Here is a 72089-nt window from a genome sequence, read left to right on the forward strand (position 1 = left end):
ATCTTTTATCTAATTCATGGTTATAAGTATGTTCTAGTTCCCCTTGAGCAAAAATATTCAAAAGGTCTGTGGTTTGCAAAAGCCCTTTTAGCATTTTAAAGTTCCCTGCCCTCAGACTTACTTGCCAGTGAGTGTTGGCTTTGTCTGAAATAGGGCTAATTTTTTTACAGTAGCTAGTATGGGTCTGTGCTTTGGATTTGTGCTGGAAATTATGTTGGTAACACAGGGATGCTTCTCTTATTGCTGTGGAGTGCTTGCACAGAGTCAAGGCCAAGAGAAGGGAAAGCACTTAATACCACTAACTTGAAATTATTTTAAAAGCAACACTTTTGAGATTGCAAGATTCTGTAAGACATATCAGAGTAGGATGAGACTGCACCTTACATTTCATCCTTCATCTCATATCTCTGTATATTTTGTATTGAGAAATGGATATAAACCCATTCATTTTAGGAATAAATGCATCATTTATAAAAAAGCCTGGCTGCATCTACATTTAGTAACTGTGTTGTGAAATCCCTGATAGTTAAAAGAAGTTCTCAGAGACAGCTGAGAATGAATCATAAGAGAAAGTCTGTAACATTCTCCTGCCTTTGAAGACCTTATATTCTTCCCTGGAAATGCTTTTAGACAACATAAACTGTCAATTTCTGATTTTAAATACAGCCATCCAGCTGAAAGCGCATTCAAAACACACCGTTTAAAAAAAAAATACTCCTTTTGGCTTCGTACTTTCAGTTTTAAAGGTGTGGGTATCAAAGGAGAAAGAGCCTACAAAAGAGCCCTGTAAAGTGTGTTACACAGGAAGAAGCCTATTGCTGCGCCCTGTGTGGGTCGCTGCTGGTGAGAGAGAGACGGTGAATCTTGTTTCTAGATCAGAAGGCTGGATTTATTGATATATCATATATAATACATTATGACTATACTAAATAGAATAAAGAGAGAGGTTTGCAGAGCTGCTATGCTATCCTAAGAATAGCAAGAAAAAACTCTAACAAAGTTGTGTCCAAGGACTCTGTCCCTAGCTTGCACTTTGTGATTGGCCCTTAATTATAAACACAGGAACATGAGCCAATCAAGGTGTCCCTGTTACATTCCACAGCAACAGATAACAATTGTTTACATTATCTTCTGAGGCCTCTGCCCTCCAGAAGACACAGAAATCTGAAAGAAAGGATTCCTGTGAAAAAATGTCTGCAACAGAAGCCTGTACCTGAAGGGAGTCAAGAAGAATCCTATAGGTGTTCTTGATCTACAGCTTTAGTGAAGGGAAGGGTCACACTCTGGAAACATTTATAGTTCTGACACCCTCTGGCTAGAGTCATATGGTTGCCAGGGTTGTTGAACTGAGTAGACCAAGAAAACCAAGGCTGATTCAGCTCCAGCAGCAAGACTGGGCACATTTTCTCAGCAGGCACACAGACAATTGCCTGTATTTTATTCACACATTTTATGTATCCCCCTGGCAAGCCACACAGATCAGCACAGGCAGAAAACACAACACACATGCAAGTAGAAACAGCATAAGTAGCCTTTTCCTATTTCCCTCACAGGCTGAGCAGGCTGAGGATGCATTAGTAAGAAACATGTCTATGTACATCTCTGTGGATATTGTGGCTGTATCTGTGTGATACACATCTCCCCAGGAGCTGGCCTTACAGTCTAGGTGCTAATCAGAGCCCTCATGTCCTTACTCTCCCAGCTGCTGGCACCCAGGCTCTCAAAGCCCCAAGGCACACAGATACACACACGTGTGTAAGCCTGCACTGCAGAACACATCTGGCAGGACCTGTACACACACGTGTGTAAGCCTGCACTGCAGAACACATCTGGCAGGACCTGTGGCCCCCTGGACTGGAGGGCCCATGCTGGAGCAGGTTTGCTGGCAGGACTTGTGAGCCCATGGGATATCCATGTTGTAGCAGTCTGCTCCTGAAGGTCAGCACCCTGTGGAAGGGACCCAAGATGGAGCAGTTAATGAAGAGCAGGGTCTATGGAAAGGACTTGTGTTGTAGAAGTTTCTGATGGTCTCCTATGGGGTGAACCCCATGCTGGAGCAAGGGAAGAGTGTGAGCAGTCCTCCCCATGAGGAGGAAGGAGTGACAGAGTTAATGTATTAGGGACTGATTACAGAACCCATTCCTCATCTCCTTGTGCTGCTCAGAAGGCAGTGCAGGTAGAGAAAACTGTGAGTGAAGCTGAGAACAAGAAAAAGGGAGGGGGATGAGGGAAGGTGTTTTTAAGATTTATTTTTTATTTGTCATTATTCTACTCTGATTTGATTGGTAATAAATTGCACTAAATTCCCCAAGTCTGTTTTGCTCATGACAGTTATCACTGAGTGATCTTATCACTGAGTGATCTATCCCCGTGCTTATCTTGACCTGTGAGTCTGTTTCTGGTTGAGGAGGGGAATGATAGAGAAGCTTTGTCAGACACCTGGCATCCAGTCAGAGTCAATCCACCATGCTCCCCCAAAGCATACTGTAAACATTTTTGTACATTCCCAAAATATTCTTCCTCTGGATTCCACACTGTGTTCCGTATACCTAGGCAGTCACCACGGTCAGTGTGAAAGGTGACCTGAAGAGAAGCTCCCACTGTCTTATGGTGGTGAGTGTAACCTGGTCCATGGGAAGGAAACTCTCCTGGGATGCACTTGGAAATGCACATTCCCAGAAATGTGCATTTCAATTCCCAGAAATGGAAATTTTCTCTGACTGGTTTGTTGAGTTACCTCCACCTGTCTTTGTGCCTCTGTATGCCTCTGTACATGTAGATCAGAATCTTTTATCATAAAACTTGCCTCTGCAGAGACCTCAACCAAAATTGAGATCCCCTAAAAGACATTTTGTAGCTTTTCTCTCCTCCTAAAACACCTAAGCATCCATCTGATATTCCAATAAGGGCTTATGTCTTTCTTATGTTCACAGACATGCTAAAACATCTCACTACTGAAACTGTGGAATGACTGACTCTATGGTTCTCAGCAACATTCCACCAGGTTCACAAGTAAGGCATTCTTAATCCATCTTATTTTCACAGTAGACAAAAGAAAACTTACTGCTAGTTCATTTTTCTTTATTGGTTAAAATAGGAAATCTAATTGGTTAAAAAAAGAAATCTAATTAATTAATTAATTTAGGAAATCTAAATTAATTTTCCTCTACATGGTAATATTTGAACTTTAAGAGGTCTTAAACTCAGAGACAAAAAACCCCACAAAATAATTACACTGAAGAATAAAATGTATACTAAATATACCTAGTCAAGAACACAACCAACTGAAACATCATCCCTGCAAAATAACATAAGGGTTTGGTGTCATAGAAAATGTAAAAATTTCAAGCTACAAAATTTCTATAAGAGAAATGCATGTACCCTTATCTATACTTTCTGTTCCCCAAATATGTCACTTCAATGATCTGAAAAATAGAGAAGCCTTTTCTTGCTCTTTGGATTGTCAAAATTCCAGTACTAACTTAAAAAAAAAACAAAACAAAAACAAAAACAAAAAAACAAAAACAAAAACAAAAACAAAACCCAAACAACCAAATCCTAACTACAATAGCATAGGACATGCAGACTCTCCCAAAAATGAAATTCAATCTGGGCTATCCCCTTGGTCAGGTGGGAGTTTTTGAGATCTCATAGCTGAGTCAAAATCATCCACTTCTAGGCAGATACTTATTTCTTTATATTTTCCTGTAAGAACCTGAAGTTAACAGTTCTGTTTTCCTAAAAATTGCTTTAATTAGAGGTGAAAAATAATTAAATCATAAAGATTCAAAAGATTCAAAAAGAAAGTATGACTTTAACTTCCTACTATAGACTTTGTAGGCATGCTCTGAAGATGTCTTAAAACTGTTTAAAGACATAGTGGAAAGGGAAAGGGGGAAACGGGGCATAATAAAAAAAATCCAACCTACTACTGTCTTGTCTTTGTCCTTTGAAGACAAATAACCAGACCAAATTTTTCTTTTAAATATGGAAAGAGAAATGGGAAAGTAAACTTGTGTATCTATCAATAATGAAGTCACCAGATAGATGGCTTTTGGGTATTTTTTTACAGAGTGCTTGAGAGGGAGAGGAAGAAGGAGAGGGACAAAGAGAGGGAGAGGGAAAAAAAAAGAAGAGGGAAGAAGGGAAGGGGAAGGAAAACAAAAAAATATAACAAAGAAGATAGAAAACACTGTGATTTCTGAATTAATAGAAGTGGAAGGGACTTGAGAAAAGAATCAGGATATCAGTGTTCATCTTGCTCTCAGTACAAAACCATCTTAATGATACATCCCTCTTCTTCAAACATGACACATGTTCATCAATGACTAGAAAAATCAGGAGTTAATGTTTGCTGTTAGAATTATTTCAGTTCTAGTATTAAACTCCCATAATCTATCAAATGGAGATGTTATTTTGTATCAATACACTTTTCCCTCCATTTAGGCTTTTTTTGTATTTTCTGAGCGGGAGTTCATTTCCCCAGCAGCCCTGGCAGTGCTGTGCTTTCCCCGGCAGCTGCAGAGGAGCTGATGCCCCTCTGATGCCCCTGCAGGGCTGTGGCTGCTGCTGGGCAGGGCTGGCACAGCCCCAGGCGCCTCCCAACATCCCGGCCCCATCCAGGGCTGGCTGGGAAAGGTCCTGGCAGGGGGCACGGCCAGGGCAGCTGGGCCAAACCCACCAGAGGGCCATTCCACACCTGGGACAGCTCAGCTACAGCAGCTGAGAGAGGAGGAATGGAGGGGTGTTTGCCTTCTGGAGTGACTGCTCCATGTGCTGGAACCCTGCTGCCGGGGAAGTGGATGGACACTGATGGGAAGTAGAGAATAAACTTATTTTCTCTTTGTTTATCCCAGTGTAAACTTTTGCCTTTTTGCTTTTGTGAACTACCTTATCTTAACCTACGAGTTGTTTTCTACCTCATTTTCTCTACTCTGTCCAGTTGGTAGGCACTTTGCATTCAGGCAAGGTCAACCTACAATGTATTTCAGCTTGGAAAGGCAAGTATTAGCACAAGTTTCCTTGTTTCAAGCTGGTGAACTCCTAATAAAACATTACATCCATTTTGTCACAGCAACATGGCTAGAATTTCTCTGATTTTGTACTTTGAGTACACCAAAACCACAAAATCTTAAAAATCTTAAAAATACTTCAGTATTTTTAGGCTTTCTTTTCTCCTTTTGCCTTCAATCTCACAAAGCAGAATGGCAAAGACCAAATACATGTGGCAAATACATTTCACTTAAATATGGACAAACAAAACAGAAATCCCCTCTCCCATTCTGTTTTTAGTTCTGTATTTTTGTGGTCTCTACATTTTCTATTGTGCAGAAAGCTTGTATGTGTTTCTGTATTCCACTTTAATTCAGAACAATTTTTATAAAAATCTGCTTTGAAATATCCATCAAAATGAGGCAGTTGCAAATTTCTAAGTGAACAGGGAGCATTATTGAAATTACTTGGGATGCCTTGGAAACAGACTGTGGTATGAAAGAGAAAGAATTAAGAAAAAAAACAAACTTCAAATAACAGGAAATGTTGGGGGTTTTTTTGTTTTGGCTTTTTGTTTTGTTGTTTTTTCATTTTGTTTTTTGTTTGCTTGTTTGTTTTTCCGGAGCACAGACAGAGATGTCAGGAATTCTGATCATATTATTGTGGAGCATTCATAGCAAACAAGATATTTCCTCTGAACAAGTTGACCAAATCTGAGATTTTTTGCCTTGTAGAAACCAACAGGGAATCAGAGGGCCTCAGGCATTTCATAGAACTATCTTCTTGTTATGGAGACTGATTGACTTAACTTAGCAGAAATTTGAACAGCTTGCAAATCTGCTACAGGGTAAATTCCCATTTAATGAAAGTTTTCCAGAGTTATTGGACCAAGCTTTTCTTGTACAATTTTGCTGAAGATGCAGCAATTAAGTAATATTCTGTCTCTGTGTTTGATTTTTAATGAAAATACTAACCACAGGAAAATTAAGAGCATGAGAGAAATAAAGAATATGAAAATGAGTCTCATAGAACATCAAAGAATTAGTGTAGCTTTCTTCCCAAATCAAAATCTGCTGAGATTATTTATGCTACCATTCTCTTTCTATCTACTTCAGCATATGAGAACAGAGCTCATTCTCTGCAGAGATATCCTTGAGATGTCCTAGGGATAGGATGTCCTAATGACTATCTTGTGCAGTAAATTATTGTGAGAAAATAATTTCAGTGGTGAATTACCATGATGACACCATGATGTCATTAAGCTACCCCTATTGGCTACTCCAGCTTTAATACTTTAGCAAGAGTCACTACCTTTCATTTGTGTGAGCCCTATGACCAACAGAATAAAAATTCACAGTATCTCTAGAAACAAAAATTTTAAGTTTGATGCATCCATGCAATAGCATGTTCTTTCATTTGCAGTAAAAACAGTTCTCCATCCTTCAGTGGGAAGACAACTGGCAGTTAACTATAAATGAGAATTTCTTCTCATCTGTCTAGTGAACCACACCTCCAAGGAACCAAAGAAGTCAAGCTATGCTCTTTGTCTATTCCCCCCACCAAAAACAAATAAGTTGATAATATTTTTCAACCCAGTGACTTGAGTTGTGGTCCTAAAGCTGTTGTGACTTACCTATATGAAAGTACATTAAAAAAAATTATCTTGCAAATACATTATTGAAGCTGCAAAAGCAAGTGTTGAAGTGCTAAGAACCAGAAGATTCCTTTTCCCTGTAGAAACTAAATTCAAGCTTCTAGTACATTTGTCCTACAAAGTGAGTAAAAGAACCCCTTTAGGGAAGCAGTACCCTCCCATGTAATCAAGAATGCACTTGAGAGAAAGTGATGTCTCTGAAACTGCAGCTCCTGTGCATACCTGAACACACAAGCACACTGCTCCCTCCTTTCCCAGGCTTCTGGGGGCCAGCAGCTCTCACATACCAACCCCAACACTCAGGGTGAGGCAGGAGGCACTGTGTCCTAACTCTGGCAACTCCTCATAGACTGGGTAAGAAAGCAGTGTTTTACTAGTGTCTTGGCCAATTATCAAGGCAAAAATCACAAATAATTGTGGTTTTTAAGAGCCTCACTCTGAAGCATCTCTATGTTAGAGACGGTAGATCTCACCCAGTTTCAGATAGCATTTTGAGGTAACTTCATGCTGGCTTTACAAAAAACCCCGAACAAAAGAGTTTTGCCCTTTTTTTAGTCACAGCCATGGGTAGGAGATAATTCTGTGTCCATTGCCAAAATGAGCCTAATGGTTCAGAGTTTACTATATTTTGTAATCCATTATTTCTTCTGTACTAATGCAGTGGCTTAACCTTTTTGCACATTATCAACTATGAAGAAATCTTAAAAGACTACATCTCCATTTCATATGAAAGTTTATTACAGTTTGGAAAAGCTAAGAAAAAAAGAGAAGAAAATTAGATTATTTGTGACAATGTTTTGACACGCTTTTTTGCATATGATGATTTGCAATACCCTTTGAGTTCTGGGTGCAGCTAGATGATAATAATATCAAAACTATCTTGAATATGCAAATGTGCATATCTATGACAAAACTATTAATTTACTTTTTGTTACAGGTGCAAACAGTAGGGATAAAACAATTCCCTGGAGTTTTCATATCTCTGATGACTATCCCAGACATTTTTAAATTCTGAACTAAAGTATATTCAATGTTTCTAGGGTAGCCATTTATACAGTCACAGCTACTTTGTAAAAATATTAATCCTATTAAAATTCAGACAGAAATATTTATTTCTTTTCTTATTTTTATGGTTTGCTTTGGAATAAACAGAACATAATATTTATGAGAACACTTTCCATATGAAATGTATGTGACAATTTTTAAAGAAAATAATTTCTATAACATATAAGTAGTTTTTCTTTACTTACGTAAATTTTCTGGTTTAGCTTAATTTTAAATATTTAAATGGCATAAATTTGCATTCATTTTATTGCCAAAGGTAAAATGAAATCAACACAAAATTCCACTTCATAATCAACTTAGTGAATATTTTTATTAAGAATATATCAAGGAAAGGTCAATTTTTACACATGAATAACTTGAATTTGTATTTCAGATTCATATGCTTTACTCCCTGCAGCAAAACTCTCAACTGAGCAGAAAATATTTTTTCAATGAGCCATTTACTAAAACAATCACATAAATGTACTTCTAACACTGCATGAACTACCACTGTGACAATTTGCCATGATTTAACTTTCAAATTTGAAATTGCTGACATGATGACAAAAAAGACAAATAATGAGAGCAAACACATTACAGGAAAGGGCACATTTTTTTTGTATTTGTCACAGAATTGTGTCAAAAGGACACATAGTTCCTGTTGTGGAAAATAATCTTGTATCTTTGTTTGATTCCAGTTTCATACTGTGTGTAATAATTTACAGCTCTTGGGGAGCAAGTGTCACCTACACAAAGCAGTGCATTTCCAGTCTTAAAAGCTTCTTCATATTGTTGCTGAAAGTTTTCATTCTCAATATTGTGTTTTGCACGTCACTTGCTTGTCCCAGTAATTTTTCTTTTTATACTTACAGTGTATTTCTAAATAAAACAGCCTTTTAAATCCTCAAAGTATTAGCAATTTCTCAACTTCTTTTTAAACATTATTTTGAAAATGAAGGAATAAACAATTATATAATATCTTGTTATTAATCATAATTTAGGGATGTCTTAGTATTAATTTGTTTTAGTCAGTAAAAGAAAGTATTGACTTAAGAGACTTTTCCACCAATATAATGACAGTAAAAGAATGTGTGTAGCTTCCCCCAGAAACAGGCAATCTTGCTGTTGTGAGATACAATTTTGCCTTTACAAAGAATATGTCTGATTTCACAGAACTGCAGGTACATCAACAGAGGATCTAAAGACATGACTAAAGTGTTCATAAAGACATAGTGCTTTATGAACTATTAAAAGCAATTGTTTGCGTGCTATTAATTCTTATTCTAAATACACTTAAAAGCTGCACAAGTTTATTGGTAAGGGTAGATTTTTTTTTCTTCATGAAAGACTGTACTTCCTGAAAAGAATTTACATGATTTTTTTTTCCATTTTCAAAGTCATAAGTTAATCAAACAGTTTTTAAATAGGTTTAAAAGAAAATTTATCAAAACTGCCTTGTACTGAGGCTTATGAAAACAAGACAAAACTGATCAAACAAGTTAGTTCACTCAAAAGTGAATTTGGAATGCACCCAACTCACCTGAAAAAAAAAAAAGCATTGAAAATTTCCTGCACCAAGAATGTGAACATGTGCTTGAATTTGACAATTTTAAATTAGAAAATTCTTAAAAATTTTCCATTTCATTGATATTTTACATAGGACAAAAAAATAAAGGAAGGGTTTTCTTGATAAATTGATTTACATGTAGAGACTATCTTTGATAGAAAGGAATATGATATAACTATTCTTGACAAGAAATTTGCATAGAAAAAAATTGATATTAATTAAATATTTGAAAATATTAATTGCTGGATGATTTTTTTTAAATTCCTTTTTATTTACTGATATATCATAAATATTATTGTCAAGATTTTCATTCCTGCAGTCTGCTAAACATTAAAAACACAAGAACATGGTTTTGTTATTCATGAAACTAGGTAGAAATAAACTTTTAAAGAAATTGATCTTACTGTGATATTCACCGTTTTGCAGTTTATGACAATATAATGATGAATTGTCTTGCAGTAACACTCACTGAAGTCATGAAAGGTTAATAACTCATTTAAACATTCATTACATGTCCCTATCAAAGTCATCTTAATTTCACAAAGACATCTAAGTTTCTCTTTAGGGAAACACTCTCTCAGGATTCAAGTGTGATTCTTTATTAACAAAATGGCAAGTGCAAAGTTACATGTCAAAACCCTGACTGATGATGCTGCAAATTGGTTCTTCCACCAAAGCAGAAGACTTTAAATTACTGCTTTTTAAAGGTGTGCTCCCTCAAAGGCAATTAATGTGTCAGTTGTCAGTCAGGATTATTTAATTTCCCAGTGAGGACTAAGAAAATGGGTACAGCAGATTGATGAACAGAACGTGGTGATGCCCACAAGAGAATTCTAATAATGCTGGTGGTTTTCTGCATTTATTTGGTCTCAGATTTAAGAATTGAAAGTTGTGTGTCAAGTAGAATTTGGAAATTTCTTTTAATACATTCAAAAGCAAAAACAAACCAACCAAACAAAGCAAACAACAAAAAACCAAAAACCACAAGAAAACCCATACAACAAACAAAATCATCACAAGGACAAGAGCTTTAAAGGAACATAATGTTCCTAGTCATTCATAACTTTCCCCATGCAAGTCATAAAAAAGCATGATAAAATTTCTATTTCCAGTATATCTGTTTTGTTATTTATCTTGTTGACAAGCTATGTCCCACACAGCCCTATCTCAGAATGAGCAATAGCTCACCTAAAAGTTGTAACAAGATTTTAAATACTCTTTATTCTGTGATCCAGGACAGTGATTTTTAGCTGATGGCCTATGATTTAGGAATGTCGTCATGTTCAGAATTCAGGACTCTGCACCTGCGTTACTAATTCCTCCTGGTTGAAATCCAAAGTGTTCTCCAAAAGTGAATCTTGAAGTTAAATATGCTTATATACTGTTCAGTTCACGCTGTGGACCATTCTTAGACTACATCAACTGAATTCCTTACAAATGAAATTAAATTGGAAAATGCAATAAATCCAGGATTATGAATCAGTCAGCCCATGAGTCTGTACTGAAGTCAACCTGAAGTACACTCTCAGAAATTACATGAGATTCTCAGCACCAAGCATTCCACTGCATAAATCCATTCCAACTCAGCCACATCATTTGCTGATGTATACATAGCTCAGATCTCCTCTGCTGGTGCTGTTCCACTTGTCATCATGTAGTCAAACTCCAAAATATAAATATTTCTGTAGGAATGCTAGGAACACTTGAATTGAAAAAAAATCTGAGAATTTGAGAAACAGAAGCCATGCAGAAGGACTTCAGTGCGGAAACAGTCATCCCAGTTATGTTGAGCTCTTTGCAAGCCCTGATGCCTCGAAAAACAAACAGCACAAAAGCATAACCCTGGCTTTCAATAAGATAAATGTTTGCTGTGTATACAGATGGGATTTGATAAACCCAGAATGGTAACCTACAGTTAAATACATGACTAAGTTTTCTGGAAAAATGAGTCCATATGCAGTAGATTTCCATTCTCTGAATAAATATGATCATCAAAATTGCTGTCCAGATATCTGTCACATTAAAGTTTTCAGTAAGTGATATTACTGACATCTATCGTTTTTAATTTTATTGATTCAGAATTAATTTGCTTCAATCTTCCAGTAACAAAATACAGTGTTTCTAAAGATATCATATTTAAGTAATTTCCCTTTAAGCATGTAAACATGTTGAGTTGTTTAAGAAATCATTATCAGAAGAGCAGAGTGTTCCCTTGAAACTGAGGCTGTTGCATAATGGAGTGCAAAAAATAAGGTCTCTTCATATATTCTGCTCAAAAAGAGATTTTTTATTAGAACAGGGACCAGAAAATCATACATGCTTATTTTTTGCATGGCAAGTTTCTACCTAAGAAATGACATGAAACAATAAGTACATAAGGTATTATTACTTATTTAATATAACATTTAGAAAATGCTTAGGGCTGTCAATTGAAAAACAGATAAGGCAATTTAAGTTTTTACACTGGAATTTGTGTTCTGCTGACAGACAAGTAAAAGAAAGTAACATTTAGTTTTTAATTTATCTTTTCAAAGACCTCTAAGAAAAGAAGAAATCTTGAATATTTGAAATATAATGCAAATGGCAGGGTTTTTGTTAATCCTTACACAAGTTTATATTGTCATGGAGAAAGAATGTCTTATCTTTCAAGAATATAATCCAAAATGCCTGTGATGCTTTTACAACCCACACAAGAGGCTTTTACTTGTTTATAAAAGCTGTAGGTATCACTAAGCAGCAGAAATAATGAGCACGTAGCCAAGGAAATGCATAAAACTAATGCTGATAAACTATCTGTACCTTAAGGATAGAATTATAGCATACTTTGTAAAATATATTAATTTCCTTTATTAAGGTATTTTAAATGTGCTTTTGATTGTAAAAAACAGGAACGTGTACAAGACACAATTCATAGGAAAATACTCAGCCGAAGAGCAATATTTGTGTTTCATAATGCCAATCGTTTTTGTTTTCTGAAAACTTCTGCGATTTACAGATTTGCTTGAAAGGTCATTTTTTAATTTTAAAATTAAATCCAGTTGCATAATCTTGTATTAATATTTATGTTTAGAATGTCTATTGTTATGAGCATGTGAGAGTACTGTGATAGACTTTTTATTTCTTTTCTAAAACATGTTTGACAGGGACTCAAAGACACTCAATAAATTTAGCCACATATATTAAAATATTTAATAACATTATGCTACTGGAAGATGCATCTGAGGAAGTACTATATTCTGAATCATCTACATTACGGAATCTGGCTTGCTTTAAGATTCATTTTTATCTGAGTCATCTTATTCTTTTTTGCAGCTTGACAGAATAGCTTGACTCATTTTTAAAAATACAAAATGTTTTTTTTAATTCCTCAGCATGTGAAAAGCTCTTTGACTGATAATGTTTCCCCTCATTCTATTCTTCCAATATTAGAAGTTATCTGGCTTTCACTGCACTAGTCTCTACACATTTACTTTAGAAAAGTCAACCAGATTTAAAGCTCTTAGACAAGAAAAAAAAATCCCTGACTTGTGCACTTAACAGACCTGTTTCTTGTGGGTAGTCTTTGTGCTGTTCCCTTTCTGAAATGTAAAATTTGCTTCATGGATCAACAAGAGGAGAAAACTTTCTTTGCATAAAGATGGAGTGAAGCAGACATCAACTGCAGTCTGAAATCTAATGGATGGAAGGATCCTCCCTCTGTTTCATGGCTATGTAAAAGATTTGCATATATTTAGAATATTGTGAAATCATCACAAGTCAGGCAAAAAGTTTTGGAAAAAAGAAGTTTATTCTGAAGAGGGTTATGCAACATCCTTGGGTTGGGGTGATATTCTTCCAGTGATTCTCCAGAATTACATGAATGCTGACAATTTTTATCTTATTTCAGGGAAGAAATTTGCAGGTTTAATACATCTTTTGCATTTAACTGCATTCCTGAAATTCTACCTGTTAGTTTAACTTATTCCAAAGATATGTCAATCGTGGAAAAATTGTAAATTGTTCCTTATCTTAAAATACATGCCTAAGTGGAAAGCTGGCAGCTGGCATGGAAGAAAGAACAAGGCAATAGTAAAAAACCCTAAAAATTAAAAAAAAATCATACATTTGTATAAACTGAGTCTCATAAGTATATATTTATAATGCTTATGGTTTTCCTTTGGAAAAAAATGGAATGCTCCCCAACTCACTGACAAATAGATGACTGAGGTGTCCACACTTCTGTTTAGGAAGAAGGTTTTTTTTTCTGGACATTGGAATTAAGGATGCTGCAACATAGTTTGCTTACAAACTTTTTCCTGCCACCAAAGATGAGACAAAGATGACCTCCATGACATCTTTTCTAATCTGTTATCTCTGACTTTCTGTCTGTACTCTCAGGAATAAAATTAATTATTATTTCTGAAATGGATAGTGCAACCATTCACAGAAATTTGCGTATATATGGAGCGCTAAGTAAATTTTCTTTAGCACTCTAAATGCTTTGTGTATTTCATTATTTTGTGTATTTCATTCCATATTTTATTCAAATGTATAAAAAAAGTTCTGATCCCATTTAAACCATAAAATTATGTTTCATTAGGTTCAAAGATAGAAGAAACGGCAGTAGACAAGACAAGGAAAGGGAAAAAGAAGGAAAATTATTTTGTTACTATTCAGACACAAATATTAAATGAAAACTATGAACATTCCAGAGGGAAGCTACTGCTGGGAAATCAGAAACTATGCAAATTAAAATGTATTTGTTTAAATTGGCAAATTTCCTTGGCATTTTTTGAAGAAGAGCTAAATCTTATTCTGAGAACACAAACAGGACAGCCCTCAAGGATTTAATAATGAAGCACATCTTTCCCTCAAAAAATGTTAACAATTTGCAATAGTAAAAAATGTATATGGGGCTAAGTTTTAACATATTGCAAATAGGAAAGACAGAAATGCCAAAATCTACAAATACAAAGGGCTATTCCTTTACTGGAAATAATTCTCTGAGGGCCAAAGATGAAGGAGATAATAAATTTTGTAACCAGCTTGCCCCTTTCCATTAACATGAGCAAGGGCAAGAAATGGTAATATGCATAAGAAAGCACATAATATGCTTCTCTTTTCTTCTCTTCTCCTGTCTGGGAAGTAATAGATCCTTAAAAATATTTTTAAAGGAATCCCACATTTTAGCTAATGATCATTGCACACATATGATCATTACTCTGATTACTGCCTTTTCATTCAAATATCTGTTGCTTAGTTCTGTGCCTTTACTTAGCCAGTGAGATACTTTTTAAGAGCAAAACTACCTAGCAGTGACCTTGAGATTTAAGAAAACTTAACAGCTCTGAAAACAGCCTCCACTGACCCAAAGAACTGGAAGAGCAATTGTTACCAGAGAACTGTATGGTTAAATTGTTACAGCAGATGCACAGATATATAGCTGTGGAGCAGAAGAGAATCAGAATCACTGAATGGTTTGAGTAGGAAGAGAGGTTAAAGACCATTTAGTTACAAACCCCCTGATATAACAAGGGACACTAGAAGAGGTGGCTCAAAACTCCAATAAACCTGGCTTTGAACACTTCCTGGAAGGGGTATCCACAACTTTAAATATCTCAAAATTGAGTGCCAAGAAGATGGTTCCAGACTCTTTCAGGGGTGCCCAGTGATAGGACAAAGAGTAATGGGCAGAAACTAAAATACAGAAATTTCCACCTCAACATGAGGAAGAACTTATTTACAAAGAGGTTGGCAGAGTGCTGGAAAAGGCTGCCTATGTCTCCCTCTCTGGAGACATTAAAAATCCACCTGGACACATTCCTGTGTCAACTGATCAAAACCCATCTGTCCCCTTCCTTGGCAGGGGAGCTGGACTAGATGATTTCTAGAGGGCCCTTCCATCAATAACAGCTCTGTGATTCTCTGGGGAACCTGTTCCAGTACCTCACCACTCTTACAGTAAAGAGTTTTGTCTTAATATCTTATCTAAACCCACTCTCTTTCAGTTTAAAGTAACTTCCCTTATCCGGAGACTATATACCCTTGTGAACAATCCCTCTTCAGTTTTCTTGTGTGCTCCCTGGAAGCTCTCCCTGGAGAGCCTTCCCTTTTTCAGGCTGAACCCAACTTTCTCAGCCTCTCCTCATAGGAGCTGTGCTCCATCCCTCTGACCATCTTTCTGGCCCTGCTTTGGGCTCACTCCAACAGCTCCATGTCCTTCTTGTATCAGGAGCCCCAGACCTGGATGCAGACAGGGTCTTACATGGGTGGAGTAGAGGGGAAGAAACAACCCCCTTGACCTGCTGGCCACACTTTTTTGGAGCAGCCCAGAATACATTTGGCTTTCTGGGCTGCAAGTGCACATTTCTGGGTCATGTTAAGCTGCTTGTCAATCAACACCCCCAAATCCTTTTCCTCGGGGCAGCCCTTGATGCATTCTCTGCTCAGCCTGTATTTGTGCTTGGCACTGCTCTTACCTACATGCAGGACCTTGCACTTGGCCGTGTTGAACTTCATGAGGGTTGCACAGGCACAAATTCCAAGCCTATCACAGTCCCTATGTATAGAATCCATTCCCTATAGCCCATTAAATGTTCCACAGGTTGTCAGCAAACCTGCTGAAGGTGCCCTCAATTTCTCTGTTATGTGGGAGGAAGTATGTCATGAAGAAGAAAGCAAGTCATGAGAATGATGCAGAGACATGAGTTGAGTGTCTGACAGCCTTAAGAAGTGTTCAAACACTGGATTATTAGGTATTTTGATGTGAGACTTCCTTAATTCTTTTTGCAAAACAGTTCTGCTCATAAAATACATAATGACCCTTTCTTACTAGTACTTAGCCAGACCACTGAAGTATGATAAGTAGTATAGATTTTCACTGAGTATGTATTATGAGCTGAATAGACCCTTTATAGATTTATATATGTGCCTAAAATTCATCTAAACCTAACTTTTTCCCCTGAGTGCTTTAAAAAAAAATAGCAACAGGAAAACCTGTTCCCATTCTGAAGTGCTTCTTCTCCTCATAAACAATACAGTAAGCTTAAATACTTAATTTTATCCTGAAAGTTCAGCTATGAGGTGAAGCACCTCACTCAAATTTTACATAAATATTACCCATGCCTTAAGTATTGCACTGCACCAGAAGGTTTATGCATATCTCACAACTCACTTCAAATCCCAAACCAGAGTTTCAGTGCAGTGTAAGCTATATGTGTATCTCTTCTTTGCATAACACAAAATCATTGAGAGAGTGAACAGATACAAGAATTTTAAAGAAAATATTGAGAGAAGTACAAAAAAGGAATCACCATATAGGGAACAAGTCTATTTCTTTAAAAAAGGTGAATTGAGAGAATTTTGATAATACTTCATCACACATGTCTCAAGTATAACACCTCTAAAGCTATCAGCCATGTAGATCACTGCTTCATATTCATTATGCATAGTGCCTTAGTGCCTGTGTCTTTTAAGTTGTAGAATGCAAGATGGCTGGAGGTTAATACCGGGTTTCCTATGCACGCTATCTTTGAAACCAGCATGCTGTATCCATTTAGGATTCAAGCAAATTGAACAGAGCACAAAAAGTGCTTTACATATATTAACTCAGCAACTCTACAACAAAATTCACTTGTAATGTAAGAGGAGACAAATATCCGCATAACGATTCAAGTGAAAGCTGATGCAGGTCTGAAATCTGCAAGAAGGAAGGATGCTTTAAGGAGTGGAGTCTAAAGAAGAAAGGATTTAAGGAGGATAAAGTGTGCTCACGAATGAAAAGTAGTTCAAGTAAGACTGAAAACAAAATGTGCTACAGGAATTGTCAAACAAAAAGCAGAGTGAACCAAAGTAGACAACAGTAAAGAAAGAACATTAAATTTGTATATAATGCAATTATATCTGTATATTTGTAAATACAGATAGGCAATTATGGGTAGGATCAAAATACCCACATGATGTGTGCATTGTACATCCAGCACTGGCCTTGATACCGAGGGCTCACAGTTCCTCCTCCCAGATATGGCACAGGTGCCTTCAAATCCTAATGTCCTGAATGTGCTCCTTTAAAGCCCATGTATAATCCAGCCACAGGATGTTTCCATCCGTGCTCTCTCATCCCTGGGACAGCTCTGGCAATGAGTTTCACAAAGACAGAAAAAGGTGAAGGATGCCTTGTCAGAAGAGGAGCATCCAGCGTCACAGATAGGCAGGAATTCAATGCAACCACAGGGTAAATTTGGGAGGAAATAGGTGTATTTACAGTGTGCATGGCTGTACTTTGAGGCCAGGTATCTGAGTGGGAGAGATGTGAGGCAAGAAAATTCCTGGAATCCCTCCCTTCATCTACCCCCACTATGCTTGATTGGGGTAGGAGTTCCCATGAAGGACCACAGTCTACTAAAAAGGCATGCAGAACATATCCAGGGATGCACAGGAGGAAGCCTAAAATATTTCAGAAAAGATAAAGGCAGAAAATGCTCTAAAAAATCAGAACTTTTTTTGAACAGAATTTCTTTATTCACAAAAGCATCCCAGTTTAGTGGAGCATGTATTTGACACAAATCCAATACACTTCAGGGAGCATTACAGTGTCCCTCAGATGAACTACTAGATAATATCTATATATTTGGTGATTATAACTAATTTGTAGCATTGGTCAACAAGGATATTAGAGGAAAGTAATTTTTTTGGTATCTTGTAAAATACAGCAGTAACAGAAATATTTCCTAAAATGTGATTAAGTTTAGCAGTACTTTTTTAAAAAGCATATTGTTTATTAGACAATTAGACATATATTACTGTAGCATATGTGACAGATTAAATATTTCAAAAATGTTTTTTAAAAATTCATTTTCTTACTCAGAGTAATATTTTTTACCTTTTTTAACACAATGTAGTCTTTAATTAATTTTAATTTTTATCATCTGAAATACTTTCTCATGGAAATTTGAATGATGTGTACCTGCAGTAATTTAAATTATGACACCATGTAATCCCAGTTCAGCTGACACTTAAGTTCAGTTGCATCTATATTCATACAAAAATAATTTAGAAAAATCACAGCCTGAAACACTTTAAAAATCAGTAAATAATAAAATGTGAACATATAAAATATCAAGTTTCCTATTATCCTCTGTTTTTGCAGGCAAAATTTTCTTTGGTTTTTTGCTATGTGCAATTGTGAATTGTGAACAGAGAGTATAACTCTGTCTCAGATGTTGACTCTGAATTAAATTGGAATTTGGTGTAGACGAACGGAAATGTTTTCCCTGTATGTAACTACTTATTTCCTCAGCCTAAATAAAGATATTTAGCTGACATCATTTCTGCAAACTTTATATATGTCATTTATATCAAACTACATAGAAATTCCCTAACAGCATTTTCAGTAAGCTGGAGGTAAAATAATCCCAAGATGATACACAGGGGAAACATAATACATGAGAAAAAACCTGTCATCAATGTTAAAAAAATTAACTCAAAGCAGAAAGTAGAATATGATAAAATGGAGTTGAAATGTGTTTGTTTAAATGATTATTAAAATAGATACTTGCCTTAAAATGATTAAATAGATCAAATTAAAATACAGAGTTATAAAATATGAAATAAGACTACATAACATCTAAAGAATGGATTAGATATTAATTTAATTAATTTTTATGATTCATTCATATTTGTCTTATGAATGTAAAATAAAACATGTACAACATGAATGCTAAGCAGATTTTATTTAGACTGAGTAATTGACTCATGCAAAGTGAAGCAATGCTGTAGATTACAAGAATACTGCATGTATGAACACCTTTAAAGATGTTTGGACACCACTGCTCTTATATGAACACGAACACTGTTTTCCTACGCACTTTCTCCATGTCAGATCAGTAAAGTTCAATGTAAAACTACAGACAACAAAAAACACTCTTTATTCTTTCACATTTGAAAAGCCAATCACCTAGAATGAGATAAGCTGGGGCACATATACGTACAGTATTGCTGGTTTCCTTATGAAACTCTTGCATTTCTTCTATTAAAATATTTGAGCAGAGAATACACTGGTATTATTTCAGAACAACTTTCTGATGCCAATTTTCAGCTTCACTATGTATCCAACACAGTTATCAGCAGAGTCATTTAACCCCTGCTGTCAGGGGACTGGGTTTATTAATATCAATAGAGATGATAATATGTGATGTAAACCTGAGCAGTACTAAAATAGAAGGGGTTTCCTTGACAAAACAGAGGGGAGCAAAGAGGCTGTAAAACATTATTAGCTTTTAATGAGGAATAAGCTACAGCATCAGGATAAAAGGATGAAAGGATAAAGCTTTTAGAACAGACATTAGATCAAATTAACTGAAAATAAAAAAAGTCCCATTCATTAGTAAGGAGAAAACTTTAGCACATGTTACAAAGAGCTTAATACTGGGTTGTTAAAGAGAAAAGGATGCACAGTTTTCAGAATCAGACATATTCAATCAATATAAAAATCTTTGCTTGCATAACTTTTTCACAGAATCCACTGGAACTTTCATATTCAGAGACAGTTTTAGATTTAGATTCTATTGCATTCACATTTACATTTCACAGACTGTAAAAGAAGAACTAAATAAAGTTAAATTATATACCCTACGCTGCACTAAATTGAGCCTAAAAATTAAATCATCTTTCTCTTTTTTAGCCAATTATATTAGAAGAAAAATATTATTTCTCTGGTTTTTCTAATAATTTAGCTTTAGGCAAAACTTGCCAATAGCAGCACCACTTTCTGCCTCATAAAACATACTACAATATTATGAAGCCACTAGGATAGCTGGACTTGGTTCATTTTTTTAAAACAGATGGATAATTGCTTTCCTCTTGAAACTCTCTTTGGACTTAGTGTGTGTTCCCACCTCTCATTGAAGGCAGTAGTAAATCAGGAAAGACATGGGAGACAAGACCATGCATCAGCAGTGACTATGCTTTTCCTCAATTCTGTTTTCTCTCTTGTTTACAGATTGTGTAGGGAATGGAGAAGACAGAAAAAAAAATCAGGACAGAATTAGGATTTTTCTCAATTACCTGCAAACATGGTGGAAATCAAACAATAAAACAAAACAAACAAATGAACAAAAAAATTAATGAGTAAAACAACAAAATCACCCAAATAAAACTCCCAAACAACCAAACCAAAGAAGATTCAAAAACAGAAAACCCAAATTACTCTTTTTTTAAAAATAATCACATTATTTCTTTTTCCATTGCTAAAGCATTTGCTTGTTTCAATAACTGTTTGTTGAAAAATATATTATTGTCAATAATAATTACATTATCATTGCCAATTATAGTATTGTATAATTTAGATGCTAACAAATTTACTTCTTCAACTCTATTGCAAAATATTTCCAAAGTGGTAGATTATTAAGAAAAACACAGATCGAAGTGCATGAAGTTCCAGACTAAAGAATCCTTCAAACATTCAAAGCCCAAAAGGCTCTTTAATAAGCAGTAAGAAAAAAACCAGTAGGAATACAGAAATTAGTGGTCTTGTCTTTCAGATATTTCTTTTACTATTGTGAAAAGCTGCAGCTCAGAATTCTACCTGTGATCCACTGCTTGTCCAAAACAACCCAAAAATTTTTCTGGAAATATCTGCAGTTTTCAACAAATTATGATACTTTTTAGAGAATATTAATTTCAAATATGCCTTCAAGTTTTCTATCGCTAAAACATTTCATAAAAATCACAGAGCTATGAGAAACTAACACCAATTTGGTTAAAAGCAAGGGAACTGACAAAATATGTGACTTTTTTTATTCTATGATTCTTCATGAGTTATCTATGCCTCATTTTTAAGAACACGAAAATCAAAGAATCACAGAATTTTTGAGGTTGGAAGAGGCCACTGAGGGTCATCCAGTCGAACCTCTGCTTAGGCAGAGTCATCCTGGAGCTTGTTACTCAGGTTTGTGTCCAGACACCTTTTAAACATCTCTAGTGAGGAGGATGCCTCTACCTCTCTGGGCAATCTGTTCCAGTGCTCAGTCAACAGCATAGTAAACTTATTCTTCATCTTCAATTGGAACTTCCTGTATTTCCATTTCTCCCTGTGATCTCCTGTCCTTGGCACAATTAAGTGGAGCCTGGCTCCATGCCCTCGACACCCTCCCTCCAAATACAGACACTGGTGAATTCCCCTCCCAGTCATCTCTTCTCAGGCCTCAGCAGGCCCTACTCTCTCAGCCTTTCCTCATAAGAGAGATGCTCCATTCCCTAGCCTTTGTTGTCTTTCCCTGGACCTGCTCCTGGATCTCCACATCTCTCTTGTCCTGAAGAGCCCAGAACTGGACAGAGCACTCCAGGGGCAGCTTCACTAATGCTGAGAAGAAAGGCAGGATCTCATCCCTTGACCTGCTGGCAGTGCTCTTCCTAATGCATCCCAATGGCTTTCCTGGACACCAGGACACACTGCTGGCTCATGGGCAGCTTGCCATCCACCAGGAACCACAGGTTTCTCTCTTCAGAGCTACTTTCCAGAACAATAAAATAAATAAAACTAAGCGATCTACATTCCTAAACCAGTAGTTTTAATTTCATGTCTTGCTTTATTTATTTCCAAACTTATGAATTCTCTTTTGTCATTAAATGTAATGACAAATACAAATATCTACAAATTCAAAATGTAATGTGACAGCAAGGCAGCATATGCTGCAGTGCCAAAATCAGCATGAACTTTATGCTTACCTGTAAGTAGAAGTATTAATACTTAGTCTTAATACAGTTTACTTGGTAACAAAGCTTACTTCAGATTTTAGCCCTACAGTCAGAAGGTCCAGAGAGGCTTTTATTACTACTTTTTGAAAAATTAAAAGTATTGCTCCACAGAATTTAATTTGTGTAGTTTCTCCAGGGAGATTTTAAGTATAGAACGTAAAGGAGTAGAAGAGACCCCCAGAGCGTTGTTAGCCTAGGCAAGAGCTCCATTCTTGTGCCAAAGGGTTTCTTTCCAAGCAGTAATATTTTTCTCAGAGGCCCTAAACACTCTTGTCTCCAAATGTACTCTGTGCCAGAACCTTTCATAAAGGTTTCTCATGTGACGTATTTGCTGTAAGCGCTGTCATAAAAATCATGTGAGAAATAACACAGCAGAAGAGCTAGAGGACTTCCTGAGACCCACTTTCAATGCTGATCTTTGTTAAAAGTCAATCAGTAAGTCTAATTAAACAAAGATTGCCTCAAGGACTTTTGGCAAGTGTTTTCCTGAGGTCTAGAGACTAATCCACAACAGAATATTTGATAATACTTAATTTAACCTGAGAGTCAGGTCTAGTTACATGACATAGAATCTGCAACTATTTTCTCCCATGTTTAGGATGGTGTTATCTCACTTCGTATCAATTTCCAACTTTATAGTCAGTCTTTTTTCAGGACTTGTGAATGGGAAAGTTAGGTGTCTTAAAAGAGCTAATGAATTCACATTCATACTTTTAAAATTTATCAAGGTAAACTGAAGATAACCTTTCTAATTGTGAAGAGACAATTAGTTATATCGACCTTTGTTGCTGAAAATAAGCAAAGAATTATACCCTCATATTATTTTCTCCTTTCTCCTGTGTTCAGATTGCCATTTACTTCTTAACCTGAAATCTCTCTTTACTATAATATCCCTTACAAAGAAAAAATAAAATGTTGCAAAAGTGATTAATCTACTTATTTATTCTTCTCAACCTACATTTTCTGCTAAATCTTGATTAGAGTGAAGTTTTTTCAAGGTTTTAGAGTGGGTTGACCGTGGCTGGATGCAGGTACCGGCAAAGACACTGTATTACTCCCCTTCCCAGCAGGACAGGGGAGAAAAAATAAGATGGAAAACAACTTGTAGGTTGAGATAAGCCAAAATACCATAAAATAAATAATAAGCAAAAAACCATAAAAGTTTGCACATGCATAAACAAAGAGAAAAAGTTGAACTTCAACTTCCCATCAGTGAGTGAAGTTCATCCACTTCCTGAGAAGTAGCTCTTCAGCACATGGTGCAGTTACTCCAAAAGGTGAATATAAAATAACAATTATCCCCTCCCTCCCTTACCTTTCACACCTGAGCTGACATCATATGGTATGGAATAGCCCTTAGGTTAATTTGGGTCAGCTGGCCTGGTTGTGTCTCAGGTTGCTGCCCTCTGCCAGCCCCCTGATGGGAAGGGAGAGGAAGGGGAGGTGGAGCTGTGCCAGCCCTGCCCAGCAGCCCCCAAAGCACTGGAGGGTTATCAGAGGGGTATCAGCTCCTTTCCAGCTACCAGGGCAAAGCACAGCACTGTGAGGGCTGCTGGGGGAAAATGAACTCCAGCTCAGCCAGACCAGATAGGCTCTCATTATTTGAGCTTGCCCTTGTAAAAAAAAAAAAAAAAGTTAATTTAATCTCATATTTTGTCACATACCAATGTGAAGCTGTGCAATAGGTATTGCCTAAAAATTAGACATTCAAATATGATTTTTTCTTACTATTTCTGCCAATACTCAATCTGTGCACAGGAAACAATATTGAAAATTCCATAGCCATGGGAATGTCTAGTGGTGCCAAATTTCAATGACCAAGTTTCTCTGGCCATTATTTAAAAGAACATAAACTTCTTGACAACATAGAAAAAAAATTCTTAAAGATTTGAACTATTTTTCAACCTTAAATTTAAAAGTAATTCCAACCTTTGCTCATAGAAGGCAATTTTTTCACACATCTTGGCATGTAATCAAATGAAATCATACATATATGAAATAGGCTGGACTGTGATAGACTTTTGATGTTAGTGATAAATTTGATGGAATTCCTCTCATTCACCTTAGACTTGTATATCTGCTTAACTGTGGAGATCAAAAGGCTTCTTAAGGGAGCATTTCTCAGATGTAACTTAAATATTCTCTCTGGGAACAAGATCTTGATCTCCAGCTATTGAACTCTATGTTTTGTGCGCTTTTTCCACCCCTGATAGATCAAGATTGCAACAATCACTTTGACAAACAGGCATTAAAATTGCAACACTCAAATCTCATTGCTAGATCATGGTTGGCGACTACCTTTCTGTATACTTTTCCTCTCTCTTTCTTCTCTTAACTTCCTCTCAAAATATATTGTAAGCAAGGCTAAAAACTTGAATATCTTTGTAAGTGCATTTTTGGAAAAATTAAAGTTGGCAAAGTATAAATTTGGTAACTTAAATTTTGTGAAATGCCTCATTTTTTCTGGGTGTAGTTTTAAAATTTTCCAAGTGCCTAACCTACCATAATGTTCTAAAGTTTGCAAGTAGAGGTGTGTTTTTGAACCTCCTGAGAATTTTGTTGTTTCTTCTGTGCACAGCCCAGAATAAATCAACCAACCTTCCCCTAAAACTGCCAAGAAGACTGAGGCATAACATTCACCAAGAACCCCATACTATTTCACAAATTTTTTGCTGGTGATTTTTTTCTATTTTCCAGAAAATTTCTTTCCCATCTGCAATCATTAGCAAGTAAATTATGGTATCCCAAAGTTTGTTGGGAATAAAACTCCAGATTTTACCTGCCAACTTTATATGTGTGAGTAAAATTGGTAAGAAAGAAGAACTGTGCTGGATGAATTGTAACTCATTTTTTCCCTTTCTGATAAGATCTTGGCTGTCTTCTTAAGTTTTTATAACAGACTAATAAAGAGCCATCTTCACAAGCTACTAAGTGATAAACAGTTTTAAACAAATCTATATTCTAACTCTGCCATTAGCTATTTCAATTGCATTTTCTACATTTCTAGACAAATTCTTGCAGGGTGCTTAAAATGTAGGCTGATAACAAGCATAAGCTAAGTGTGGAATATGCATATACTCATGAGTTACCGCTTTTAACATTCACTGTGTTATCCACAAAACACACAGAATTGTAGGCAAGCCACATTAACACGGAGAATCTGGTCCTACATTCCTACAGTTTCCACTCTGAATACTCATTTTTTCTGAAACTGAACTTGGTTATCTTATCTCAAATTATACAATACCATAACTTTGGTATATTAAGAGTTTTCTACTGAAGTGCTGAATTTCAAGGCAAAGGACTAGATCTATTAAATGTCTCTGTAGAAACATTTCACACCATAAACATTAGTGTTAAATTTATAGCAATATTCAGACACTTCTAACTGCCATTACTCATTGAAATATTCCTTCAGCTTCCACGTTGCAGCTCATTTTGCAAGTAAAGACTTTAAATTCTTGTGTATATGCATTCATTTTATTTCCACCACCTTCACAACATCGAATTATTCATGGTAGAGTAACCTCTTGAGCTAAAAGTAATTTCTTTGTATTTTCTATCTCTCACTGTATTTTCCTTCCAAGAACTTCTTCAAAAGCAATAATTAAAAAAAAAAAAAAGCCAAATTGGAGTTATTGGGTATTTTTCCCTTTGGTGACTCTATATAAGCAATATTTAGTAATTTTAAAAGTAATTCTACACATTAGATTTGTACTAGAAACCAAAGAACTCAGAAGCATTCTTCATGGTCACAGCAAAGAATGCTTTAACAACCTTTTCTCAAGATTTTCTGTTTTGCAGATCTTGTTAAAATAAATGTAAAATTATGGTTTTCAGCTAGGAATTTACATTCCACTGAAGTATAAGGAACTCAACAGATTTCCTTAATGAGGTTTTAATTCTTCCATGTAGTTTGAAACTACCAAATTCTACTGATTCCAGCAAAATTAAGACAATGATCCCATTCAAAAAGGTAACTAATCTAAGTCTCAGTACGATTGACCAAGATTCCTACTCTCATTCTGTAGTCTCCTCCAGAAGGCAATACAGAGAAGAGTTTATCTGTGGTGTTCCAAATTACCCCATAGAGGAGCCAATTTCTGAAATTGGAAAACTCAGAAAAGAACATCATAACAGTTGGAAAATAACATCATAACATAGACTCGTAAATTAAATATCTTATTTTAAAAAGCCTCATACAGATGAATGCATTGCCAGAAAACATTTTAAAAACAAGAAATCTTGAGAAGGAGGACAGCAAGGGAAAATAAATGATCACAAGTTTTATTTTTTTAACTTTACATTAAAAAGTAAGCATAGTGAAATATTGGCACATATGGCAGTGCAAGCAGGTAGTCTTCTTTGTTCTAGAAAATGCGTTCATGTACATCCATGTCTACATATGGGAAGAGGAGCAGTATGTAAACACAGAAGGATTATTTGGAGCAAGTAGAAAGTAAGATAAATATCTCCTCAGCAAGCTGCCACTGAAAAGGACAAGGATTACCAGAATTCAGTTTTTAATTGGGTTTGACAGACTTTTGAGAATGGGAGGCATCAGCACTATAGCTGTCACCATGTTCAGGGAGCATAGCCAAGAAACAATAATCTCTGAAATGCATTAGCGTTTTCTGAGGCTCTCCAGTTTTGACTTTAGATGGAACTGAGCATCTCCTGTGATTCTGAGGAACTGCTTCCACTCTGCTGCCTAATAATCAAAAAGTACCTGCAATGGAAGCCAGGGATGTGCTTTATTACTTTTATTCTAGGGAAGCTGTTGTTCTATCAAAATTTACCTTACTGCAAATTCATTAATCTCAGCATAATGAAGGGCTGGGAATGCAATCACAAGACGCAGTCCTATAAGGAATCCCTGTTAAAAAGTCCATCTTAAAAGGTTTTCCCTAGTGTAGTTCTAGCTTAATATTGAATTTGTATGAGTACCTTAAGATGGTTGTCTATTTTATGAAATTGTTCATAGAGAACAATATAATAAATTAAGTGAAACCTCTGAGAGGAAATACTTTTTCCTGTCATTCTGAACATGGCACTTTAAGGAGCTTTTACCTGGGTATAATATTAGAAGGGGAAGAGATTTTGTGCTGCGTCACTTGCATGTATTCAGCCAGAGAAGCATTCCAAAATTAGACTAGATAGTTTGGAGCATAAAAATAACAGTTTCCATGATAATTAAATACTTAGCACTTCCTAATCACCAGTTAAATTTGGAGATCTTCATTCACTTTCACTTGGGCTTGTGAACACTAAGGTGTCGAGGGTTAGCCGGAAGTCATGGCACCTGTTCAGCTGTTAACACAGTGTGTCGCACCCAAGCAATATAACCAGGTACAGAGCCTAAGAGGGGAGAAAAAAAGAAAAAAGGTCGCTGTGTTATTTGCATGCCTCACAGGGAGTATGAGAGGCCTTGTGAATGGGACTAAAGCTCTACACCTCTCATGACAGGTTGTTTGGGTTTTTTTCCTCAGGATATGAAATGTTCACATCTACCTGGTTAAGACACTATTTTACTATCTATATAGACTTTTGAACCAAATTTATTTTGATAATTCCAATTTTGAACAGCAAGTTCATATAGCCAGTCTCCCTGATAGTTAGGAAAGACAAATTTATGAGAACAGTGCAGCATCCTTTGTGATCCACAGCTGTTCCAAAACCAAATGCTAGTTCTTTTACATTATCTACTTATTCTGACATAGCTGCAGTCTCCTGAAATTCTCTTTTTTGTAACTGATTTAAAAACAAACACTTCCAGAATAAAAATATGAATAACATAGCCAATCCACAAAAAAGCAGAGAGGAAAATGTCAAAAATTCAATAAATATTTTTAAAATAATTTTTGTCCTTTTTTATTTTATTTTGAATCCACAAAAATATGCAAATAACATAAGGACTTGTTTTCTCTAGTTGAGCATACATTCTTAATGTTATCCTTTACATCCCCTCAGTCTCATCTGAATAAAGGTCCCCAGAGTTCAATAGAGGAGCAGTGAAGCTGCAGGACATCTTCACAAAGCCATGTGACCATCCTTGTAAAAGTTTTGTGTTCATTCACACACAGGCAAGAGAATCACTATTATGGTTACTAAAGCTGAGAAAAAAGTATTTTAAGGTAAAAGAAAATTACTTTATTCATATAGAATGCCTCATTTCCCACTACTGGTTATTAGTACTCTTTTGCTACTGCCTATAGCTTGCCTATATTCACTTTCACCACAGAAATTTTATAACCCTTTCATCCCACTCTAATTTTCCTTCTTATTCCTCATCTTCAGAAGATTGTAGTCAGACCACAATATTTTCTAACACCTAAGAAACATTTAATATAGAACAGACAGAAAGATTGTTTGGCAAAGAAAGCACATACACACACAAACACAATTATTAAGATATTTCTTGCTTTCATTCACTTTTCTCATAAAGATTATATGTTAATATCTTGTTTTTCAAAATCTTAATCTGGTAAATTGATGGAAATTTCGTCTGTAATCAAACCAACGATACAAGCACATGCTTAGCTGGAAACTTATAAATCCATTTCTTTGAAGACACCCTACAGAATTCTAAAATGAAAGTCTTAAATACTTTGATGAAAAGAGAGCAGAAACAAACTTACAGTTCTGATTTCTAGAAGAGAAAAGACAAAGTACCTTCTACATGTCATACCTCTGATCTTGCTTGTATATATATATTATAATTCTATTTACCCAGATAGTTTGATGCAAAGAAAATAAACGGCATGTGATTTCAAAGTGATTTTGTTTTGTTGTTGTCAGGGTTTCTTTGTGGGTTGGTTGGTTGGTTGTTTTTTTCCATGTGGTAACTCTCTTGACAATTTCAATTATCTTTCTTTAGAATTTCCTCAGCATCATTACTCATGTGAAAATTTACTCATGACTTCACAGAGTTTGTACAGCAAAAAGTGCATTGTGCAGAGTCACTGCATGGTTTGGGCTGATACAGCAAGCCACACAATTATTTTTGATGTATTCCTGTAGAACAATGGGAGTAAAAAGTGCTGTAGATTTCTAACACTGTGTTTTCCAGGAATCAGGAATATTCATAATGAATACAGTTTTCCTCTTCAGTATGAAAGACATGAAAGAAAAAGACTACACTCATTATGTATAGGCAAGGTTTTCATGCTGAATATATTTGTAAAGGTTATACAATAGTAAGTAATAAAATTACAAGACCCTAAATTGTGACTTTTAACAGTGGAACCAGGGATAAGATAATGATGTTTTTTGTTACACATTTGCTTATGCTTTGGTTTCTAAATCATAAGTCTCACAATTTTATTAATGCTGCATCTAGATGTTTGTGAGCATACGCCTACTGTAAAAAAACCCAACGTTTCTTTAGCTACTTTTACCTCTTTCTTGCACTTTATTACTCAATTAGTTTTTAGAAAAATACTAACAAAATACATGTAACAAACAACAGGCAAGTAATTTTCACAGCTAACTAGTATTTATATATATATATAATTCTACAAATTCTAAGCACAAATTCTCAGTCTTTAAATGTGAATTTTGAAGAAAGAACTGTTCATATCCAGGGTATAAACAATTTCTTTCTATGGTAGAGATGTTGAAACATCCTTGTTATTCCAGTACACACTGGAATAACAGAGCACCAGATTAAATTTTTTAGATCTGATGACTTTGAAGAAAGAGGTTCCCTGACAGTAATTCTCATCCCACATAATTTTAACCCTTTATCCATTTTGTATACCTAACCCACAATAGAATGAATTTCCTCATACAGTCCAATGATCAGATATGTATCTTGGAATACCCAGGAAAGTAAATTACTCTGAGCTAGATCTTAAGCCAAAGGAAAGATCTGAAAAGCACTGTCTACTTTTCTTACTTCTACCCCCTAGCCATTCCTGTTGATTACAGTGATAGGAATCTTGGCCAACCATAAACACACCAACAATAAGCATACCTACACTAAGTTTGCAAGCGGAGAAAGATATTTAAGCTAAGTGACCAACTCATTCAGTTTTCTGTCATTTGTACAGTGCCTGCCCACACGAAATGTCAACTCTAATCCATTTTCAGATGTGTCAAATATGTAGTCTAAGTTCTGTTATTCTAATATGGTACATTACAGAAATTAACTAATGTCAAGAAAAGAAAGAAAGAAAGAAAGAAAGAAAGAAAGAAAGAAAGAAAGAAAGAAAGAAAGAAAGAAAGAAAGAAAGAAAGAAAGAAAGAAAGAAAGAAAGAAAGAAAGAAAGAAAGAAAGAAAGAAAGAAAGAAAGAAAGAAAGAAAGAAAGAAAGAAAGAAAAAGAAGGAAAGAATCCATTATTACCCTTCACATCTGACTGTAAGCAATTATTTAGCACATTTTTGAAATTTCAGTTTAGCACTGCTTGGTGTTTAAAAACAAAAGCCAAACATCCAATGATCAGTCAGAAGTGTACAGAAAAAACATACAGCTTTTCTTTTTCATTCCATGCGAGTTCATTCAGTTGGATCTCATATTCCTGAAATAATTTTGGTCACAATGAGAAAAGTCACACCTTTTACAGCTTAATTTATGAATGCACTATCTAAAAGTTTTATAAAGCATTTTGTTAATTTCATATTCTATCCTTTTAATACAAAACAACAATAATGAAAAAAAGAATATGACAGCTTTTTCCTCTAAGCTCATGCAAGCATGCTCAGCTTTAAACCAAAAGAAAGATGTCATTACAGACTGGCAATGTTTTCAGAGAGGATGCATTAGCATTAAAAATAAATATTATGCATTCACATAAAAGCAGAGATCTGTCTACACAGTAAATCACACTTTTAGATTCGTGATATTCAACAGCATGCAAGAAAATGCTAAGAAAAAAGCTTTTACCATATATATATGTATGAGTACACAATGCACTTAGTACTTTTAGGAAAAAAAAGATGCTAATGCTTTAGCAAAGTGGGATGCAATTAATTTCAAGGAATGTTGTTCTTTCACTAATGTGGAGTGTGGCTGACAGACCGTCAGTTAATTTACTGAATTAAGTCCATGTGAAAAACAGCTTAGTAGTATGTCTTCATCTATTCCAGGAAACTTATCATTAAAATATATTTAAATACAAACTATCATGTTGATGAGTGCTTTTTTTCTAATACGACTTTTTACAAGAGTCTAAAATGTGACTTTGCAAATATTTGATATAAAAACAGGTGAGTAAAAAAACAAAAAAAGACCCTCCAGAACCCAAAGCCAAATAACAGTTTTATCTGTGGTGAGAATTGTAGCACAATAAATTCTGCTTTTTTTGCCAATTCTACCTAAAGGCTTTAGGCTGTTCCCTGAGCTCAGAGCACCAATCTCAGGGCTGGATTGGGCTCACCTTGGCCAGAGCTGGGCTGGGCTGGTTTCAGATCCTATCTCAGGTCCAAGTGTCTGTTGCCTCCCCTGCCTGAGCCTGGACTGTGCCAGTGCCTCCATGGGAAGGGTCTGGCAATCCCAGAGTGTTCCCATATCTGAGCATGGGGAAATGGTGAGGGTTATGCTCATCCCTCACCTAGGATCAGCCAGGAAGCATCAGCCAGAGCTAAGGAAACATTTAAAAATAAATACTAGCATATCAAACTGAAGAGGAAAGATGCACCCCGCCTTCGCACACAAAGTTCACATGCAGTTCATAAATTACCTGTTCCTCCTGGAGAGACTTCTGATGCTCCAAACCCATTAAAACCTTTTCAGCTTATGAGGCATAATGAAGTCCTGACCACAGATCCCAAAGACATACTAAAAGGATGAGAGTAAGGCCAGGTAAAAAGGGTAGATCCTAGCCTGTTCACATACAAGGCCTTATAAGTATTATCAGCTTTTTGGACTGTTGGGTTGTTAAATAGTTAACTGAATTAGCAATAGGATCATACATAAATGTATATTATATTCCTTTTTGTTTTTAATAGATTTTGAGTGTAATAGATAAACTGCTTAAGAAAAAAGCTGAAGCTTGTTTTACTGTTTTCACACTTTGACTAAAAAAATCTGCAACCATCACATGAAAAATTAAAATCTTGGAACATAAAAATTAATTAAAGTCATAGTTAGGTAGTAGCGCAGCTGTTTTCTTTAGCTTTGTCCTCATGCACTGCCTGTACCTGAAGATTTAGCAAAATTTTTAAATTATTTTTGTCAAGAAGGGCTGTCTTCCCAACACACACTGATCACTCAAATACAAAGCTAGGAAGGCAGATAGCTAAGATATGTCATCAATAGAACATGCTTGTGGCATCACAGGAGCAAATGTGTACCTGTGAATGAACTTGGCTATCTGCTTGTCCCTTAATAGAGGGTAGAGGAATCTGTCCATCATTACCCTTAATAGCTTTACAGAGATTTCTTTCACTGGAAGGAAAGAAGGGAATTTTACAAAAGAGGAGAAAGGAAAGAAGGAAGGAAAGAAAGATGGGAGTTCTGTGCAGCGTGTGATGACTTGCTGTAACATTGTTATGAGCAGCCTCACTCCATTCATAGTCCTCCTAAGCCAGAGGTCTCTTGGCGAATATTCTGTAGTGATGACAACAATAAGGTTTAAAAGTACTTCTCTGACATACCCACACAAGATTAGTCATATGTACTGCAGGATATTCAGTAGTGAAATTTAAAACAGTCAACTTTATATGTCACAAGGGACCTGCATAAATCCACTTCAGCATGAATCAAGCCCACAGTTTTTATTCTAGTCTTAAATACTACTGTAATAGTTTTAACCTAGAGTGCTCTAATTCCAAAAAAAGCATGGGAAGTTGTGTTTTGTGAGGGGTGGTTGTTTTATTGCTTTTGTTTTAAATGGAATGGGTGAATGCAAGATATTAATAGACATACTTATCTTACCTATATTTGTCTCCCACTGCAGGCAAAAATTCACCTCTTATCCTCTTGTTTTTTGTGAAGAGGTATACCCTCTCAGAAGCCCCTCTTTACAAACTATTCCCAGTGGAATCTCATGAATGGAGAAAAAGCTACAGGCTAAAACAACTGTATATGCTTTAACTAGACTGGAATAATTTCATTCCTATTTAGCTATTTATTAATGTCATAGAGTTAAGCTCTGTTATCATTAAATACTTGTCATTATAATGAGACCTCATGGAAAAACAGCTGGACATTCAAGTCAGTGTTTTAGAGTGATACTCAGACACAAGATAGGCTTTGACAGAATGAAAAACAATTATAGCTAAAATTGCACAGGTTTTGGAAAAAAGATAGATTTTCCCAATCGTGAATTATGATACAAAACTGTAACTTAATTATTACATTTGCTGCTGCTGTCAGTGTGTGTAATGGACAATGTCCACTAAATAGAAGGTATGTAGTTGCTATCTGAGTTCACTGCCTCTCCCTTTCTCAATGAGATTTGGATATCTAAACTCAAAACCAGGTTTGAAGAAACAATTCCTAATATATCATGGACATTCTTTTGCCACACATAAAGATAAATTTTCTCTGGTTATAAGTGACTTTATTTCATTACTGTCTTATGAGAAGAATGTGTGTTATTTCAATTTTACAGATATAGAATGGGTGCATATGGAAGTTAAGGTTTATATATTCATCAATGACATATCAGGTAAGGTAAATGTCATGAATGAGAATATATTTCCAATTACTAACATGGAAATTATTGTTACTCTATACTGTATGCCAAACCCTGCTATCAGTCTCTTATCTGGCTTTTTGCCAGTGCAAGTGCTTACTTTCTAGTAAGGAATTCAGTCTACACCGACCCTTCACATATTTAAAATAGCTTGATCATAGTTGCATATGCTGTGAAGTAGCAAATAGAAATATTATATTAATAAATTTTGTAATTTCTGTGGATGAAAACTGTAGCTTGTGGCTGTATTGAGCCTTGCATAACAGGTCCTCATTCTCAATGCAAGTCCCATACTCTGTGGAAATACAAATAATAGTATAATGTTTGAAGCCTGAGAGGTTGCACAGATAAGAATACATACCCAAAAATTAATGAACTAAGCATGAGAAATTCAAGGAGTTGAACAGTTTCAGAGCAGTCAAAAAAATCAAAAGAAATCATGCAGGCGTAAACCCAATACTAGATTCAACAGGGAGATGAATGAAATCTCAGTTCTAATTCTATTTATGTTTTACAGTAAACATTAACTGGATTTTAAAGAATTGGATTTTAAACAAAATGAAGAGTAAAGCTTAGAACTTTGATTATTCCTCAGCCTCTAAATGCATGCTAACAAGTCAGAAGACTATATTTATTCTTCTATCATTTTCCAGGCTTGTAAAGTCCTCTGCCAAGGGATGTGCAGAGAGCTGAAAGCACCAGCTTACCTCTAATAAATAGGGAATTTCCACAGAACATGAGCTGTATAGATCAGAAATGAATTTACTAAACATTACAAAAAACTTACCATGTGAATTTACTGATCACTGGGTTAAGGGAAATATGTCTCCTTTGGCTGCATGTCAGAGGCAGATCTGTAACTCCTCCTGCTAGAACAGACATTGGTTTTTGCCCTTAGCAGAGGGCTCTGTGTGCTCACCTCTTACACAATTTACTACAGCTTTACACCATGCATCAGGAGGGTGACCCCAGGACAGAGGATGAGAGTTAGACCCAGTGTGAGGCACCTAACTCATGTCCTACAAGAATCTTAAGAGTATAACACTCCACTTTGGTTTCCCGTTTTAGCTCTTTATCATTATCTAGTTTAAAACTGAAATTAGCAATTCTCTGCTCTGCTGATTTCAATGGGAATATTGCCTAGGGATCTATAACCCCAGTCAAAGGCTTTTTGAAGACTTTTCATCAGTTTCAAATATTTGTGTTCATTTAACTTAGAAATAGTTTTCAATGGTAAATACAAGTTTGCATAAGACCTTCATTGCACAATGATCTGAAACTCCTAAGTGCAAAACTTGTATGAAATATCCAGTCAGAAGTCAATATTCTGTATATTATGTAATAAATGGTAGTATTGTGAAAATAACTTAAAAATGGGAAAATAAAATATAAAAGAAAAAAGTTTTGTGTGTATAAATTTGAGACCAATGTATCATGAGCTACTGCTTTAATTGACTTTACCTGTAACATTCTCAGTACTGCCATAGAAAGCATACTAAAGGAGAAAGAGATTTCTTAGGAACTTAGGGCCAGATTCCAAATATTTTTCATTTTATAAAGTAATTTATCCAAAGGGCAGAATTATATACAGATTTCAGAGGTAGTTTCTAATTGAATTATTGCTTAAATATTAGAGATACATATAATTGAATCGAAAATAAATATTAAAGCTGCACTTCTCATCCTTTCCACAATTCAAGTGGCCTTGTCAACAGATTATTTCAGAATTAATTATTTGAGGCTCATACAAAATAACTTAATGAAACTAGATCCTTTTTATCTACTCTTTCTGAGATTATTTTTTCCACCAGGAAAAACAATTTCTCATTAATGAGTTAAGTAATAAGCAGTGCTCAGATTAAGAGGAAATAGTGTAAAAGGTTTTCTATATTTCTTACTTCATCTTTCTTTTTTATGTTGATAACTTTAGTTTAATGATACTTTGAGATAAATCATGGGGCAAAAAATGTCCAATCTGACAAACAGCAGGAAGTATTAATGGGCCTGCTATTTAGTAGCAGCAACAATCCTCTATAAATGACCTTTTTTCACATGTTGGGAATTGAGCCCTCAGTATGTCCTTGAGAAATGAAAAATACCCCTGGCATGAGGAGACCAACAGGCAGTGCCTCAGATATTTTAAATGATAATTGCTACAGCAGGCCATCTTACAAAACAGAATGATGACCAAAATCTGTAATCAGTTTTATAAACAACATATTATAAGGGTATTTGACAACTACTTTTATTTTAGCACTTCATGAGAACCATTTACTTTTATTAAATGGCTGTCTTCATGAGGTAAAAAGAAAAATCCAGGTCTGCAACTCCATCATTCTTCTTTTGAAGACACTTGAGATTAATAGGACCCTGGTGATTTCATATAATTTACCCATCAACCACTGGTAACTTTATAATAACTTTTCCCTGGGGGCTGCTGGATGCTGAACTGCTGAGTCTGATCACTAATAATACATTACTAAGTGGCGGAGAGGTAGAATTAGATGAGAGTTTTTACAACACCTTCTGGTCCTTGTTGTTTTCCAACAAGAATCCCTGTTGTGCCCACTGTCTGAGATCATGGAGAGAGAAGATGCATATTTACAGAGTGACCTGTTCATTCATGAGCCAGTGTTACTACCTGCATTCCTATCTGAGGAAAAAACACTCATCAACTACAACATTTTAGGCTTTTAAAAGCTTGCAAGGTGGTGAAAGAGCAGAATGGATTTTGCTTTCTGACTTTCATGTCAAGAAAGATTAAAAAAATGAAGACTGAGCAATTTTATAACATTTATGTCTGTAAGTCTATAAATATAATAATTCAGACACAAATTTGATGTAGTAGTGGTTATTTCATAAATATCATATAGAGTAAGAAGGAATCACTGAGCATTCATGTATATAATCTTAATCCAAATAAAGGAGTGTCTTTAAACTTCTTCAGTTCATAAAATGTCACCTTTGGCACTTGATATCAAAATCAACTATTGGAATACTTCCCTTTCCAGTGCAGAACCATTATCTTCAATATTCTGTAGAAAAAAGACAAAAGAAGCTTGTTTAAGCAACAGCATCAAGATATTGAGTCTGGGGATTTTTTGTAAATATTTTCTGTGATCTTTATCATTGATCTCAGTCATTAGTCTGAAATAATTGTATTATTACTCTGAAATGAATACGCTCGAGTCAAGATTATATGTGACTTCCTTAAATTGGAAACATTTATTTTGGGTCTACAAAATTTTGTAACTCTTACAGAAATCACAACAAGTATATTATACCATAGGCCTATGGTCTGCATCCCTATGTCACATTTCTCATTAATGTTACATAGTCTCTTACCCCTTCCTTGTTACTATGAGAAATGATCCATGCTTCTGTTTGAATGGGAATTTTGCCCAGCATCTGTGGGGAAAATTCCACAGCATGTGAACTTTTATTTTTAATCTTGTCTGTAAGTTAATGTTGGAAGTCCCTAAAGCAGGACAAAGGACTTGTGTGGAACACATGGTGTAAGTACATGCAGGTTAGAAATGGAAACAAGTTCACATGTTCTTATTGACCAGGAGCCTCTGTCACCATGATATATAGCTTTAGAATTGAACTCTATAGATCATCTCAATTTCTGTCACTGTGCAGTTCAAAGTTTTGCAGGTCTCTTGTGGAAAGAAAGACATAACCCCTTAAATCTATGTAGCTGAGACATGGATGTTTCTCATTCAAAAAAATGACCCTCGGACAAAAATGAAAATAAGATACAACTGCTCATCTCAAGAGGTTATATCAAGGCCTACAAAGTGAAATAGATTTTTTTCAAATATTTGTTTTGCTAAAAAAATTACAATAAATTTATTAGTATACATGCTTTAATGAATTTATATCATATGTTATTTATATCACTCCTATTACAAACAACATTAAAAGCAAAAGTATTAAAAGCCTTCTCATTCAGCTTCGGAGAAAAAACATCTGTGACGCTGCCCTTAAAAGCCTTATCACAACACAAGCTCAAGCTTGGTGTCTGCACAAAAACGTCTTGCAATAAAAGTTTCTAAATAGCAGAAATTTGAGACCTGCTCACGTTCTTTATTGTAGGACCATTATCCAACACATTTTTAGAACTAGTCTTCATTTTTGCTGATTTGTTGTTTTAATAACGTTTCAAAACCTGGGAAGAACTTATCTCTTTGGCACATCAATCCATATATGTGAGTTACAGACATACATTTTGGCACCAAGAAATTGCTCATTTTTTCTGATAGGCCTCAGTAAAGTAACATAAAGTTTTCTGATATTAGCTTTCATTTGGATATGATCAATATGAAAAATTAATTTGCTCTCCACAGCTGCCATATTTCAGGTAGAATCCAATGACCCCATAATTTACATGCATGCTCTTATTTCTGAATAGTGACTTAGAATTATTAACTTAAAGCCACAGCTAAAAGGGATAGCATAGCTTTCCCCTTCATGTGCTCTTTGGATCAGTCCTACTTGCACAAATATCAACATCAAAACTCCTGTTGATTTTCCTGAGAGAGACATGGGGCCCATTTACTGCACACTCAAGACCCTAAAGGATCTTTTAAAGCCTTCAATAAACCAAGCCCCTGTTGTACTGTGGCTGTTTAATTCTGTTAGAATTTTTCCCTGAGTAGCACTACACTGCAAAATATCTTTTTTTTTTTTTTTTTAATTTCAATTTCTTTTTTCTCATACCATTTTATTGCTTTTAAACTTAAATTCCCTTTTCTTCATCTTTCATGATCAGCTCCAATGTCTTCTTAGGCTAGGACTCAAATTTACTGAGAGGGCAAGCAGCAGGCAGTGAAACAAGAGCAGACAAAGGAGAAGAACATGGGAATAAGAGGGAAAAGACATGCTAATTCAAATAGTTTTAAGTTACTCAGATGTATCTACCTTCATCTTTATCTGGATCTCGACACTAAATAATTGACTTAGCTGAATCTTATGTTCATCTCACTTTCAGTAGCTTAATATACCTTAACAGTTATATCATTTCCACTGAGAGGCACAAACTAAAACCACACAGAGATAAATCACCGAAGTTTGGAACTAACTAATATTTTAATGTCTTTATGAAACAAAATAATCTTCAAATATACATATTTTATCAAGCAAAATAAGTCTTTGTTTATATTTACCAAATCTTATTGCATCCCTTATATTGATTAGTAGCAAAGAAAACAAACAACTCACATATACCCAGGCACATAACTGTAAAAACACAAATGAGCATTTGTTGAACCACGTGTTGTGCATGTATATACATTCTGTCCCCATAAAGCTCCTTCCTTTGCAGTTTATAGCTCCATCTGCAAATTGTCCTCCAAATACACAGTATGTGGCATGACATAACTGTCAATTCTCTCCTCCAGATGCTCATAAAGGGGCAATGAATACTGGAGAGAGAGTCAACTTGAAGCGCCTGAATTCCTTTGGAGGAATAAACCTGAAAGGACTTGACAGTACATTCCTGATTAGACCTTTCCACCTGAACCCATTCTTCATCCTCTTTCTGCTGGCATCGGGTTTTATTGCAAGGGGATGGCTTTGTGCAGGCTACTTTGTAGAGCTAGTGAGCAACTGAGGCAAGCTGGGCAGCTACTGTGAAGTGCACAAATTACAGTCCAATAAACTATGCCTCCATATGGGATTAGCTGGATGATAATTAAGCCTTCCCTGCTTCTAGATGACAAAAATCTGTCAGCAGCTCCGGATCACTATTTTTAAAGTGGTTTGCAGTGTGTAGAGATGCAGAGCACCATCCTTTTGTGAGATGCATTCGTTTCCTGCCTGGATCAGGGATCAGGGACCTGGGTCACTTGCATTGAAACACACACTGTATTGACACTTGCAATACTTTTTTTCCAGACACGGGGTAAGACCTGGAGAGATGGTTAGTAAATAGAGCACAAAACAAAACCACACAGCAGGAATGCTACAAAGCATTCCACAACTTCATGAAATACAGTTGTGCTTACCGAGGCGGTCTGGCAGGATGAGACTGCATGTTGCTATGGGAGTATTTCAGAAGGCATATATCAGTCCTGTGTTCTTAGGTCATCTGCTCTTACCCCTTCACTATGCTCCATAAAAAATGTTCCAAAGGGGAGCCAAAGTTTTTCAAATATACCTTAGTTTAACTACAAATGCAGGGAATGGCAACTACCTGTGTGGCACTGCTCCAGCCGAGGCATTTCACCTGGAACCACAGTGACTGACAAGGGGTGAAACTACGAGGGCAAAGTCCTCAAAACGATTCACCTAGTCCTGAAATCTGTCTCTGACACAAGCTGCTGCAATAACCAGTGGCTTAACTTTGTTAAGTTCAAGAACAAGAGAAGTCATTGCCTTGAATATTTTCTTTGACATTACAGGATATAAGAATACACGTCCTAGGAACTGAAAGGCTGGTTTAGAGTTTCAGCTGTGATAAGTTTCAGTAAGGCCATAAGGTGTTGTTGGGTTTTTAGCAATTTTTGTTTTTCAAAACATTTTATTTTCTTGATATGTCTGCTAAGATTTTTTTTTCCCATTTCATCTACTTACACTTCAAATTGAATTTTCCTTTAAAGGCAAATGCTTCTGAAAATTAAATAATATTTTATGACATAAACTCTGATATCACTCATTTTCGTCACTTAACAAAGTCTTATGCAATTGGAAGCACTGGATCTGAGAGGAAAATCCAAGTCAATGTCAATGATTTTCTTTCTGCTCTCAGGCTTCAACAATTATCTGAGTTTTTGTAAATATAAAACTGACTTGTTCTTCATCATATAATGTCCAAGTATTGTCTTCAAAGATTAAGAGTAAAATTTCCTGAAACTACCAGCAATCTGCATGAAGTATTGTCAACATCAACAGGTCTATTTCATGTGATGAAATAGTATGATGGGTCAGTATTCAGGTTTGACAGTTTTATTGCAGTTTATAACAAAAATATAGTTATCTAATGTAATTTGTCTAAGTTTCGTGAATATTTGAAAGCTTGTTGACATTTTCTGCACAATATTATTAGCAAATCTATTTTGAATCTTTAAATTCTTGAGGAATAGTTATCTTCATTTTAGGATGATATTTATTTGAAAGATTGTGATAACAAAAAAACAGTAAACCAAGCTATTTTTGCATAGCAGGTGAAAACACAAGGCAAAAATAATGTGATGGTTCCTTTGGATTGGTGTGATAGTAATTGCACCCCCATAAGTTTAATTTTGGGGATCCTTTCAGTTACTGCAATTCCCTTTATCAAGTGCATTCATTCAGTCTTAAATGTTCCAGTGCTCAATGCCCTGTGATTAGCTCTGGGTTTTTTTGTGTATCCAGAGGGGAAGAGCAGTCAAATAATTTGAAGCAGGCTACAAGACTATTGACATATGCATTGATGTAACCCATGACAGGAATGGCCCTAGTGATGGTAATCCACAGGAGGCAGCACACAGCCCTGAATACCATAAACCCACTAAGCTGGAAACAGTGCTAGAATTCAAACCGACTTAATTCAATCAAATACAGCTGTGCTACAGACTGTCCATAGACCATCTTTTGGAAGACTCATTAGAAACACACAAAATTATGGTGATCATGCATTTTACTTAACATTTGATTATGCCAGTATTCATGTTATGAATTGATCATGTGTATTATATAATTTTTAATAAATATATAATGCCAATAATACCTAAGAGAAGTTGAAAATACATGCTGGTTTTTGTAATATATATAAAAAATTGCTGTTTCAAACTGTGAATACTCAAGCTGGATTTCAGAGCTGTTTCTCAAGAATTAGAAAACCTAAAAAACTGGAATGTCTTACTGTGAAGAAAGAAATAGAGAGAGAGGAAGGAACAGACAATTTTTCTCGTTTCCTGTATGAGAAAAGTTCCCATCTACCAATGACAGATATGTGCATTATGGAGAAACCTAGAGCACATGACCTGCTCCCAAATGTCACAGTCAAATAGAATTCAGTATTACATTCCCATTATTGACCTTAACTGAAGGTACATCCTTGAGGATGCAGTATGACATTGATGGTAGTGATAGAGAATGGAGAGTCTTAAAAAGATTTGTTAAGATGATTTGGTCATGCTTGTCAAATCTCAGGCATCTCTGACTCACTTCATTATTTTTATATTTTACATTTAAGCCTGGCATGTTTTATACTGAATGCTCGGATACAAATTTAACCTTGTGCAAGATGGCCTAGCCCTGCAGAGGTTGGCAATGCTTCCTGATCCATGAATGTGTATGTGTGATTGGTACTCCCTTTGCCTCATGATGCTGTCAGTTCTCCAGTGCTGCTCGAGTGTGACTGAAAAATCTGTCCTAAAATTTTGGAGAAATAATCTGTGCATATGCAAAAATATGTGGAAAATCAAGGCCTAAACCAAACTGTAAGCCCTTGGAACCTTGTCACCAGCAACAGATCTTTGATAATTCATATGAGTACAAAATTCTTTTGTTTTGGCAGTTAATTTGTGTGGTAGTAGGAGAAATTGCATAATTGCATTCAAAGCCTCCCCAGTTATTTACTGTTGAAACAGATTTTTTCCAAATATCAGTGTTTTCAGATGCTATCATATATTAAGAATTTAATAACTAGAAAAAAAAATCAAATGTTAAATCTGTTTAATATAAGCTTTAGTATATTAATTGAATAGAATTTTCATCAGCCAGTATTTTCAGAAGAAAATAAAATCCTGGCAAATGTAAGAGGTATAGGGGAAGATATGTTTATACAGAAATAATTTTCACATACCTGTCTTTAACATTCATTACCTTTACCTATGAGCCTCTCTTTATTACAGCAAAATAGATCATATACAGACACTATTTCAGCCTTACTCAAAAATCATAAAAAATTGATTTAATCAAAATCAGCCTTCCATAACTAAAGAAGGAATATGAATCAGTGTGGTGGGTTAACCTTGCTGACTGCCAGTTGCCAAACCATCCATTCTCTCACTTCCCTTTATCAGCAGGACAGGAGGGGAAAAAATGTGAAAAGGGTCACGGGTTGAGTTAAGGACAGGGAGATCACTCACAAATTACTGACTCAGGCAAAACAGACTAGACTTGGGGAAATGTATTTAATTCACCATAAATTAAAAATAGGGTAGAGTAATAATAAATTAAAAGAAAATAAAAACACCTACTCTCAGCTTGCTTTTCTGCTCGGACTCAACTGCATTGGCTCTTTTAAGACTCTTTTAAGTCTTCCCCCTAAGTGGCAGAGGCAGGCAGGTAATGGGGGTTCTAGTCAGTCCATAATCTTTTGACTGTTACTCCTTCCTCATCACACTCTTCTAATTCAATGTGGGTTCCTCAACAATGTGATAGAGCCTTTCATTAATTTCTTCAGTGTGGATCCTTCCCACCAGCTTCATGAGCTGCTCCAGAAAGGTCCTTTCCATGGTGTACTGTTCTTCAGGAATGTTGTGGGTTCCCTACAAGACCACAGCTCCTGACAGGAGACCTGCTGCTGTGTTCCTCCATGCGCCTGGTCTTCTCCACAGGTAGCAGGAGAGTCTCTGCTCTGGTACTTGAAGCACCTCCTCTCCCTCCTTCTTCATTAACCTTGCTGTCTGTAGGGATGTTCACTTATTTTTTCTCTCTCACACAACTGCTACCCAACATTTTTTCATCCTTTCTTAATTATGTTATCACAGATGGGCATCAGCTTGGGTAATGGGCTGAGTTTGGTCCAGTTTTGGGGTCTTTCAGAGCTGGCTGAAACCAGCTGTGTCCAACATGAGGCAGCCCCAGTTCTCCTCTCACAGAAGCCAGTCCTTCCCTTGGAGTGGCTTCTCTTGCCATGTCATCCCAATACAGTGAGTTTAACAGCAAAAGAAAACACAAGGCATTTAGCTAAATACGTTGTGGTCCTCTACAAGCTTTTTCATTCTGCACTTTTGGAGTTGAGAGTAAAGCATCAGCAGAACTGGCAGTAGCAGCAGCAGTAGCCAAATTTTCTGTGTAAAAGATTGTCCAAATTGTTATTAGTAGTATCAAAATTATTATTACAAAGTATTTCTTTAATTTATTCTTCTTTAGAAAGACAGAAAAACACAAAAAAGTGAGGTAAATTGGTAAACTGCTTTTCTGGAATGAGCATGCATCACATCTTTTACTTCTCTTGCGGAAATATAAAAAATATGGAAATTTCAATGTCAAAAAAAGCCCAAACCAAAAATGTAATAAAAAATATATAAGTGACAAATAAAGAATGAAACTCTGTCTTACGTATAATAGATATAAGAGAATCATTCACCTAATATAAATGCTCTTTTAATATTAGAATGTTCAGCATCTTTGGACTAGTTGTTTAAAGATAAAAGGTTGTAAAAAAAACAGGATGTTCTGTCAGATTTCAGAGAAGCACAGATACACAGCCAATATTTATCTGAATTCTAAAGAAATTCTCCAATCTGTCACTTATATTTCTGCTTTCCTTCAGTAAGTCATACTCCTGTTTTTGATTCTAGCAAAGAATAAATAGAGATAATTTCCAGAGATAATTTCTGTACAATCTCTATGGATGTGAGTGCACCATTCCTTACTATAAAAAAATATTCAGATGTGTTAGATCATGTTCTTTTAAAACAACTTATATGTGAAGAATATTTTATTGATTCACAGCAAGGATGTTATTGTCCAGTTTTAAAGTGACCCAGAGCAGCCACAGGACTCTAAGAATAAAAGAGTCCTTTACTTTAGGTTTAGAAAAAAGAGAAGAACACAAAGCTTCCATCAGATACAGGTATCTACTTTGGAACTACCAGTTTTAGGTGCTGTGAAAGCAAACAGGCCACCACTTACTGAAGCATCAAAATCTGCGTTTATTTTTGAGTCAGTGTGAATAAAGGCCGATTTCCATACACCAGTTTTAGTTGTATCAAGGACAGCACTTTATGAAATTTTGCAAATACCCTGGAATTTTCCCTCTAAAGAGTATACCAGTCATAGAAGTCTGCCATCTCTTTTTTTAAAAAATCAAAGGTTTTTTGAAAGGGTTGTTAAACTAATGTTTGGGTAATATTGGACAGTATCTATGAATACTTTTCTGGGAGGCCACTTGCATAAATCTAGTGAAACCTCCCTTGATTCTACCTGTTCAGATCTCCCTATTACAGTGTCTGCCTCCAACAGATGGTGGGAGACAATTTCATGTTCTGCCTCCAATGATGCTCTTCCCATGAAAGTAGAAAGTCATACTCAAAGGATGAGAGAAAAGGTGCTTTCAAAGCTGTCATTGTCAAAATAATAATTTTTAAAAAACCACACAGTATAGAAGGGAAAAAATCTGTACAGTAGTTATTGCATATAGCTGCAGCTAACAGAAATTTGGTCATGGACATGGAAGGCAAGAGATGATAATCCACTGGTTTCTTCAGCTGCATCTACATTTTTTTTTTTTTTTTTACTTTTTGCTTTTTCTTTCTGTATAATTCTTCCTCAACAGAGAGAGATTAAATGGGAGATTTTCTTTAGAAAAAAGAAAAATATTTGGGGTTTTTAAAATGCTTCCTAAAAGTAAAATATCTCAAAAAAATTATTTGATCCTACACAGATAACGGGGAAAATAGAGGAAAGAAATCCTTCCTGAAAACATTTTCATTGATGTTCAATTACCAATGAATGAACACATCTTTTAATGCTGTTTTTTCTGAGGTATGAAACACATCTGAGAGATGTGTTTAATATGAATTTAAATGTGATGCCTTAGTCATCAAGCTGCACATAAGTTCCCTTGGCCAATAGCGTCTCAGAAAATGTCACACGATGCATAACAAGGTCAAATATTGTTTCTAAAGCAGACATTATTTTAAAGAATTGTGGTATTTATTCAACCATTCTCTCTAACAGCAGAATCTGTTTCAATGATAGGATCTTCATTTCAGGGAGTTCAGCAGTATGAAAGCAAGCAACTCAAAGAATTCTGTCCTTCCAATCTGTGCAAGATATATTTCTTATGTGTTACCATTTGAAATGGTGAAAGATTCTGCTATGAAAGCTAAGTGATTTATTGCCTTGATATGGAGCACAGGTGAACATATTTCTTCCTTTTTCACTGATACCATTAAAAAGTATTGCTTCATTTGTCTTATATATTCTACCTTCATTTATCTTTCATATTTTACCTTCAACACTTGTTAGCAAGCTGCAATACAAACTTCCTAAAGAAACTTTTGATACTCAAATAATGAGTCCTCTGTAAAAATGCAGTTCCAGAGACTCTGGAACACTGTTCTTTTAACTCTTTCTGTAGGAAGAATATTTAAAATAAATTAAAAAATAAACTAGTGAAAAATCTTGAAAGAAAAGAAACATTAGCCCCCATCTTACTAACTATCCTTTTATATGTAAATAAACTAAAAGCATTTTTATATGTAAACAAACTTTAAAATTTGTTAGCTGTGCAGTTTATGATAGTAGGTGAAAATATTTCCTACTTCAAAGTTTCTGCTACTGAATGAGAAATTACATTATTTCTTGACTCATATGGTGAATAAATCAACTAGATAATTAGTAGTACAATTAAGCCATGGGAAAAAATATCAAGAACATCAAAATTAGACATTACAAGAACTGTTCAAGAAAAATATTAAGAATCTAATTTTTAAATATGAGAAAGCAAATAATTCTCCTCTTGCCTCCCCCAAGATGTCAAGAACTACAGCTAAGCTCCCTGGGGCAATACTTCAAAACCCAGCAGAGATTGGTTTACATAAAACAAGTGTTTACCAGGCTGGAAGACGTTCTCGGCACATTTCTATGAATGGCTTTCAGTGAAGTTCCAATAATAGCATGCATGGGAGACATATGCAGCTAAGAAATCCCAGAGGGAAAAAAGGAAATATATATATTAGCTAATGTAAAATCTGCTAGCTGAAGTAAAACAAATTGTAAGATCTGCCTTCTTTTCCTAGCTTTGTCACAGGAGTCATGACAATCTGTGCAAATTAATTAAAATATAATTGGTTCTAATATTGAAGGCAAAGTCTGAAAAACCAAAAATGTCTTTTAAATAAAGTAGTGTTTCTCTGGCCATCCTTCCATGTTACTTCTGTTACACATTAATCCCAACTGTCACTGAACTTCTATTCCTGGTATTCCTGGTAGTTCTAACCAATAACAGTCTGCATGTCTAACAAAGTGTTTCTGCTTCATCACAGAGTCATCAAACAATATTTCTCAGAGGAACCAAGAGCTTTTCTCTGAACTACCTCTTATATGTTTGTTACCTGGAAAAGAACAGCATGTGTTTCTTTTCATTTGGATGTGTCAGGTAAGTTAAAACAATATAAAAATATTACTATGACAAAAACTATGTTAGTTGCAAATTTTGTTTCTCAAACAGTGAAGTGATTCCAAGCAAGCGACAGCCACACTTCTGCTGTGCTTATGATGCTTTCCAGGAATTGCTGTAGAAAATAACTTTTAGCAGAGAGTCTAATTTTTTCAATTGCAAGAAATCTCATGAACATTATGTTGAGGAATATATCTGGTCCACGTAGTTGTGCTTGAAAGCTGCAGATGGAGATGCAGATTGGGCTTGGGTGGGAGTCTGAGACAAGAGGCTGTGAACTGTCAAACTTTGAGATAACAAAGGTCATGAAAACTGATGATATCAACCAGGTGGACACTGGGACACACAGCTGGAGCTTGGAGTTGCTGATATTTTGGGTAACAGAAGAGATAAAAGAGAGTGACAGCCAGTGAGCTGGTTGGAGATGGCGAAAGGCAGGAGCAAGGCCCCAGGAGGAAGAGCTAGACCTGCAGACAGACTGTGAGGGTGCAAAAGCCATGGGGTTCCTTTGTTGGGGTCCCTCCTCAGCAGCAGCAGCTGGAGCTGTTTCTGTGTCGCTGCCATGTGAATAAATGGCTTTATGGAATGAGACACCTGAGACTGCAATGGGAACCCAAGGGTCAGAGGGGTGAGGGAACCTGGTCTGCCTGGCTGGAGTGGGGAGTGCAGGGAGTCAGGGGGGCTCCCCTCGGGCCCTGGAGCTGCTGCTGCCAAGGGGCTCCAGGCTCAGCAGTGAAAGCCTCTGGCCTGGGGACTGTGACTGCCAGAGAGGCTCAAGAATGGTCACAATGGGCTGTTTCTTTAATAATTTAAAATTTCATTTTAATTTCATTTTAATTGTAAATGTTTCCTGTATTCACACATTCATTATGAGGCACAACATCCCCACTCCATAAAAAAAAAGAACTACCATAGTAGAAGGCTAAGAAACAAAAATATACACATAGTTTAGACTACAGAAAAAGATCAAGGGTATTGCCAAGGTCTCTGCTAAAGCGGTAAAAGTAATTCATGCAAGATGACCCCAACAAGTGAACCATGTCCTCTGCTACAGAGAAATGGCATATTGTATGGAATATCACTTTTGGTGAGTTAGAGGCAGCTGTCTAGACTATCTCACCCACCAACTTCTCCAACCCCAGCCTGATGGTGAAAGGGGGCAGTGCTGGTGAGAGAGTGCTGATGCTGTGCCAGCACTGCTCAGCAGCAGCCAAAATGCTGGTGTGTTAGCTAATAATAAAAAGAACAACATCATCTGGGCTCTTACATTAAAAATCTTAATCTCAACCAGACCAAATTCACACCTCTTCTCCCAAAATCTTAGGATAAATTATTACTCTTGCATTCTTCCTACACTGAGTTGGGTTCATCATCTCTCTTTTGAAATGACTGTGATTATTTTTTGGAAAACAGAGGATACTGCTTGGATTTATACTGAATCAGCATGCTAGGTTCATTTACCTCTTGCATTATGAGCAGCATGGATTTAAATTAATTTTTCACCCTGAAAATTGCTAATTTTTATTAAAACATTAAAGCCTGACAACTCTGTCTGTCTTCTGCATACACGAACATGACTAGCAGCTATTTTTTTATATCAGAAGTGAGTGGAAAATATAAAAAAAAAGTCCACTCTTTTTTATGAAAAACAGATAGAATGTTTGTAGAGTTAAATCTCTCACTGTGAAAATGCAAAACCTTGGCTCACTCTATGCGTGGCAAACCTCCAGAAGTCAACATTCTCTTTGGAGGTGAAACCTTCAAGCTTAGCTCCTTGGTATTGATTGTGACATTTTCTTGTCAGCATGAACATCCAATATCCAACGCAGGCAATATTTCTCATTAAGTTCTATAGACTATGGACAGCATAAACTTAAACAAATGTGCAGTGTCAGATCACAGGCTAAGTGTAGCACCTAGTTTTAATAAACTGAAAACAATCCAGCGGACTATATTCCCTAATTTTACCTTTGACTTTGTTTATGTTTTGTTCCATCCAGCATTTCTCCTTTCATCATTACTTTGGCTTCTGCTTTTGTAATCTTTTTTTTCTATGAGGTGCCTTCATAGAAGACTGCTTCACTGAACTCAGCAATAATCCTCTCATTGGCAGCAATGGTCCAGTATCAAGCTCATCTCCAGCAAAGTAAAATTTTTATTGCTATTGCTCTGTTAAGTGCTGAATACTCCTCTCTAGCAGTATAATTCAAGTATTAATTCTTCACTGGACTCACAGATTTTAAATCATGAGGAAATCAACAAGATCAGCTAATCTAGTACGTTGCATAGCATAAAGCATATAATTTTGCTTCATTTTTTTAATGCTTTCATTACTTTCAGCCATCTCTTTCCAAAAAGCTATCTCTTTCCAAAAGTCAGTTCTCTTGAAGGAATGACATCATATAAAATAGAATGTGTCCTGGTCTTTCATAAGTTATTGCAATGGCTCATTAAATCACAAACCAGTTATACTTCAATTTTCAGTATGTTTCATTTATGATGAAGTCACCTCTGAAACTTCTCTTGAATAAGCTGAAAAGCATGTGTCTGTTTAGGTCACTGTCAAACCATGAATACCTTTCTCTGTGTTTTATGAAGCTGTTTCAATCTGCCATTTTTGCTCTAAAGAGCTTTACACAGTCAGTATTCAGGCAATGACCTCACTAATGTGGCAATACATTAGTGTAGAGTAGAAAGAATTTCCCTCTTTCTACTCAGTAGTCTTTTGCTTATTGAGACTCAATAGTTTGAAGATATTGTCTGCCATAGGTATGTTCAAAGTGCTTTCTGACTACTCACATTTCAAAGATATTTGAGTTTTCCCACATTTTGTTGGTTAGTTAGTTTGTTTTACATTTAACTGTCTTAAAGGACAAGTGAATTGTGGTTGATGAATAGCACAGTTGTCCAAAGAGCCAATATTTTTGTTACCCATTGAGTTCACTAGCAATGACTTTGCCTTTTCCTCTACAGACCTTCCAGCTACTTGAATATTGTCTCAGAAGCTTCTGAAATTGTGTAAAATGGATTCTTTTTTCTTCTTTTTTATTTTTTGCTGTTTGTTTTCGTTTGGTTTGTTGTTGGATTTTGTTTTGTTTTATTAGTGAATATAGGGAAAAAAACCACCCTCTAATATGTATTCTTCTAGAACAGTCTACAGCTTCCTTTAGTACAACTGCCACTGTCAGAAATCCAAGAAATGGGGCTACTGTAGAAAGAGTAACATCAAAAAGACCAAGTGCAGGAAGCTGTAATTATACTGTCATTTTCGTGTCAGAGGCTCTGTTCAAATGGAGATTGTGTCTGTGGAGACATCCTGGACCTGCCCTGTGATCTCAGAATCTTCTGATAACCCTTGACCAAGCTGACTGAACAGTGAAGCATCCCTTGATTGGATCAGCTGGGCCATGAGTCACTCCCTGATTGACCAGAAGCTCTTACATGCTAAGGGTAGAAACAGCCGGAAACATCAGCTGCCCAATCAAGGTGGAAAACAAAGGATAAGCAATTTTCATTAGTTACCTTGGTAACACATTTCCCTGAATTGTATGTGGTATGGTACCCTTGTGAATTGTAGCCCCAGAGGAACAGTATCATTGTTACTGCACTTGGGGAAAAAAGCCCAGTAACAGCCAATTTGCTTTATAGCCAGGATGGAAACTTACTGCTGCTGACAGAAGTTGTTATTCACCTTGGGACCACAGGAGGCTGTGCCACCACCTCCCTCTGAGTGTGACACCCCTCAGAGCCCTCGAACTCAGTTGTACTTGGAGGCCTGGGCTGATAGTCCCTGCCCTCATCTCCACACTCCTTGATGTCCCCCTCTTGTCTGTGAGGAAACACAAACAGATTTGAGTGAGGTGATTGTTTCTCTAAACCTGAGGAGAATTTTTGGTAGGTACCTTTCCGCACATAGAAATAACTGTATGGATCATTTTACTTCTATGCTTATGAATTGATTAATGTACGAACGTGTGCTGGTTTTGTCTGGGTTAGAGTTAACATTTTTCCCATTGTCTGGTATGGGTCTGTGTTTTGGATTTGTGCTGAAGACAGGGTTGATAGTACAGAGATATTTTCGTTATTGGTGAGGAGGGCTTACACAGAGCCAAGCCTTTTCTGCCTTTCATATGGCCACACCTGTGAGGAAGCTGGGGCTGTGTGAGAGACTGGGAGGAGACACAGGCAGGATAGGGAACTCAAACTGATCAAAGGAGTATTCCAGATCCTGTGACATCATGCCCAATATATGAAAGGGGAGGAAAAAGGAGGAAAAGAGGGAATGTTTTAAGTGATGACATAGATTTCCCCAAGTCACGATTATGTGTGATGGCACCCTGGTGTCCTGGGGATGGCTGAATATGTGCCTGCCCATGGAAACAGTGAATTGTTTTTGCCTTGTTTTGCCTTGTTTGTATGCATGGCTTTTGATTTCCATACAGAACTGTCTTGATTTCAATCCAGGTGTTTTCTTTTACCCTTTTGGTTTTCTCCCCAGTCTCATAGGTGGAGGAGTGAGCCAGAGCTGCCTGGGGCTGGGTTGACAGCAGAGGTTAAAACATGACAGAATGCTACTATTTCAAACCCATAGTTAAGTCATTGTTGTAACTGTAGTGAAATCTACCAAATAACTTTGTAAATGTTAAAGTACATGGTGGTTAAGAGCTACTACACATTTTTGTACCCTTATATTTCCATCCAAATCCTTTTTGCTCATACCTGCTTTTGCATTCCTGGCTTCCATGCAAATACTTCAAAATTATTTCTAATTTGATCTTCCCTTGTATTAGTCTTTGTAGCAAGCAATAGAGTGAACCTTGCCATTGAACTCTGTAAAACTGTATTTTCACAAATTCATAGTAACCCTTGGTTTTGACAGTACCATTGACAATGTTTCTTAAAGTGGCCAAGCAACTCATTCACAATGTTTAAAAACAAGTTTTTGGTTTTTGCTGTTTTTTTTTTTTTTTACTTTTGTATTTAACTTTGTTAATAAATATATCAGATTAGACCTTGCAGAAAGCACAATCAGCTTTGAGGTATTAAACACAACTAAATTTCAGGACTCCTGTGTATTCCTTGCACAGACTAAATCTGCCTTTTCAAAGACACAGCAAATTAGGCATGTAATCACAGTTTACCTAACACAGTCACAGAATTATTTTCATAACTTTAGATAATTTTCCAAAAGCTTAGAAGACTATATCCAATATATCTATGTCGAGGGAAACAAAAATAAAGATGAGTAGAAGAAAAATTATAGAGGTGAAACCAGAGAAGTAATTTGAATTACAGCATTGGGAATGAGGGAATAACTTTATAGTTTTGTGAAAAAGTGCAACATTGTAGTTGTATGAGATTTAAATTGTAAAACGCTTTCCATTTTAATGGGAAATAACAAGGTTGCTAAATAACAGTATGATAGATGTTAAATCAGCAGGTCCAGATAATTTTGCCTGCAAGTGCTGTAAAGAGTCAGCTGAGCAGATCTCTTGATCATCAGTGATGATTTTCAATAAGTCTTGGAGCACTGGAGCATTTCCAAAGGGTTGGAATGAAGCTAATGTTATGCCAATATTTTAAAAGTATAAATGGGACATCTAATTATAGGCCTGTCATCCTGACATTGATCCCAGACAAATTATGGAACAAGAGATATGGGATTTGATGAATAACCTATTAAAAGAGGATAATATAATTAATGGCAATCAGCATGGGCTTATAGGAAAGACATTCTTTTGAACTTGCTTGTACGCTGATCAGGAAAAGCTATCAATGAACTTGTATAAGGATGATGCTGGTAACCCTGTTTTACTTCTATAGGTCATTTCCTTTCATGCTGAACATGCTGATTAACAAAGAAAAAATTGCAAACAACATTATACATACTAAACTGAATAAAATGTTCTGGCATGTAGGTTTTAATATACTGTATTTAAAGAATTATCAATGAGTATGTGTTCTAAAAAAATGCCAGAGGGCTTATTTTTTGCCTTATTTGCAGCCTCAGTACAACAGCATTATTGCTGGGGAAAAAATAATGCATAACACTGCAACTAAAGAAGGGATAAATGAAGAAAAGGAAAGATTGCTGACAAGCAGTTGGATCCACCAATATCAGGTATAAATAATTATTTATTATAGACAATGAAAATTATGTATCTTGGGACAACTGTGTAAAAAACACTTGTAAAATGGGACCCCTATCCTAAAAATTAAAACACTAAAACCTTGGGGATGACAAACAGCAATCTACTGTGCCTGGAAGAGCCTAATACAGTCCTGGCCTGTGCAGGATTCAGTCTCTCTTTCTTAGAATATGAAGGCTACTTCTGTACTCCTCAATTTAAAAAGCGCATTCATATATTGAAAAACAAGTACCAAGAAACATTTCAAACATGTCTAAGGATCAGGAAATAAATGTTACACCTAACCTTAAGGAACTGTTTTAAAAATTTTCTCGTACAGCAATTCCTTTGCCTCTTTTAGCATAGAGAGCATAGCAACAATCCAATTCTAGTAAGTCAGCTTTCATCACTATTCCCAAGAAGTTCAATCTGCTTAAGAACTACAAATGAAGGTAAAGGATTCATTTGACCATAAGCTGTCTGTACTTACATTCAGAACAGAAATATGACTGTGGAAAATGTGATAACCAGAATCCATTTACTAGACAGTAAAGCTTCTCTTTCTTTTTCCTCTAAAATCATACTCTAATTCTAACAAAGTGTTGTTATGTCATTAATTGTGGGCTTGTTTGACTGCAATAATTTGACTTCCAGAAGTCAGCACTGAATCATTCCCACAGATTTTGCTTTTGCTAGGTGCTGTCCTGACTCATATTTAATTCAATAATATTTATGAGATTAATGGTTGATGGCAATCCACTGTTTACCCCAAATTTAAATCCCCAAATTTGAATGAATTATTTTCCTGCCCTTTATACCTTCTTACTCATCAAAAATAGAAAAAAGGAGGAAAAAATACTAAAAAAAAAAACCCCAAAAAAATAAAACAAAAAAAAAACCCCAAAATTAAAACAACAGCTAAACAAAACCCCACAAAAATCTACAGAATAATCCTGGGCAGTAGTAAAAGAAGTAACACAGATTACTTCTTGAGCAACAGATATTAAGAGTGTAACATGTAAAGTCAGAACTTGCTACTCAGTTCAGATTTTTTTATTCAGCTTTCTGAATTTCCCTTCCTTTGGAATGAAACACAAGAAATATTATAATCTAAATGCTTGTTTTGAATTCTAGAGAACATTATGTGTTTCTGTGCTTTACGAAACAAATAATAGGTGTTCCTCCTTATTATAATAAAAAAATAATGCTATGAAATTATTCAGTTTCACCTGGCTGTCTATGCAATAACCTATTTGGAACTCATTCTCTAAGACTTCAGATCTTCTAGCCTACAGTAAATTGCAGCAGTTGTTTAAAAACATTCCCAGCCCTTTCTGAGAATTCCTGTGAATAAAAATTAACATATTACAGCCACTTTAATGGGTGCTGATCATATCAGTTTCCATTGAATTCAACATGATATTAACTAAAGCTCTTAGTCAGGAACATCAAGGAGAAACATGATTCCATAATGCCGACAAATTCAGGACTTTTCTGCATAGAAAACAAAAAAATACTTGAAGAAATAGCTACTTCTTTCAGTGCTGATTGTTCCACTGCTGTCGTTTCATTTTGAAAACAATAGCAATCTAAAATCCAAACTAAAGAAATCTTGAAAAATAAGAATATTTTGAAAATCAAGCTTAGCATAAAACTGAGCTTGCTTTGTAGTTCCAATGTTACCATATTGCACCAGTACCAGTATAACAAGTGAAGTTCATGAAAAAATTTAGAGTTTTTCCATGTAAGGGGAGTTATTCTTTAAAAGAGTAATTAATATAACTCTTATTTTATGAAATACTGTATAAAACTCTCTAAATACTATCAAAATGTGATAGAGCAGTTAAGGAGCAGAAACATACATAAGAATATAGTTTTCCAAAGATGCAATGCTAGAGTTAAATTTTCAGTGGAGAATGATTTTATAACAAGCAAAAAATACTTTATCCTGCTATTAATTGATTGGCAAAAACCAGCATAATGACTATGAATATAACAAATTATGTGGTTCCTAAGTGTTTCACAGATGCACACTGCCAAGGTACTGGAGTGTGAAATTAGTGAAGTACTTATGTAATATACAGGCATTGTGAATATGATTATATCTAGAAGATGATTCTAGTAATGATGACTTGAAGTTCACACTAGGACAATTACTCATTTTCATCAGGTGATAAGGGTGACAGTTTTAATGTTCAAGGTCTCTATCTTGATCCCTCCAGCCGTTGTATGGATGTAGCCAATGCAGCCATGCAGTAGTGTGGAAACAGTTTATTTTCTGTTATCTCAGTTCTGTGTGGTGATCCTATGGCTAAAGAAATTTCAGTGTGGCACACAGAACACTAAGCCATGAAATATATTTAAAGAATAGTATAGAATAGAATAGTTCAGTTTGAGGGGATCTACAAAAGAAATTTAATCCACCTGCAATATTTTGCTCATATATATGATAGGCCAAAAGCTACTATTATGTGGTACACTGACTGCAAAATTATAAGGTGGGTCAAAATTATGCATGGTCTAAAATAATGCATTAAAGAGTATGAAATGAGAAAAAACATCTGGCTAAGGCTAGATACTGATCACAAAGTGTCTATTTGGATACTTAGGGTGCGCCACTCATGAATGAAGAGAGATTGTGCACGTACTTCAATACATGGAAATGTCACTGTTGATCAGCAATAAACCAAAACCAGTTGTATTCAGGAAGGAGTTCAGTTTCTTTCTCTTTTTCAAGGGGATCATTCTGAAAGATGCAGGCCCTCCACCCTATCAGTGAGCACAGCAAGAAAACCTATTCTGACAATACTTTCAGTTACATGATGGGACTCTTGGGGTGTTCTGCAGGGGGGCAGAAACTGGAGTCAATGATCCTGATGGATCCCTTCCAACTCAGCGTATCCTATGGTTCTATGAATTGAGACCTAGATTGAAAAGAAACAGCATATGTATGAAGATGTATCTTGAATTGTGCAAAGGAGTTTTGACCTTTGTTACAATCTCCAGTATAGCTGAAGTATGTATTCTGTGTGAACTGACACTTCCCTGTGCAGTTGAACATACCATCAAGCATTCCTAGAGCTCCAGTAGACAAAGTCTGAGCTTTAAAAGAATCCCATTCTCTTTAAATCTATATATCATGAAAATGCACAATCACAGTATTTAAAGTTGTTTTTATACAGTGACTGAATTGACATAACCTCTTATTCTGTCACTAAAGCCAACTTGCATAGAGTTTCTCAAGCACTAATGTTTGAAAGGAAGAAAACCTCCAACATTTATTTGAATTTGGGCCAGAAAATATCTTGTTTTTCAGGCAAACACAATCACAAATACACAGAAGTGGTTGTCCTAGGCATCTTTAAATTTCTACTCCTTTGTATAGATGTCCTCAAGCAATAATTCTTAATTTCATTTTTGAACATATTACCTATTGAATAATGAATCTAGAAACACTGACAACTAGCCTGAAGTAAATTTATTTTAATACAATCTGAAACTTTTATTTGGAACCTATCTTCCTCCAATGGCAATATAATCACCAAGACAATTTGCATGATTAGCTGGAAAACTCTTTTTCAATACTAAACATGAATACATGAAAACCCTTGCTGGTTTATTTTCTTCTCTATTTGAAAATGAAACTGAACATGGTCCTTTCTTATTGAACCTAAGAATCATGAGTCTACAGAATAAGACAATTTTTAAAAAACATTTGAGGGGGCAGATGGCTCAGGTATTCCTGTAGCTTTCATCTTTCCTCAAAATTTTAATGATAAAAGTGGGTTGGATCAGTAAATATCTCATGCCAACAACTTGACTTTAATATGAGCCACAGAATTAACATCTGAGAGGATAACATATTGTTTCATTCTAAGCTGACCATGAGCTCCAATAACTCCAAGACTTCCAGCTGATGGAACTGAAGGTCCTTGTCATCCAGTTAAAGACTCGGGCTTTAAGGCAAATTGTATCATATTTTGGAAATACTTAGTTTCTTACAGTTGCTTTTACAAGAATATGTGTGCAAAAATCCACAAGAACATGTACACAATCCAGAATGCATCTGCAAATATGACATTCAGATACCCAAATTTTCTCATTGACCTGACACAGAAGGTGTAATAATTTGCAACAAGGCTTTAAACAACAAGAAGAAGAAAATGTTCACTGAAAAAAAAGAAAAAAAAAAAAAGATTTGTAAGTCAGATACTGGTCTTGTCCTCAGGAGACCAGTATTCATTTCCTGATTCAGTAAGAGATTCATTTTATAATACTGAGCAGATCTGTGTCTCCATTTCCCACTTTCAGAGCAAAGATAATGCTGTTTAACACCCTCTAACCACAACATCCCAAAACCTGCTCTGAGTTGTTGAAGCTTTCTAATGATTTAATATTTACAGCTTTGTCTCTACAGTCTCTCTTAGGAAGATGTTGAAGGGAATGAATAAATCAGCATTTCCTTTCACACCAAAAATTTCCTTCTCCTGTGATCATCTAACCTGACTGGTTTTCTTACCATCCAGATGGTCTCAGTCTTGTCCTTGTATTTTCCTGGTAACTCATAGTCAAACTCCAAGGATGTTATCACTTTGGGGAGTCCTGCAGCTTACGTATTAATTTGTTTATTCTTGCTACTACCAAGAATATCACATTCTCTGTGGATGTAAATTCTAGCTTAAAGGAAAGTCAGGGATGTAGGCAAATGTGTGTAGCTACATCCTTAGAAACAGGTTGGTTCTGAACAAAACCCCACCAGAAAGCAACAGAATAGGTTTGATAATAAGATGTGAACAAAACACTATTTGATGCTCAGCAGACCATCCATCTCTGCCCAACACTCTCCCATAATTTATAATAAACAGCTCTCATTAATTACTCATTGCAATTTGTACCAGAATAACATTCCATCTGAGGCTATGACCAGAAAAAAAACCCAAAATATCAGTAAGTGACATCTTTAAGTACAGGAATAATGTTTAAAAAAATATTGCTTCTAAAAAAATATGGTTTCTTCTTATTTAAGCAACACTGCGAAAAGACCATTTCTACACTAAATGATCCCAGCTGGATGTCTAATGTGTTCTAGTTTTGAAAAAGTGATGCTCAACTGACACTATAAATTTCACACAAATGTTCCAGTTATTTACCAAATGATTAAAATCAAATATATTATTGTCATATTACAGATTTTTTTTTTTGGAATCTTAAAAATGCTGTTTCAGACATGCCCTTTACTGCTATTCATCAATCCAGAAAATGTTATATTCCCATATGGCAATGGTGGAAAGTTTTGTGAGTCAGCAGTGCCCTGGCAGCCAGGAGGGCCAAGCGTGACCTGGGTTCATAACGCAAAGCATCACCAGCTGGGCCAGGCAGGGGATTGTCCTGCTCTGCTCTGCACTGGGGCAGCCTTGCCCCAAGTCATCAGGGCAGTTTGGGGTGCCACCGTGCAAGAAAGACATTAAACTATTAGAGAGTGTCCAAAGGAGTGTGAGAAAGATGGTGAAGGGCCTTGAGGAGAAGCCATATGATCACTTGGTCTGTCCAGCCTGGAGGAGACTGAGGGGAGACCTCACTGCAGTTACAACTCCCTCATGAGGGGAAGAGGAGGGACAGACCCTGATCTCTGCTCTGTGGTGACAGTGACACTGAGGGAGTGGCCTGAAATTGTGTTGGGGGAGGTTTGGGTTGGGTATTGAAAAACAGAGGGTGGTTGGGCCCTGGAACAGCTTCCCCTGGAAAGCAGTCACAGCACCGGCCTGGCAGAGGTCAAGAAGCATTTGGACAATGCTCTATGGCACAGGGTGAGATTCTTGGGAATAGTGCTGTGCAGGGGAGGGAGCTGGACCCATGGTCCTTTTGGATCCTTTCCAATTCAGATTATTCTGTGCTTCTATGATAATTTTCTCATTAAAATGTTCTGAAACTCTATTCACTTTAATAATTTAACAATAGTACTGATAATGTAATGTTTTAAGTGCCTATTTCAAAAGCATTTTAGATTTTTTTTATATTGCAGATTTTTATTACAGAATTTTCTGAGATGAGGAGATTAATTTTTTCCACTCAAGCTTTTTTAAATTCATAAATTAATTTATATTGATAGAAAAAATTTCATTGCAGGCAAACCCACAATGTCACATAATTAGTGTTGAATTCCTTTCTTTCTTCAGTTGGATAAGATCTCCAAAACTAACAAAGCAAGTTTGAATGTCGTTCTTTTCTTCTGTCTCAGATATCTGGCTTTGGGTGAGAAGACTTTTCTTTGTGAAGTACCTGTCTTTTTCATTTGAGTTTAGGGTTTATGTGAGGGGACAAGGACTCCTTTGTCAATATTTTAAGTCAGAAATGAGAGCCAGAAATTGCAAGTCCATAGAAGTGAGTGGCTTTTTAAGTACTCTTTCTCTGAGATACTCTTTGCCTTAATTTAGCACACATATGGGATGATCTGTTATCTAAATATCAATACTCCAAACAAATCAATAATCTAAATAAATAAAAAAATTTATATAATGTGACGTTTTTATATTTTTGAATTTCAAATGTCTTGAGAAATCAATCTTCTGTTGCCTGGTCCAAATCAAATACAGGGAAATGTGAGTTCTTCCATTAAATTCCAGAGCATAACCATCAAGCTCCTGTTTTCAGGTGGCACACAACCTCTCTTTCGTGAGCTGACTATTAGACTTAATACACCATTGATGTATTTTACTCAGAAACATAGCAAACATTATTTTTTCTTCCCAGAATGGTAATAAGTACTAAGTACTTAGCGCTTTCCAGTACTAAGAAAAGCCATCAAGTTCTTCTCAAGAATTTCCTTCTTCATTCACTCTTTTGAAATGTCAACATGGAAAGAAAGTTAAAATCAGAGGATGTATCTTTATATGCATTTTAATAAAAAACACAAGTATCAAACTGGTAAGAAATGCATTATTTGTAGGAGAGGCTTTTCGTGGCATGCTGTTGTCATTTGCTTATGTCTGAATTGAAGCAATTCTTAAATCTGAATGTTAATTTAGGCCAATAATATACTGACAGGTACTGCATTCTCTAAGTGTATGCATCTGCTTCAAATGGACATCTTATTGACTGGACATGCAGAATTAACTCTTCCTGTAGGTTTAAGTGACAAGTAATAGAGGTGAGTATAGAAGCACCTGTGTTTTACAATAGTTGCAAAGGATGGGCAGGGTAGCACTTTTATACCTCCAACAAATTGTACTGAAAATCTGTAAAGCTGATCAGAGAATTACATCTCAAATAATCTCAGTGGCAAGAACTGATGCTATTGAGAATTCCTGTTTGAACATTTTTCTAAATAAATCTGTTAGCTACACATCAGTGTGGATTGGGGTTTGGGGAGGTGGGTGGTCATTTTTCTGCTAAAGGCACCCTGAACTTTTCTTCATGAATCTTTTTCTCTAATTTATTTAGGCTTTCATAAAGCTGCATGTTTCATTGCAGGATTGGTCTCTGCAGCATTAGAAGGTCTAAATTTCAAATAGAATATTTAAAAAAAAATTGTCTAGAACCAACCAAGCTAATTAAAGTGTCAAATACTCTCTCTTTAGGGAGGAAAAGAAAACAAAAGAAGACAACACATAGTGGTAAAAATCAGGCTGCCCTACCCTAAATAAAGAATAAATATTTTTTTCTTGCAGAAGTGCTGACACACTGCATTATTTGTTAACCTGATCCTTCCTAACTCAGTGGGGCACAAAAGTGTAATCAATGAGGCAGAGATGTATAATCAGAGGATGAAATGTGGGGCAGAGAAATCTGCTATTACATGCTGGAGGCTGCTGAGAAGCCATCACAACTGCTCACTAGTGTCAGCAAAAGTGTGTGTTGAGGTGCCTGATCAGCAAGGTGAAGGGAGAATTTTATTTTTCCTTTCCACCAGCATCAGGGTAGGCTTGTATTGTCAGAATAACTGAATAAAGGTAGTGTTCAGAAGAAAGCACCCTCAGAATTCTTCATGCTGATCTCAAAGGACAAAAGTACTTTACTCTGAGCTCAGGTGTATCTTCCACTCACACTTGAGGTAGAGTGTAAGTCCTGTGCATTGCACAAAGGCTTCCAGTGTCAGGGTTTTTCCATAAAAGCTGGAAATTAATCTGAAGTATTCACATGTTTTAGCTGAAAATGCTACTGCATGATTATCTGCTACTTCTATTCCTTTCAGAAAAGTGAAAATATGTAATGGTACATCTGTAGCTATCTATATCTATATATCTATATATCTATATAGATATATATCTGTATCTCTATATCTCTATATATCTATATCTATATATATCTGTAATCTATATCTATATCTGTAATTATATCTATATATCTATAGGTATCTCTCAAAAAAAATGTTCCCCCTGTATGTCAATTTGTTGCAACATGAAGCAAAGACCTACCTGCTTCTTTTTAAACCATGTTCCAGATAAAAGAGTATTTTGGTCAAATGGTCTATGGATTTATTATTTCTCTTTGAAAAGTAATCTCTTGGTCAATATGGACATGTTAGCTGTCCATCTGTGCCAGAAATACCCAAGCAAATTCCATTGTGTTTTGCAACATTCCAGAATCCTCTGAATTGGAAGTAGACCAAAAATAAAGACTTCAAATTTATTAGGGCTGATCAGAAAATGAAAATCTGCTATGGAAAAAATGAAAATCTGCTATGGAAAATTACTAAAGTTTGCAATTTACTTAATGAAAATGAAAATTACTAAAGTTTGCAATTTACTTAATGAAAATCTGCTATGGAAAAATTACTAAAGTTTGCAATTTACTCAGTGTACAAAATTGAGATATTTCAATTTTTTGATAAAGAAATGCATGTGAAGATATATATTTTAATAAAAGACATGGTCAAACTTGTACTCTAGCTGCGCTAATGGAAGCTGTTGGATGCTTGAGGGTTTAGGCTCTATCTATAATTCTCATTTATTGTGGCTAGAAAGTGCTTTCTTAAAAAGAAAAAAAAAAAAAAAAAAAAAACCTTGAATTTTATATGCTCCCAGTAACTTTTTCAGTGTGAATTAATAGATGTATTTTGACAAAATTTATTTCATCACAAATTCCAAGCTGTTCTTTCTCCAGTGTTCTCAAATTTTAGTGATTGAGATAAAACTGGATGTAAATCTAGATAGTATTCATTTCAAGATCTAATCCACATAAACCAGTGTTAACCAGAGTGAAAATAAAAACAGAATACAATCTCTTTAACAAGCTGTGGTCATAATAGGCTTAATCACATCAGAAGGTTCAACTTAGAATTCTGCTTCTCAATTTCTAGAGTTGCTGCATTCTAGAAACTGAAACTCAATTATAGACCCTGGCCACACACTCATACAGTTAAGACAGATTAGACTAATAAGAGTTATTTTTGCTTGACAGCCTGCTAATGAGATTGCATGTGCCATCATGATTTTCCCACTCCCTCTTCTCTGAGGGAGAAGTTACTTGATTTGTTTTATTTGTATTATATACCACTTTTAAAAAAGAGATTAAATCAATTTAATTTTAATAACACTGTCGAATGGAAATGTATTTTATTACTCTCTATCATTTGACTGATATTGATTTAAGAGGTAAAAATAGATGCAATTCAAATATTATATGATTTAAAAAAAAGAAATCAGAAAGCAAAATTCAATTCTCGCACACAAGATTTTAATCAAGTAAACATACAGTACCATATCACACACAATTACCAAGAAACTTTAATTGCCAGAAAAATATTAAAAGAACACTTAGAGTCATGAAGCTGAAACATACAATCATTCAAACATGAGCACAGCAAGCCTGAAATAATGCACAGCTCTCATGGGGTCAAATGTAGACAGTCTGTTTCCAGTGTTCCCATCCAAGGGATTCCAGTTTTTCTTTAAACATAGTGGCACGTGTGGCTCATTATTTTTTAAATGGAGCTCTTGTCAAGCACTTAAAATAAATAGATTCATACAACTCTTTCTCGTGATAGGTCACTCTCTCCTCAGAGGATGAGCTTATATTCTTTAATTCCTTGCTTTAATTAACTCTTTCAGTGCCATATGATAACTAAGAGAAAAAATAACTTGAATTTTGAAAATTATGGAATCTAGCGCATAGTCTAATACTTTTAATTTTTTTTAAAACTAGGTCTCCTACTGCAATGCCTAACTATGCTAGACATTCTCTCACTTTAATGAAGTATGAAAAACTTGTATATTTTGTTGAATACAAATAGTTAGTAAAGACTATTTTAAATATGTAAGCTCTATTGTATGTGATTGAGAGAAATCGAATGTATGTAAAATCAGTTTATATGTGGTTTTTTATCCAATTGTTCTGTAAAAAAATATTGTTAAGCTCAAGAACTTAAAAAGTTATACCAGGTCCAAAGTTTCAGAATTTAGGATATGTTCCTATAATAAGGTGTTTGGAATGAGGGAAGCCTTGGTAAGATGTTTGATAACATTCATGGCTATGATCAAGATTTTGATCAACACACAAAAGAGAAGCCTTACACAGCATAGGGAATTTGTTTACACAATCAAGGACAGCTTACATGCGGGATTGAGGTAGTTATCAATGAAAGCTGATGTCTTAACTTCAGGATGAAAGAAACAGTAATAAGAGCTTAGCATTCAAGTTCAGTGTCATTTATGGTTCTGCAAGGTTGTTCTGACAGAGTGTTTACAGGTGCAGTGCTGCACCATTTGGATGTAGACAAGAGAGGACACATAGTCCACACAGTGAGGAATGACTCTGAGACAATGGATATCACAAGCAGGATAATTCTGGGAATAAAGGAAAATAAAAATTAAAAAACCACTAAAACAGATGTGTAAAGAGAGATTATGTAAATAATTTGAATTATTCTGCATCCTGTCCAGTGACAGAGTTCCACTGGCAGCCGACTGAGGTGGCCATGGCATGGCAGCCTGAAATGAATATCCATTTCAGAGCTGAAAGCCATGAACAGCTACAAGCTGCGCTAAGGTTTCCCTTCAAAAAAAGTTGGTGCCCTTTTCTCACAACAGTGTTCAAATTTACTTTCTTGATTTTATTTTTTAATCTGGCCTGAAGAAAGGTACTTCAATATACACATGGGAACTGTTTCATCACAGAGATTTAAATGCATGTTAATTAAATCAAAATTCAATGTAATAATTCTTCAGAGTGAAACTGTACAGAAAATGTTTTTCTTCCTTGGAATTTTCACACGTTAAATACATGATGAATTAATTTTTTATTTCATCTCTAATTTTGTGGAAATCATACTTCTTTGACTTAGGAGCCTCATTCTTTTCTGAATAACACTGTTATATTTTTATTCTGTTTTGTGCATATTTTGCAATACCTTTTCATGTCAAGCTGCATCTTCCTGGAAAACCCTCCCATTTTTTTTCAAGTATTGATATTTGATGTATTTTGTTTCATATTTCTGAAGAGAAATTTTCTTTATGTCACTCAATTTAAATCCTCAGTAAGAGAATATTAATCTTCCCCAAGTTATTTCACTGGAGATACTTTTCTTTGGTAATATCCCTGGCTGCAGCCTTTTAAATAGAGACACATCCTAAATTTTGAAAATATTGTGGAAGGAATTTTTCTTCAATAAACCAAAAAGTTGTTGACAATTATTTAGAATTTTCTTTAAAAAAAAAAGAGAGAGGCCAGAGCCGTAATTAGCAGGCAATAGACAGCACTGTAAAATCAGCAGATAAATATTATTATTTACTTCCACACTTTCCAGGTGGCTTTAGTCAGCAAAAACAATTTGTTAGTAACAAGCTTACGCATTATCATAACTCTGTATAATACAACAAACTACATATCTTCATGGAAAATTTTGAAATAAGGAAATTCCAGACCATTCCAATTTTAGATGCCTATTGTTTTGAAAAAAAAATTCCTAAGTAGATGGCCAGCTATCTGCAAAGAAACTACAGAATGTTTTGTAAAAGTAACTTTTATTTCCCCCCAGTAAATAATAAAATTGATATCAGAAAAGCACTTGTTTAAAGTGGTACATATGTTACAAAATATTTTTTATTGTCTTTGTCTATAAATATGCAAGCATTTAGGTAAAAGGAAAGACAAACAACAAAGAAATAACCATTATAAAAGTTATAATTTTGTCTATTTGGCTTCAAAATTGTCAAGTCTAGAATTCTAGAATTTCTGGTAGAAACTGTATACATATAGTTCATTGCAAAAACTCTATCAGTTAGAAGGTCCTCATAACTGGGAGGAAAACTGAGATAGAAGCATATTATTTGAAAGGGCAGAATCTCGCTCCCTGTATCAAAACAAAAAAAAAAATAAAAAGGAAATTAGAACTTAGAAAGGTAATGAAAGAGAGTACAGAGAAGATACAGAGAAGTCATAGTCATAGTAGAGGACATACTGAGTCATAGTAGAGGAAATGCTTATAGTACCAGTTCTTGGGATATTTTCTTTTCACTACTATTTTAAATTACCTCTCTTCAGGCTGAGAAAATTAGTAAACTGAATAAAAAGTTTTCCACTGAAGTGACTTTATGCAAATGATTCATTAATGCAGTCTCCAGGATGTTGTCAGCCCAATCTGTTTCTATCTTAGCATTAACTTCATAACATATGTTTGCATCTATTTTATGATACTGGTAACACTTCTATCATGTGAACCAGGAATTGGCCCCAAAACATCTGAGTAGTAGCAGCTTGCTGTACAATAGAGGAAACTGTTGTGCAGATCCCTTAAAAATGATTTAAAACATTCCCAATACGTCGTTTAAATAGATTGCTCCTTTAAAGAATTATAAAATAAATAGATAAATTGGTTTAATTCATTACACATGCTGGTGAGTTTCCTACTTTGTTTCCTTACTATTTCAGATTTGATATGCTGTTTCTGTGACTAATGCAACCTCCCAGGGCTTAAAGAAACTTATACACCAGGAATCAATAATAAAAGATATCTCTGCTTTGGTTTGTAGACCTTTATTTATTTAAAACAATAAAAAAATCTTTTTCTTAGTAACAGAGACTATACTTACTAGTACCTATTGGATATTTTTTAAATAACCAAGAGCTACAAAAAGTGAATACCTGTTCTAAATAACATACAAATGAAAATACTTTTCTGATTTCAGTCTTATTAAAAAATCCTTCTTTAACTGACAAACACAGATATTTGTACATAAATAGACAACAGCAAGCTGATATTGTGTCCCTTGTGCTCTCAATAAAAATGAAAATTATAACCCCAGAAAGCTTTCTTTTTTTGGAACTATAAAAATTTTGATAGCTGGCTTTACACTTTAGTTTGAAACACTGTCTGAATGATTTCAAATGAATTTTTTGAGAGTAGCACGTTGCAAGAGCTCAGAAATTTTAAACTGTTACCAGTATAAAAGGCATTAACATCCCACTGAGCAGGGACTGAAGTGCTGGATGACTTCTTAAGCTGTCTCATGAGTTTTTGAGTGAAGAGTTATTTTTCTACTGCAAGAGAGAAGACGAGGGGCTGGGCCAGTTGTGCCACAGAAATGACATAGTGGATGTACAAAGCTCGTGGTTTCCACAGCACAGCCAGGGGGAGAAGGACCAAGAAAGAAGAGAACTGACAGCTTCAGATAGGGAGGGTCTTCTCCCTCTGCAGAAGCTGTTGTCCCAGCTTCTCATTTTGGAGCTGGCAGCAAAGGGAGCCCAGCTTTTCACAGCTTTGATACATCTGGGAATGAAATGCTGCAATAACTGGCTGTCTGGGTCCAGCAAAAAGCTGGCTTGGAAACCAGTACAATCAAAAGCTGATCAGCCTTCTTCCTAAGCTATCTTTTGTAACAATTGCACTTCAGCTGTGCTCCCACTTTGTTCTTTTTTGCCCTGATCTCATGAATCATACACTTTGATTTGCACAGTGATGCAGCTTTGTTATATAATTAGCCTATAACAAGTGGTCATGGTGAGATATGGATCTGAAACTGCTGGACTGAAATGGATATTTTATCTTTATCACCAATTTCTTGCATAATTCATAAAACTCTCTATATAAAGTTGGCAGGAAATAGTGGCCCATGGGCAGTAATTTATTATAGATGCTTAGATAGTCTACAGTCATTTCTTTTTAATTTGATGAGCATACCTGCCTGCAGATATGTCAGAGTCCTGAAACTAAAAAGGATAGGATTTCAGGTACTAACTCTCTGGTTCTCTGTATTTCCTAAATCCCTAATCAACACATGTGTATTTTGAAATATCTTATTTCTCTATGCAATGCACAGGCTTTCCCACTCACATATTTGACTTCTACTCAAATAAAAAGGAGGTTCTAATTTACAATTCCTAAAAACGTGTCAGCTCAAGAATAAGTGTGGGAAAATTTCCATTTCTAACCTCATTGCAGGATCACAGTGCAAACTAATAAGAGGTTGCTTCATCTTAATTTCTTTCAACCTACAAATTTGCATCTGGATATGGCAATATTCAATAATTGGGACTAAAATGTCATCCTGGATTTTTCTCATTGACCTGTCTGTAGTGGATTTAATCCTTTTTCCCTACAAGTTTTCAATATTGCTATTGTTGCTGTGACTGATACTATTTTTTCCCTGAGAAAACACAAAAGCAAAACAGATATGCTCCAAGTTTAAACGAAATAGTCACCAGGGACATCACTATAAGGGATATAACTAGACCCTTGGGAGCACAGCAGAAGATTCTGTTTCTGAAGTTATAGCTGTGGAAAAGAAAATAACAATCTATATAACAGTGAAATCCAAGAGTAACAGAAGAAAGGACAATGAAATGAGATAAAGAGACTCATTAAAGGTATATTCTTTAAGGAACAAATGAAAGACTATATCAGAGATCAGAAAACAAAATGAAATTACTGTTACTCTGCTTTATCAACACTTAAGGCATAAATACATTTTTATTCCCTAAATGAGAATATTTAGAGTAGATCCTTGCATGAGCAGGAGCCCACAGGTTTACTTCATAAAGGTGGTTTTTTCTTCTAAGTTTGAGTTTCAAAGAAAAATTCCTATAGGAAATAGCAGAATCTCTTTCTGACATAATTACTCAGTCATAAAAGACTATTGAAAAAATATTGGCTAAGCATTTATATTTAAATTTGTATGTTCAAATATAAATACAAACTCTGGGTTAAACCAACTGTATATTGTGTATTAATTTACAGCTGTGATTTTAATCTGTAAATGCAGCCCTTCTAGTGCTCTTCAGGATTTTGCACATATGAGAAAGAATGAGTTCATTTGAGAGATTTAACAAAGGAGTTATTTGAAAACCTTTCTAGAACCTCTTCCTCCTCTGTTTATGGTACTCCTCCTTATGCATCATTAACTGTAGGATGATTCTGTTTATATAAGATAACATTAATTCAAATTGTTTTCATAAAAAGACACCTTCAATCACATTCCTTCCTTGTGTTTCTTCTGGGGTTTTTTGTTTGGTTGGTTTTTTTTTTTTTGTATTATGTGATTTACATGTGTTTTCTCCTCTGAAGCAGCTTTAGTGTGGTTGAAAATAATAAATGAGGGTAAGTGTAAGGGGCTTGTCTGTGCCATTAAGGTTATCTGGTCAAAGGAGCCATAAACAAGAGCACACAGAGACAAACCTGACCACAGAGATAGCAGGGGTTGTGATACAAACAATTGTGGTTAGTCACCCAAATCCCAAGGGCATATGGATGGTGAGAATGTTCCTCTATTCCGTTGGAAGGATAAGGAAGGAGAGGAAGACAACACACAGACATAAAACCTGAGCAGTTAATGTTTACGAAGAGAACAGGAAACATACCTGGTCATTAGCACTAAATGATGTGCTCTCAGGAATCTGCAGGCAAATCAGAACATTGGTTTTTGGTACATGGGAGGAGGTCAGTGGGACTATGGCAGCTGGTGAGGCAATGTGCAGGGCCATAATTTTAACGTCTCTTAACATGGCATGCATGCAGTTCAGCAGAATTTCTTTATTAAACTTATTGAAGGAAATACTACACCCTTTAAATCAGTGCAGTTTTTAGTTGAAAAACCTGTACGTTGTTAATATGTATTTGTAAGTGATGCTGCAATACTTACCAATAAGTTTTTATTAATAGGCTCCTATTAAGGTATAAAAGAGTCTTAACGTTGTACCTGAAGCTAATAATGTAATTTTAGCCTTCCCTTTTTTCTCTCAGATAAGGATTAAAAGAAAGCAGTGTGATAAATTGTTTGCATATGTAGAACTATTTTTTTAATCTCTATTTTGCTATGAAAATATAAAATGATACACCCTTTGTGGATAAAAGATTGTTAAACAGCACCAGTCTTGATATTCAGTCTGTAGTAACATATAAGTCAATGAGCCTGTTAGTTGTAAGGCTTTTTAACCAAGGAGCCAAACACATGTCCAGACTTGATTTGATTCTAAATCAAACTATTCATTTTCTTTTCAAATTTGACTTTCACAATGTGGAAATGAAAGGAACATAATATAAAGTCAAAAATATTTCTAGATATCTAAATGGATTCAGTACAAAAATAGGTTCATGATTCTATCTTCAGTGATAAGTTAAGATTGTGTCTTTCTCCTTATACTTAATTAACTATCTGTGAAATTTTCTTTTGAAATTATGGAAATCCACTGGATAAATAATTTTTGTGTGACTTTAATCTTAGAGCAAAGACCACTTGTGTATTGTTTTTGAATGGCTCAGATTTGTGTAGAAACTAAAGGTTCATTTTATGAAATAAGGGAGCATTTAGTTAGAAAGCTGACACTTTTCCCTTAGCTGCAATCTAGGAAAAAACTTATTTCCAAAATTGCATTAACTATAAAAAATGTGCATGGTTTGGTGTGTCATGTAGAGCATACAAAGAGTATCTCAAGGAACCTGCAAATGTAAGGATATAATGGAAATTCCTATCAGCAAGCCAATAGAACATTCTCTCGCCTTAGGACCAGAATGTCAGTGACCTGCTGAAAGACCTTAGGAGTGGAAAAAGGAGTTAAGATGTTTCCAAGTCACATTTGACCTTTCTGAATCCCTTATCTTGTCATTCATAAAAGTTGCCCAGAATAATTTTGTTTGGCAGAGAAGTATAATTATTTTTTTCTTTTTAGAGATTCCTCCATTAAGGGAAAAAAAAAAAAGTATATATATAAAAATTAGAAGTTAGTTGTAAATCAGAGTAAATGATGCTCACTAGGTGGATCTAGACTATCAGAAAACAAATTTCTTAATCCTTCCAGCATTTGTCATTTTCCTCCCATTCATCAAAACAGAAGGTGGGTGTTCTGAAACTTTCATGATCTTCAGAGACTTCAACAAAGCATAAATAGTGTATGCTGCACAAAGTGAATCACAGCAGAGAAGCAGGACTTTTTCCAACAACTGTTTGACTCAGGGCATGGATTCATAAGCTAATGCCAACTAAAGACGCGCACTCTTTGGTGTGGAATCACATTTTTTAATCAGCATAAGGAAGAGGGATCTGAGCCAGTGCAAAAAAACAACCCCAAAAACATTTCAGGGATAATGCAATCAATAAATCTCAGTCTGTGTCAGGAGTCTGATTAGCATATCCCAGATGTAGTGCAAAGGACATACAGGGCACCAATAAAAAGGTCAGAATACAGCACACAGCAGTAATTGTGTGCTGCTTATAAAGAACACCTACAGTGCACTGCCCTCAGTGAAATATTGAGAGAACTGACTGTAGGCATTTTTAATTTAAGAAAACCTAAAGTACAACCTCTTTTTCCTTTTTTCCTTAGAAAATAAAAATTAGCAATTTACAGAGCTACTTAAGAAAAGCAAACAAACAAAACCAAAGGAATCTCCTCCCCCAATAAAATTCTAACTCCCAACAAGAGCTGGTATCTGATAATCTATCTAAATATGTGTTCAGATCTTAGCTCTTCATCTCCAAATTATTATTTCTGTTGAGGTTTAACTCTAAATATTAAAATAGATGAGCCAATTAACTATGTTAGATTGGTGTTAACATCTGCTTTAGTTCTGTAATAGCACTGTTATTTTTAATAAATGGTAAACAGTATAGTGTTCCTCAATCTAAGAATAATTCAGTTTAGATTTATGTAACAGATTAAAGATTACTCTGTCTTTACCACTATTGGAATCAAAATAAACACTGCAGTTAAAGAGAAAAGGTATAGTGAGAGACTGATAATATAAGCAGAGTCTGTCTGCAGGTCAGATGAAATTAGTTTACACACCTCTTTGTGTTGAAAGGAAGTCATTCGCTAAGAGTTTCTGGCTCTTCATGTATCTATAATACTTAACATAAGAAGCCAGTATCAATCTTCCAAATAAAAAATTGAGAATATGAGAAAGAAGAGGCATTTTTCTGCATGCATTCAGCATAGCTGGTAGTCTCCCAGTCATTCGTGTCTATACCTGCTGCTCCAGAAGCATGCCAGCATAAACATAGTCTGCAAAATCTCATCCCAAAATAACTGTGTAACTATCCCTGTGTTACTGTGATCTTTTTCCAAACTAATTACAGAAGTCAGAAGAAACTGATAGGTATCTAAGGAAAAAAAAAATACATCTTTCATTCTGTATAATGTCTTTGGATCAAAATCCAGACTGTTCTATGGGAGAGACATAATTGAACTGTTGCAACAGACTAAATGAAATACCTATGTCAGAGATCTTCTGGTCTGAAACCAAATCTTACCTGAGTGCCTAACCCAACATGTCAGCTTACTATCTTTGCAAAGGAAGGAGCCATATTTATGGCACATATGTTAACTATAACCTTCTTTCTTTTTATTGTGTTCTACTGTCAGAATCTAAAATTCCTCTCCTTTGGGACATTAGCTCTTTTGGTGCCCACTTTTCAGCCTGTAGCAGAAGTAACATGAAAAATTAGTCCCTAGTGAATTAACAGTGAATTTCTAACATTTGTATATCCAGGGCCTGATGTCTCAGTACTGACTTGTAGGTTCCTTGTAATTGCTGTAACTATTTATTATTAATTGATT

Source organism: Melospiza georgiana, chromosome 4, assembly GCF_028018845.1.
Source record: "Melospiza georgiana isolate bMelGeo1 chromosome 4, bMelGeo1.pri, whole genome shotgun sequence".
In the NCBI taxonomy this organism is placed as follows: domain Eukaryota; kingdom Metazoa; phylum Chordata; class Aves; order Passeriformes; family Passerellidae; genus Melospiza; species Melospiza georgiana.